Source organism: Lathyrus oleraceus, chromosome 1 (assembly GCF_024323335.1).
Source record: "Lathyrus oleraceus cultivar Zhongwan6 chromosome 1, CAAS_Psat_ZW6_1.0, whole genome shotgun sequence".
Taxonomy (NCBI): domain Eukaryota; kingdom Viridiplantae; phylum Streptophyta; class Magnoliopsida; order Fabales; family Fabaceae; genus Lathyrus; species Lathyrus oleraceus.
Window position 1 is genome coordinate 198,178,349 of NC_066579.1, and position 72,089 is coordinate 198,250,437.

The 72,089-nt window shown below is 38.2% G+C and overlaps 1 non-coding gene across 1 annotated transcript; it reads right to left on the bottom strand.

Annotated features, from left to right (window-relative positions):
- Positions 1-29,598: 29,598 nt before the first annotated feature.
- LOC127116155 (small nucleolar RNA R71) lies at positions 29,599-29,704 on the bottom strand. Its single transcript, XR_007801134.1, has one exon. It is a non-coding gene; the product is annotated as a small nucleolar RNA R71 (small nucleolar RNA).
- Positions 29,705-72,089: the final 42,385 nt, after the last annotated feature.

The window sequence follows — 72,089 nt, forward strand, 5'->3', positions numbered from 1 at the left end:
ACTCGCACGGAAGATTATCCATAACCGGGTTGTAGGTTGTTAAAGGATAAATCGACCGAAATCGTGAATTGGTGTGTGTTCCAAAACACTCATCATCCTGAAGAGAGCGAAAGCAAACTTGTTAAAGGATGGATATTCGATTCCACAAGGAATACGAATCTTACTCAACTGGGAAGGACAAAACCTCGACTGAAGAGCGCATGAGATATATTATCTATAGCCGTTAAAACGTAGATAATATACTTGCACGGAAGATTATCCATAACCGGGTTGTAGGTTGTTAAAGGATAAATCGACCGAAAAGAGAAACAATCGTTACCAACAACAAAAGGGTAGACGAGAGATGACTCACTGGGGATAAATTGCAAGCATACGGAAACTATCCAAACAAATGGGGAATATTCGACTCCGTAAAGGGACAACGAATCTTACTCGATTGGGGAAACATGAAAGGCTTCGACCGAAGAGTGCATGAGATATATTATCTATAGCCGTCAAAACGTAGATAATATACTCGCAAGGAAGATTATCCATAACTGGGTTGTAGGTTATTAAAGGATGAATCAACCGAAAAGAAAGGCATCGGAATACCAAACTAGGTGTGATAATGATGACCAATCAAAAGGGGCAACAAACATTACCGGCAAACGGTGAATGAAAGAGGACCCGCTGAGGATAAAATTGCTTACTCGGAGCAGTTATCCACAAGGAAGGGGAAGACCCGCTGTGGATAAAATTGCTTAGTCAAAGCAAATATCCAAAAGGGGAAGGGATATCAATACCAACGACTAGGTAATGATAACCGCAAAGAAGGGATTACATCTACCGGTTAGTAGGCAGAAAACCACGGAAAAGTAATCGTCATCGGTTGGGATGAACAACAAGGTTAACTCTGCAAGGAGAGAAAATAAGGTTTACAACTACCGAGATGATGGGTAGAAGACCGAAGATTCCGCTGAGGAACAAAGCGAGAAAATAGGATTTACAACTACCGGGTAGTAGGTAGAATACCGCAAAAATCCGCCAACAACCAGAATGAACCCCAAAGGTTACCTCTGCTAGGGGATGTAAGGAGGATTTATAACTACCGGTTAGTAGGTAGAAAACCGTAAAGATAGGACTTACAACTACCGGTTAGTAGGTAGAAGCCAACAAATTCCGCTGAGGATAAGATGAATGTGTGCCGGTTAGTAAGCAACTATTCATTTATACCACAGGGAAGCACAAGAGACAGTCACAAAAGGCCAATTTAGGATCGAACTAAAAGGAAAACTGAATCAAGACTCATCCTAATGAGGAAAGAACTCAATAGGGAAAACCCATCCCGTTATGTGTGTAGGGAGGGAACGGAAACAACCGTCATCCACGAGGAAATAACTCAGTGGGGAGTGCAGAAGGAAATAGTAGACACTTTCTGCTTAAGGGGCTGACTCTATATGGAGAGATCAGACACACCAACATCTGCTTGGGAAGATCTTCTGGGGAGATCTATATCACCAATTAGCAGGAGATAACAAACAAAAGATATATGGCAAAAATGCAACATGAATATCTGAATGTTGAAAGTATGCATGAATATGCGTGATTTATGTTTGATGAATACCGACATACAGACATTTCTAACACAAACAAGCCCAGGGAACAAACGCCCGGTACTACACCACAGGAGAGAAAGCCAGGATCACCGGAGAATAAACAATTCTGACGGGATCAGGAAACAACAAGGTCTCTGCAAGGATGAATCATCAGTCTCAACTGGGAAAAGGGAGCTCACTGCACCAACGAAAATTGCCACAAAAGCAACTCCAAACAAATCCACTGGGGGAAAACCCACTGAGGGAGAAACGATCACACAAGTAGACTCTGCCACACAAGCCACTCTACTGGGGATCAGAGACATGAGGAAGTCACCCAATCTATGCAGGGGAAGAAGGCCTCAAGAGGTTTCCGGAGGGATCATCAGTCACAACCGGAGAAAAGAGTTCAATGCACAGGCAGAAACGCCGCAACAGCAACTCATGCTTAGGGATCGGAGATGTCAGGAAGCAACCAGATCTCTAATGGGGATAGATAGCATAGATGAAGTTCATCAAACCAACAACTCCATTAAGGATTTGTCCGAGGAAATGACGAAGTACTGGGATGTCAACCCAACAAATACCGAATCTTCCAAAGAAAAGCACCCATGCTGGGGAGAGAATAATGCTGAAGAGGAAAGTTGAAGTCTTCAACAAACACTCTGCTCGGGACTGACCCACAAAAGTGTTCAAACAGCACTCTACTGGGGATGAAAACCATAATAGGGCTAGAACAGCACTCCACTGGGGATGAAAACCACCATGGGGCTAGTAGAGGCTAGGAGGAAGAATGTTGTGTTGCCTGGGAAATGAAGCTGAACAACTTCAACCAACACTGCACTGAGCAACCTCGCTGAGGAGAAACCATGAAAGGTTCTACAGGAAAAAGATACAGTTATGCTGGAGATATGAACAAATGTCTTACCCTATTGGAAATCATACCACCCTTGGGAGAGCACTGAGAATCTCCTGAGTATCCTTTGATCATTGTGAATGTTCACTTTGTTTAAAAGTTGTTTTTGTGAAAAAATTGTTTATTTTGAAAACAATGACATTTTTATCAATTAAAACATGCAAAACATTTGTTGAATTGAAACAAATAAGAGTGCAAATAATTGGATAAAAGCTCAAATTGATTTGATGGAATGGTAGTCTGCAAATGGCTAGACTCCATAGATCTGTACAAATTTGAAATCGGTGATGTATATTGGAAGAGGGCTACATTGAACATAATGATCATTTCTCTACCAACTTGAATCCGATGTATTTGAAGCTTCAATTGACGATGACTGAGCGAGAATCTCTGACGAAAAGACAGCTGTGGAACAGAAAGTCTTGTCAGGATGCAGTTACTTTCCAAATCCCTAATTTTTGCCTAGATTACCCCAGGGTGAGGTACTCAATCTAGCGGGATGCAAATATTTTTTCATGTCTCTAATTTTTGCCTGGATCGCCCTTTCGGGTTATCCACCGAGACGCTCATTTTTGCCTAAGCCGCCCTTTCGGGTTTTCAACTTAGCGAGCTATTCCTCTTTTTCTTTTTAGGCGAAGTATTTCTTGACTGCATCTGAATTCACAGGACGAGTGAAATCCTCCCCATCCATTGTTGTGAGCATCAAAGCACCGCCTGAAAAGGCTCTCTTGACAACATATGGACCTTCGTAGTTTGGAGTCCACTTGCCCCTGGAATCGGGCGCGAAAGACAAAACTTTCTTGAGCACAAGGTCACCTTCTCGGAACACACGAGGCTTGACCTTCTTATCGAATGCTTTCTTCATTCTCTGCTGATATAACTGACCATGGCACATGGCAGTCAATCGCTTCTCTTCAATCAGATTCAGTTGGTCATAACGACTCTGAATCCATTCGGCATCAGTCAATCAAGGGATTTGAGGGTATACTTTTCTTTTTTTTTTCTTCCTTTTTTTTTTTTTTTGATTTTGATTTTGATTTTGTTTTTCACCCCTCTTTTTTTTTATTACATTTGTAATGCCCCAGTTTGACTGTTTTTGCTGATTCTCAAGATGCAGCTGAATGATCTTCTTTTCATACTCAAGAAGATGGGTAATCTCGTCAGGAATCCCTTCAACATCATCTTCCTCTGCCTCCATTACAGGGAATTCAAGATTGGGAGATGGCGTTGGATCATTATGTTCAATGGGTTTAGAAATCCCTGCATAATGATTTTGGATAACGAAAAACTTTAGAATCTAAACAAGCAAATCATTATGCAGATGAAAAGATTGTTTTTATTTGTTTTTCAGGGTTTTTTGTGATCACCGTTTTCATGCAAAAAGCAAAAAGTGAAAACAATTGGAAAAACAAATGTTTAACATACATCAATTGAATGAAAATATCATTGTATTTATGCTTGCCAACAATGTCATCACTTCTCCTTTTGGCATGGGAGAAGGGTTTTTAAACAAAGCAAACATATTACGCTGATTTATGAATGACCGTAGGAACATCCACAGCGACCCAATTGTGGCAGATACCACCAGGGATAACAAAGTTGTCAGAATCCTCTACATCCTCTTCCAGAATAGCAGCAGCTTCTTCATCTTGATCGGCGTGGATGAAACCTCCACTCTTGAACAACCCTTTGTCGTTGAAGACCCCAGAAGAATAGCCAATGCCAGCCCGGGACTTATTATCTTCAAGCTCAATCATTTTTCCTAAACCAGCAACTGCACCACATTCAATGGCCAGTTTCGCATCACGATAGGAAGCAAATGAAGGAGACTTCTTCTCAATTGGCTCAGCAATAGACAAAGCTTGGAAAGGCGTTCCAACTTCATCCTCAGCATCAATGAAGGAAGACAAGTGGCTAACCAGGAATAAATCCATCCAAAAGCACTTAGTCTGGTGATTTCCTCTTTGAGCTCACAGTTCTCTTGCTCTAGGTAATCCATCAAACCTGGAAGAGTTAGCTCTGGTGTAATACTGGCGAGTCAGCTTGTCTTCAAAATAAATGAAGAGCAACCGAATCAGATCACAGGACTGGAAGCTGAGAACGACACCTGCTTATGCATATGATGCATGCAATGTTTGTGCATATGCTTTGTTTTTATTTCAAAGGAACTCGAGGGTTTTATTTGCAAACTTTGAAATATTAATCATTTTATTGCATATGGAAAATATCTCGTCGAATAATTCTTTGTCTTTCCATATCTGAAATTTTTTGCAAAGAAACCCCTTAAGTTCCTTGAAGAAAAAAATTCTCATTTTTTGATGATATGGATGCAGATGAATGCATGAATGCATGAATGCAACAATCACACTCAAGGATCAAGCAAAGCACACCAGACAAAGGTCATGGGATGGCTCATAGTATCTTTAATATCAATCATCCATTTTGGTGGATTATGGTTTTCACCTTATCAACACCCAAGTTCCATTGATATTAACGATATATGAACGGCTCAACCATCCTTAATATCAATCATCCATTTTGGTGGATTATGGTTTACACCTTATCAACACCCAAGTTTCATTGATATTAAGGATGTCTGAACGACTCAACCATGAATCACGGGTTTGTTGTGAGTCACGAGCATGGAGTCTCGGTTAAGAACCACCCAAAGGGAGTGTACTAGGGTTTAAACCTGCCGAATATGTTCTACCAGAGGTTCCCATAGTCATCATTCCATCTTTCGAATATGATCGGAGGAACGAATACTCGTATTCCAAAAATATTCTCAAGAGAGACTCTTATGAGTGTAGTATCGCGTAACAATCGCATCAAATCTGACATTTGAACGACCTCCGCACTACGTCCTAAAAATAGGCCAAGATGGGCTTGGTAAACTAAGGTCCTTGGCTTCTACGACACATATTGGAAGAACAATGCCTAACCACAAATAACTTGTGTGACATTATTAATCCAACATGACCTCCACCAAGTGAATGGACTCACAAGTCAACTTGCTAAGGAATAACTCCACACAAGTCGACGAGACTATGCCATTCTCCTATCATAATGGTGCACTCGAGTTCGGTTATAGAACTCATCTCACATAGATCACCAAGCAAGCAAGCAATTGATATATCAAGCAATTCAAATATTACAATCAATACAGTAATCCCAAATTATACAAAAAATATGTCATAAACAATAGACAATATAATACAACAATTGTTAAAAGTAGGCAAACCCACTAGGATGACAGTATCCCCAGCAGAGTCGTCACTTTTCTGTAGCGGTGTATTCGTCACTTTATGATTTATTGACTAAATCAAAAGCAAAACATACAATGAATCGAGTCGCCACCGCACTTCTATTTATCCAAAGGAATGGCTAGAAAGCGAACAAAAGCCTAAGAAGTTTTACGCAAAGAAAACTAAAAAAAGGTCAGAGATCTGGGTAAGGGGGTAATTATGTTGTGGGAAGGTGTTAGGCACCCACAACATCCTAGGTACTCCTAGGGAACCTCTTTTCACAACTGTTGTATTATTATTTGTTTATGAAATATTTTTGTGCAAACATTGATTGAAGGGATGAGAAAAGAATATACAATTTTTATTATTTTTGTGTTCAGATGGATAAACCCATTGCCTACGTACCTTTTCATGAAAGATAAGGATCAAAACACCGTAGTTCGGCTAAAAGATTTCAAAAAGTGAATGGATTGATTTTAAACAAAAGCCTTAAGGTCTTCCGTTATCAAAGGGAGAAAACTCAACCTGAACAACCACGAGTCCACCATGTGAGAATGGCTTCGACATACTAGAGGGGTTAACCCTGTTTTCAGTATGGAAGTCTTACAGTTCGATCACTAAGGACAAAAGGTGAGATTCACATCAACCACTAAGGTAACTCAGATCTATGGCTAATGTATGAAAACTTGATTAAGAAGTGGACAAGGGCCACAAAAGCAATTGAGTGGGTTGAATTAACCAATTAGAAGTATTCACAAAGATGGTCAAAGTTGACATTAGATTCAATTCAGAAGAAGTATTGTGAAAATGAAGTTTGAAAATCAGAGGCTTAAGGCCTAGGTTTCTAGTTTTGAAAACAAGTGAAAATGTTTGCACAAAAGTTTTCCGGTTTTGGGTTAAGGATGAAAACAAGGTTCAAAGTTATGCACAAAAGGGTTAAGGGTTAAGGGACACAGCCACAAAATAGGAGTTGCTTTCTCAAGACCATAGAAATGATCCAAGGAAGTTCCTTTGGAATAAGGCAACACAAAGCAATAAGCAAGTAAAACATGGTATCAGAGATGACCAAAGAAAATGGATACCAGATGCCAATCAATGGTCTTACACTAGTCTCACAAAAACAAAGATGGATACCAGATGCCAATGTATGGACTTACACTAGTCTCACAAAGCAAAGAAAACATGGATACCAGATGCCAATCAATGGACTTATACTAGTCTCACAAAGCAAAGAAAATATGGATACCAGATGCCAATCAATGGACTTATACTAGTCTCACAAAGCAAAGAAAACATGGATACCAGATGCCAATCTATGGACTTACACTAGTCTCACAAAACAAAGAAAACAAATGCAATAAGCAAGAGGAAACAAGTTGCCAATAAATGGTCTTACACTCGACTCCAAGGAAATGGAATGCCAATCAATGGTCTTAGTTCCAACTCCTACCAGATCACAGGAAACAAATGCCAATAGCTGGACTTACAATTGACTCCTCAATGGACAAAACAAAATGTCACAAAGTATGAATAATGATCATGTTAATGATATACAATTAATGAGAATAAATGCACAAAGGCACACACAAACAATTATGCACAGATGAACAAACAAGAAATCAAGCAATCAGTTATCACACACTATACACAACCAATGGGCTCAAGCAAGGTTGGGCTTTAGTCAAGGGGTCATATCGACCTTGACAAACAAGCCAAATACTGGAATGGGTAGTCAGGCTCTTAACCTCTAACATTGAGAGTTAGGGTGAGCAGATGAAATGGAGATGAGGGTTATGCCTCATAGCTCTTAACCCGGCCTGGGCGAGCTTGAATCAATAGAAGGTGTGGGAGTCCAGAATGAGGAACTCTATTCCACAATGACTGACTCTATGTACAAGATTTTTGATTTTTATTCAAAGTGCATCAACACATGGTGTGAGCAAGATGAATGACACAACTGAATAGCAGGGGATGGATTACACATCCCTTGTATCTGCCAATTGCCTCTTAAGAGGACTTAACCTGCTTGGCACAAAATTAAACAAACAAAGACATGGCCTCTTAAGGAGGGCTTCAGACAGGTGCCTGCCAATAACAGCAGGTCTTCCAGACTACATGAAGATCAAGGGAAATACCTAAGTGGTATTCCAACCACAAGCAAAGGAAAGCAACTCAAATAATGAGTTAAAGCGGCTAAAGTACCTGTAAGAAAAGCTAAAACAGTCAATATTTATGTTCAGACAAACTAAACAATCAACAACAGTCAGACAACCAATTATCAGACAACAATGGTGCAAGGCATAAGGTGAAAGCAAACAAAATTGATTCACCATCCACAAGACCTACAAAACAGCAAGGTTAATCAACCAAAATAATTTGTATCTCAAGTGATGAGATCATATCAACCAATGTGGCTAATTGCTTTGAAACCTGAAATGCACAACCCAAAATGTGAGTCCAAACCCCTAAGGCAAAGCCTAGGGTCAAAAGTGAGGAAAAAATTCAAAACAGAACCTAAAACTCAACATGAATCATCTTTAATCAATCATGAACATGTCCTAAAAAGGACCACATCAAAATCATCAAGCAAGGGCATGTAATAAGCAAGAGGAGTCAAAGGCAAATTCAAAGCATACATTTGGACATTGAGAAACAAAATTCCAAATCAAAACATAAATGACTCAAATAATTCTGGAAATTTTCATGAGCATACATTACATCTAATACAATCATCATACCAAAAATCATAAACAGAGGAGCTCATTTAATATGGAAATAAAATTGCACAAGTTGAACAACCAATTGTGTGACACACATTGTCACACCATGTTAACATGTACATAAAACAGGGATGGAACCTGAGAAAAATACCAAACCAAGCCTAAAGTGTCAATCAACATGTTAAGAGTCAACACACAAAATTTCATGGCATTTGGATTATTTTTGAGCATTTCACAATGAAAAGAACAAGGAAATGTCACTAAAGCACACATGTTTACATAGTCTAACACAATTCAGAATCCAGCCAGGCACAATTCCAGAAATTTGCATAAAAAAATAGAAGACATTTCAAGGATCATGTAGCAAAAAACCTGGAATTAATTGGATCATTTTTCAATTTATTATGCATTTTTGAAGTTGGCAAAAAAAATGTTTGAATTAAATGGATCATGCATATAATATTTGGAGGGAAAATGAATGAAGGAAATAAATTTGAAATTATGCTTCAAGCAGGAATCGAAGCAGGTCCAATTTAAAGGAAGCGCGCTGAATAAAATTTGCCTGAGCCAAGAATCGAAGGAAGTGCGTCCAAAACGCACAGCTTCATTAATGTGTTGGCTTGGCATGTGGCGGTCAAGGCTTATGTGGCGCTAGTCAAACAAATTTGGACCAAACATATTGCCATGTAAGCGCGCATGTGGACGCTACAGTCATTGAGCCCTAGCTCCAGCACTGCAAGTTGCAGGCGGCGGCTCTCACGGCCGGGCATGGAAGTAACAGCCGTCTTCTTCGTGAAGACGGCGAGTGAACAGTGCTCGCTTATAATTTTTTTTCCAGATTTTCAAAATTAATACACCATTCGAATCCTCATGACATGTAGGTTATAATCAATCATTATTTCATGTTAATTCATCATCAATCATGCGAATCGAAGCAAAAACAATTTAGCATTCAAAACTTCAATCAAGCCTATTTCACTAAATAATGCACCATTTCACATGAAATTTCCATCAGATTTATCAGCAACACAAGATCTACGCTATCATGTTAATAGATTTAAGAATTATGAGATTCGAAAACTGAACCTCTTGAAGAGCAGCTTCTTGAAATGCACGATCCAAGGCTTGGCAAGCTTCAAATCTACTCCAGAACACTTGTTATGAAGATTGATGAGTGAATTCAGGCTTGAAACAGCTTAGATCTTGCTTAACAATCAACTTCCATACTTGAGTTCTTGAGCTTGCACCACACAATTCTTGGCCAAATTCTGCAATTGAGAGCTCGATCTACACCAAATCCATATCACAGAACCAGAATATGCAATAAAATGGCAATGTTATGTGGAAGAAATTTGAATTATGATTGAGAGAAAAAATGGAGGGAGATGAAAACTAGATCTAGAAATGGTGAAATGATGAAGCTAATCTGAAATTCTGTTAGGGTTTTGTATTTATACTCTGTCCTAATCCAATCCTAATTAAAATTAAACATGGTTAACTTGTGATTAGTGAAAATGAGGTGTTTTGCAAAAATATGAAAATTGGTGGTGTGTGAAGCATGCATACATGAACAGTAACCAATGAGAGCTCAAATGCACTTAAAATCATTTTTCCAACACAATGGCAATGGTGATTTGTTCCCATAATGCACCAATTTCAAATTTTGCAACTTCCCTCCAAAATAGGCATGGAATAGCAAATAATCATATGATGGAAATTCATGCAATGTGATGAATGTTTTGAAAAGTTCATGTCATGAGAAGCATTTTAGAAAAAGAGGCACCAAATTTGGAGTTATGAATCAAAAGTTATGGTCATTTGAAATCCCATGCACACTTGGAAATGATTTGATCATATCTCCTCAACCACACATCAAATGCTCATGATCTTGGACTTTTTGGAAATGGGAGAGAGAGATCTTCAACTTTCGTGTTGGACAAAATTTCATTTGAAGCATCCTTGATGATGTAAGATTGAGTTGAAGTTGGTCCAAAACCCTTCCATTTTTGGAAACTTGTAATTATGGGTCACTTTCTATTTTGGGAAACTTTTGACTTGACCTCACATTCTTCAACATGGATGTTTGACATGATGAATAAGCATTGTTGGAACATGAATGGGATGAAGAACTCCAATTCCCACACTCAAAAGCCACAGTTGACTTTCAGTTGAATGGCATTGGTCCTTAGATGACCTGAAAATGTTCTGATGAACTTGGGCCTCAACCACTTAGGGACTTTGCTCCAAAATGAACCTATAGCTCATATAAGCTCAAAATAATGATCTGTGGTCCTTATCTCAATGGAAACCTCATCTCTTGCACAAAGGATTCACTTGACTGTGCCTTGACCTGTTGACTGCTTAAGCTGCAAGTAACAAAGGTTAATGACATGAAAGATATCCCACCCACAGGGAAGGAGGCAAGGTGTCCAATGATCCTTGAGGCAATGTAATGCTATGATATGATGCCATGAGGGATCTTAGGGACAAAATTGGGGTCTTACACATACCACACACTAAAAGAAAAGATCAAGAGGGAGAAACCTATCTCAATCATACTTGTATTGGTTCATCTGACACAAGGTCAATGATGAACCAATTATCCTTTAGATATTAGAGATTTCATTGGTCAAATGAGGGAATGGGAAGAATAGGGATGAATATGAAGAAGGAGGGGAAGATAGAAACACAAATAGACCAAGGGGGGATTTTCACCAAATCAAAACCATTCATTCATTTTGGAAGACGAAAAGTACATTTCATCAATCCCCTAAATCTAATGGTTTTGATCCAACAAAAGTCAAATCAACCTTGACCAAGGCCCAAGCAAAAAGTCAAACATCACAAGACCATAAAAATGGCTCAACAACATTTTTAAACATTTAATCAATTAAAAATCAATTTAAAAATGAATTAAAATACATTTTAATTTGGTCAAAATCTAAAATCCCTTCAAAACACCAAATAAATGTCCAAGGGATTTATCCTAGGTCAAACAAGGTCAAAGGACCTTAGACAAAAAAATTCACGATTTTTGAAAAGTCATAAGTATTTTTGAACAATTAAAATATGCACAAAAACATTTAATTCATGAAAAATATCAAAATTGATCCAAAAAATAATTTAATTCAGAATACGGAAAAGAAAAATATTTAAAGATTTCTGGTGAAAGTCTCGTATTTTTTGGATTAAAAATGAAATTTTTATGAATAAAATAAAATAAAGCAATTAAATAAAAAATCAGAAAATACAAGAAAATCAAGGGCCATCAGATCTCCCTCATTAATTGAGGTGGCAGATCTGATGGCCAAGCGCGCGCGTTCCGCAATGGTCATTAGTCAATGCGCAATAGGCTTGGTAATTAAAAAGAAAGGCTGAAATTAAAACATGAGATGATGATCAAATGGTTCTGGACACGCCAACACACCACCGGAGCTAGGGCTCCGATCATCTTCTCCGATGGACCTCACCAGACTGGTCCACCTTCAACTTAATGAAAAATGAAAAACAAGGACACTATTTCAAAGGAAAAATGCTCAGGAGCTCGAATCTGGCCTCAATTTTCTGCAATTCCAAGTATATTGAAAGATACAGGGATTTGAATTTTGAGGATCATGAATCGAGTTGCTTCAATTTGACCTAAAAGCAACTCAATCTTGTTTCCTATATTGGTAGGACTTCAGCCAACCAAAAATCAAAGAGATTGTTGAAGAATTGAGAGAGAATCGAAGAGAGAAAGTTTCTAAAAAATCACCTTCGAGGGAGCTTGAATCTTGCTTGATCTTACTTCCAATTGGCCTTGGCTTGACTTCAGAAGCTTGCAGGAAGTGAATTGGATCAAGAAATGGCTTGGATTATTGGAGTTTCAACTTCAAAACAAAAGTGGAATTGAAACTTGATTTTCAATTGAAAACCTTCAAGTTTATCCTCTAATGGGGAAGGGTAGGGTTGTAGGATCAAAGCCTGGGCAAGGTGTCCCCAATTCTGAGCAGAAAGGGTTGTATTTATAGGCAATGCAATTGATTTCCACACACTTCCATCAAAATTCCAAAAATAGTAATTCTCACTTCAATGGATGCATGGGCGTGTGATAGGCCCATGAAGTGATGTCAAAAGGTCCAATGTTGATCATGAGAAATGCTGAAAGTGTGTCATGTAGTCATGCAATTGGAAATAGGAAATGGTAATGAGATTCATCCAAATGGAACCTTGAAGAAAAGCCATGTGCAAGTCATTTAATCTTTGGCCAAATGAGGTGATCTTAGACTCTTTGGAAAGGTGAGATCAAGGGGAACAAATTTCATGTTGAACATGTTTCCATTTGAAGCTTGGATCATGATGAATTATGAGGTGGAAGTTTGGAAAATCAAACATAAATGAATTTTTTCTAAGTACCAAGCCAAATGTTCACTTCTACCACCTTGAATAACTTTTTCTATGGGCTTCAAATGTAAAATGTTCCTTTAACAAATTTGTATCTCTTTCAAACCTCTTCAATTTCGTCATAAATTTGACCTCCTTTGAATTTGGAATGAAGGAGTTATACAATTTAGAAGTTGAGGAAAATCTCTTGTTTAATGGTAATGGCCCAAAATGACCTATAATATTTCCTCTTGGCACATGCCCTTTAAAGTTGAATTTGAAGTTTCTCAAAGAATAAAATTTGGATAGGACATATTTAAATTGATCATGAAACTTGGATGGCCTTCATCTCAGAAAAATTGAGCAATTTATGGTCCTTGGAAGTTGACCTCCTAACTAGGGTTCAGACAAAATGACCTATAATATTTCACCATAGGAAATGACTTTACAAGCAAAAATATCTCTTGACCTCAACATGAAAGTTTTTTTCAATGTCATAAGGAGTAACTTTGCTCTTGCAATCATTTTCATATGACAAAACGTGTAGGAGATACGGTCTAGGGAACCCTAGTTTTGACTAGTTGACTTTCTCTGGTCAACCACCATGAACCAACTTGCAAACTTGAAGTTCTCTTGATCTCTTAGACTCATGAAGGATCATATATGTATTATATGATTTATAATTAAGTATCCCTTGATATATTTTATAAAATATTGAAGACACTTGCTGAGAAAGTCACACAAGATACCTAGATGAATTGGGGCTTCCAAGGCAAACAAGCTTCAAACTCTTGATGATTTCTTGATCAAAATGATAAATGAAGATCATGGGGATCCATATATGATGTATAGAACCAATGTTAACCATCTCTTGATTTATATCCTTGCATTGAGGGTCTCAAACCCTATATATGAGCTTGATAAGGCATTGGTGGATGCACACACTACCTACAAAAGAAGTATAACTATACATAGGCATATTTTTGGCATTTTGATTAGTAGTTAATAAAAAACAAAGTATGATACAATCAAAATTTCTTGGTGATTTCTCCCAATGCAAACCTAATGAATAAGGGGTAAGGAGGATGCCAAGGTGTGATCTCAAAGCCAATGCAAATGATGAGATAGCATGAGGGATCTTAGGGTCAAAATTGGGGTCTTACAAACATGGGATATTGGAGAAGGTATAGCTGTTACCTATCCAAGTCAGGATGAAATCTCCTTGCAGCAAGCCATGAACATACCACACCAATCGTCCAAGTGATGCACCTGAACTCCATCAGTTTGATCCATTACCTTGGCTCCATGAAATTTATGCTATGCAAAGTTGCAGCATGAGGGAAACCACAATCAATACCTGAACTCTCCATGAACCCCTGCCCACATCAGAATGCAGCAAGAATAGTTCATGTCGTACTCAAGCCATTTCAAATAATCAGGAATTTACTAACACAAGATTAGAAAGCTAACCTCTTCATACAAGCACTAATAACATTGGATACAAGCAAGCAGGAATTAAGTGCAATATGCTTGAGGTCAAGCAGGCAGCATTAAAACTCCAACTGAGATTGATGGCCTCTTTGATGACTTGGATTTGCCCATTCAACATCTTCACAAGGGAAAAATTCATCATATTTCTCTGCAATGGATAAGAGCTCCTCTCTAGCTTTTCTCAATAATTTAATAAGGCCTAGCAACAAACCCCTAACACGATTTACATACTCGTACTAAATCCAACATATGCAATTCCTGCAAAAAAAATCCATATCAATTCATTACTCGGTTGCACCATAAAGTCACAACCAAGAACCATCCTGTAACACCATGAAAAACCTGCAAATGAAGGCAGCTTCAAGAGGAGCTTATCCTAAGCAGTATCATACATGGACAATCACCTGTGTCAGTAACAGCAAAAGGCATTAGGAGCTTAACGTAAATCCACTAGCAGCATTTGGCACTAGTGTTAATAAATAGACAATTTAATCTTGAGTTAACAGTTACATCTAAAAGAAAAGATCAATCCATGATAGAGTTTTAATATTGGCATTTGAGTCAACTAATCTCATCACCTCAAACATAGCAAACCATTAATCAAACCTTTTCAAGTTAGCTCCTATTAGTTAACTGTCATAGCTTTTTAGCATGATAACATTGAAAATTCCAACTAAGTCCTAACATATTGTTTCAAGTAAGCCATAGGATACCACATAAATGCAAGCAGATGATAGACTCTTTGCAACAGAACCATGACAGGGCATATGCTAACAGAGAAACACATCAAGACATGCTCCAAATAACTACACCAGTTCCCTAGCAGTTGTTTTTCAATCAATCATATGACAGACCATGTATGAGCAAACAATTCAACTTAAATAACTAATTGGAAACAATAGGCTTTACACATACAAGCATCATGTTTCACATTAAATTAGAAGCAAGGCTTAAGTTGTCCTTTTGCTAAACCCTAAAGGAAGGCATTGAACATTGACTGTTAATGCTACTTATAAGGTGCAGACTTCAAACTGGTCATGACTCATGAATGGAATTCAAGTTAACTGACATGTTGCAGATTGTGTGAAGTGAGAAAACCAAACCAACAGGATGATGCAATGGTGTTCTAAATAGCAGGGCAATGGGCAATGTACCAAGCAAGGCATAATAGTAGAAACAAACATAACATTACCTAGTTCAATACATAATCAAGTGGGCATTCAAAAGGGATATGTTCAACAGGTCATGAATCAATTGCAGGGGGGGTGTCATTTAAAGCACAAGCTGCTGTAGTCAGTCACTCAAAAGCCAACTAACTTGAATTGAAGTAATTAGCTTTCAACCCAGTGAGTTAACAAAAAACTCATTGAGTTCACCTCAACTAACTCCAAGCCAAGTCTTAACAAACTCTGAACCTTATTCCAAGCCTACATCTAACCCAAACCTCAGTCCTATTTAAACTGCACCATCACCATCATTTCATCATTCCTTTTTTTATGGTCCTCACCTTCAAGCTCATAATCTCACTCTGCAAAATTTATATACCTTCACTCAAAGCTCTAAATTCATAAGCATTGAAGCTTCTCATCTAAGCTTCAATCAGGTTGAGCTAAACCCCACTCCCCTCACTGATCGAACAAGAAGAGATAAAAGAAGAGGAATTCTACACATGGCAAGAAGTTTGGATCACGGTACCTGGATATTCTTCATTCTCTGGTATTTTCTTGAGACTCATCCATTTCAATAGCAACAAACACCGGAGCACATCTCCGCTTTGAAGGTTGGTGAAGGTATTTCTACTTGATCATCTCCCTTTGCTGTAATGTAGACTGTTGTGTAAGGAGCCACCCCCCTATGATTTGGAATCCATTTCTTTACGCTATGACTTTTAATTTCAGATTTGGGATCTAGGATTCCTATCTCGTTTCTCTCGATTCTTACAATTGGTGAGGAATTGACAGTGGCTTGATTTCGATTAAGGTTCTGCAAGGTGATACGATTCCACCGGCATATTGATTTGGGTGATTTGAGCTTCCGCCGCCGCCGGAGGCGACTGCCGGTGCAGCGGAAGGATGTCCCTGGCCAAGATTAAAAATTGACGCGCTTGCAGACTCTAAGCGCAATGGGCTAGAGGAGCAAATCCTTCCCTTCCCCATGTACACTTGAACTTGGGTTATTGGTCACTATGGCCCATGGATTTTCTTTGTTACACCTTCCTATTTCATCCTGCACCCCCTCCACATGCTGGCAGTAAGAGTGGGCCTCCACTTTGAGGCCCACATCCAATTTCGGTTCACACCCCCAGTGTTGTTGGGCTGGGCTTCTGCTTGTTATGGATTCAGTTAGCAACCAGTGGTTTAATTAGCAACTATTGGATATTGGTTAGCAATTAGGATCTAATTAGGATTTTAAGTCTTGATTAATTAGGCTAGATTATTGTGATTAGGATTTAATCCCTAATTAATTAAATAATTAAAAAGAGGACTTTAGATGTTAGAAATAATGAAATAGCTAATTAGATTTAGTTAGTAAGGATTAATTAAATTTTAGAAACTTTAAATCCTTTAGTTTAAGTAGGTCAAATTTGAACAAATTGTTAGCCCCTTTAGAATTAGATTTAATTAATTTGGTTTAGAACTTAGATGTGATTTATAATTAATTTTTGCTCAATGTCAATAGTTTGTGAATTGACCATTTTACCCTTTAGGGGTGATTTTGGTATTTTTACCATACAATTGCATGTTCCCTTGGCATTTTTAACAGAGTTTTAACCAAGAGTTTTGACAGACAATAACATGATTCTTTAGGATAATTTAACTCAATTATAACCATTATATTAGGATTTACCTAGTTCAAAATCAAATAAACCCTCGATTCAAGTTGATAAAAAGTGATTTTGATCAACTAAATCCTTTGAACTTGTATGATCCCATAGTCTGGATTGAGTGACCAAAAGACCCTTAGTCACTTAATAAGACTTTTTCTTCTATGTTGTGGAGCTCAAGGCCTCAAGTCAAGATCTTCAATCAAGACATCCTCAGTCATACTAAGCAGTGGATAATACAAACTACACCAAAGGTGACATCTTCAAGAGTTTGTCAAATCAAAGTTAGAATTGTGTGGCATGAGCCTTAAGTAATAGAGAAGGAATGGGACTAGAGAATTCCTACCCCCATTCTGAATATCTTTGGGTATGGGATGAATGACCCAGTGCTCATTGTATTCACCTTTATTCATAGACTTTAGCATAATTCTAATAATACGATTTACAAGTCTCTCTCTCCATAAAGCAATGCAATAGACAAAGGACTACATCAACAACCTATCAATTATGATTCAAGTTGTACGACACGAGCCTTAAGCAATGGAGAAGGAATGGGACTAGAGAATTCATACCCTCATTCTGAATATCTTTGGCTACGAAATGAATGACCCAAATGCTCATCGTATTCACCTTCATTCATAGACTTTAGTGCAATTCGAATCGAGTGATTGATAAGGTCTTCATCATCATCAATACAACAAAAAACAAGAAATACTTTTCTCCAACCACTTGAAAGTCAAGATAAGAATTACACGATACAAGCCTTTAGTAGTAAATAAGGAATGAGAATGGAGCTTTCCTACACTCATTCTGGATATCTTTGGGTGCGGGACGTTTGCCTCTTTGCTTATCGTATCCGTATTTATTCATAGACTTTAGTTTGATTCTTATCAAGTAACTATCAAGTCTATTCCATTCTTTCATTCAATCATTATATCTCTCCTCTTACCTCCTCAATCATCTTGTTTTCAGCCCTAGTGGGATGAACTACGAAAGCTCTGATTTCCTTATTTCACTATAAGGATATGTAGGCAGGAGAACCTAGTTTCTTCTCGAGCTACCCTATTTATCAATCAATCATTCTGAAGGTGAGAAAAACAAGAAAGGGGGGTTTGAATTGTTTTGGAAAATAAGCGCTTTTGCAAAATAAAATCACACAAGATTTTATACTGGTTCGCTTATAACACAAAGCTACTCCAGTCCACCCGGCCAAGGTGATTTCGCCTTCAACAAGGACTTAATCCACTAATCTTGAAAGATTATTACAACCAACGTCTAAGAGAAAGATCTCTTAGTCCGCTCAAGTACACAGACTGTGCAGAGTCACTTGAGGAATAAAAAATCAATTTAGGTAAAGACAGAATATGTAATCTAGAATGCTTCTAGGATAAAGCAAATATTACAGAAATTTGAGCAAGTAAGAAGTTTCACGTTATGAGCAAAAGCTCGTGAAAGATTAAGAGAGAGAGTAGAGTATTTCTGTGTGTTCACGTGTATCTCTCAATGAGGTTTGTCGTCCTTTATATAGAGGTGAAAGGATCGTTGTAGTGATGGTAGATATTTTATCTTGATGAGAGTTTAATGCCATAACTTCTGTTGTTTCGTGCCAAAACAAGTTTGTCTCTCTGAATAACTTCTTTCCAAATATGGTTTCTTTCCCTTTGAAGTTGTAGTTGCCGTTACTCTTTCTGGATAAGGAAATTCTTCGTCAGAGTCTGAATTACTCTATTAATCTGAGATCTGAGAAATGACATTAGAGCTTCTGATAGTCTTGGTCTTTTAGATCATCAGTGTTGACTTCAGAGGAAGTTGAGAGCTTCTGGTGTTCTGATATGCTGTTGCTCAGAGTCAGAAATTCTGGAGCGTGCTTCTTCTTCAGATGCTTCTGATATTCTGATATGTTGTTTTGCTCAGAGTCAGAACTTCTAGGGAGCGTTTCCACTTCAGATGCTTCTGATCTTCTGGTACTTTGTATCTGATTTTATTATGTATCTGATAAAGCGATCAGATTCCTTTGTTCTTGTTCAGAGTCCTGCACACTTAGAAACTTTTCGTTAGAGTGCCAATTTTGGTTTCATCCTTTGTTATCATCAAAATCCTGGAGTCTGTTGTAGAACTATTTTTGTTCTTACAATCTCCCCCTTTTTGATGATGACAAAACAAACTTAAATGACAGATGAAACATTCAGATATAAGAGTTTATCAGATCAGATAGAAGTGAGCTCCCCCTGAGATAAGCTAGGGAGTTCAGAAGTTCTTACCAGAACTTCCAAGCAATGAAGTTTTCTAGATACCTTTCTGCATCTTTCTAAGTCAAAGAGTGTTAGATGGATTTTAATTGAATAGTATGTTTGCAGAGTGCTTGAGGAATTAGACAATTTTTCATCAGAGCTGTTTGATTTCTCCCCCTTTTTGTCAGAATCAAAAAGACATAAAAAAGTAATAAGCAGGAAGAAAATATATATATATATATCCAGATAAGAGCAAAAACATTAGAGACAAAACAAGCAAAGCAACAAGCAAGAAAAAAAACATCCTAAGTGCCTAAGGGTTGGGAGGAGGAGGCATTCTCTGAAGCAGTTGAGTCAGCAGATTCTAGATGTTGGCGTTGACTGTGTCCTGTTGATCCAATCTGGCTCGGACTTCCTTCTGCTCTTTCTGAAGCTCCTCAAGGGTCTTGAGAACCAGAGGGGCAAAAGTAGAGGACTCCCCCTGAGTCAGAGCATTCTGTTCTTCAGCGGCTTTAGCTTCAGCTTCAGCAGCAACTTTTGCTTCAGCTTCAGCAGCAGCAGCATCAGTAAGAGCTTTGGCTTCAGCTTCCCTTACCCTTTGAAGTTCTTCTTATCTTGCTCTTTCTTCTGCTTCCCTTCTGGCTTCTTCCTCAGCTTCTCTGGCTAAGCGCTCCTGTAGTCTTGCCTCAGTGTCTCTAAAAAAGTCGTTTCTGACTTGCTCAGAGATGTTTTTCAGCTTAAAGGCCTCAGAAGTCATCCAGCCAATGACCCTGTTCCAGTGTGTCCTAACAGAGGAAGGATCATCACTGATGCCAGAGTTTGTGGACAAGGACTTAACCTTTTCCACTGATGCTTCTGCAAACAGCATAATTGTCTCTTCTAGGGTTGGCAGGGAGTGGTCAGGTTCAGATGGTAGAGGTGAGGAAGTGGGAGGGCTTAGGTTGAGAGTTGGAGGATCAGCGGAAGTGTTTGGAGGGGTAAGGTCAAAGGTGTTGGGGTCAGAGGGTTGGACGTCAGAGGGAATGATGGTTGGTTGTTCTATGGGTGGTGAGGTTACTTCAGGTTCAGGTGGAGGTGGTTGTGGTTGTTGGGAGGCAGGGTTTTGTGTCTGAAGTTGGGCTAGAGTGGGAGAAGCGGGGTCAGAGAATTCTGTGTCAGATGAGATGATACAGTAAGGGGGTGATTCTGGGGCTGAAGATGAGGAGGTTGTTTCATTCATTTGTTCAGCTTCAGATATGGGTAAGGAGGTATTGGCGAGGTTAAATTTTGGGAGTGGTTGAGATGTTCTGGTCGTTGAATGAGGGGTTTCAGATGGGGTGTATAGAGGTGTTGGTAGAGGGATAGAAGAAGCAAGTTGCTGTACAGAAGGAGCAGGAGAGGCAGACTTACCAGAAGACTCATGCAGAGGTGCTGGAGGTCTTGATTCAGAGGATTCTCCTAGCTTCGCTTTCTTTGCCTGTGATGTCTTCTCAGATGGACCTCTTTTATGTCTTACGAAGTTGGGAGCTTTATCTGGCAGTTCGCTCATCCTGAAATCTGAGATATCCACTCCTTCATCCTTCAGACGTTGGAGATAGTGCAGGATTGTCTCTTTGGGTTCTTCCTTGGAGAACAGATATAGACCATGGGGAATTTTCCTCTGATCTTTTAAGGCTTCCCAAGAGGTGTCCAGAGTAGGTCTAACGTTGACCTTCTCCGGAATTCCCATGCTCTTCAGATTCCTGGAGTTCAGAGGCCTTCCAGTGTCGATTGCCATGTCGTCCATAAGCCTGAGCTTTACTAGATGGTCCACGAGACCATTCTCTATCAGTACATCTGAGAGGAGTCTTCCCAAGGGAATGTAAGTTCTGGGCTTCATGTGATTTCTGGTTTCTCGTACAGAGTCTCTGAGGTATTTGAAGAGGAGTGCTAGGAGGCATAGCTTCAGACCTTTATGAATACAGTACAAAATACATTTCTGATCTGTATTGATGTAATCTGATGAATTTGATGCTGGGCGATGATGGATTGTTCCCAGAATGATTTTGAGCCAGACCCGGAGGTTCTGATGCAGTTCCTTTTTCTTTGAGGGGTTGCCTTCTGTGTTTAGTTTGAAGATCGTTGGGTTGATTTCTTGAGATATGTATTTCGCCCTGGGGTTGATGTTGTAAATCTTTCTTCCTCCATCTTTCTGCATGTTTAACAAGGCAGCGATGGACTTTTCAGTTATCACAATCTTCACTCTCAGAACGTATGAGACGATGAAATGATCGTCAGCATCAGCAAATCTCCAGAATTCCTTAATGAGATTTGGGTAAAGTGGACCGTAGAGGCGTTGCAAAATGACACGCAAATCAGAGTTTAGCACAAAAACCAAGTTAGCACGTTTAGAGGAAGAAATGATTATAGCTCATAAATGATGTCTAATCCCAACAGTTTGCACACTGCTCGAGGAGATCTCAAGAGTTTGTTCCTTGATTACTGCTGGACAGCTGTCTAGAAGTTTCAAGGTTAGACGCAAGACACTCCACGTGGTTTGATTTATCTGATCTTCAGGAATACCAAGGGATTGGTTCCTGGAGATTTCTAACTCAGATAACATCTAACTGGGTAGAAGTATCAGAGTCAGAGGCAGAATCCATTTGTTTATGTTAAAGTCTCATTTAGCAACCTCAAAGGCACATTTTAATCAGGGCAGTTTTGAATGTTCAGATTTTCTAAGATAAAGAGGAATTTATCTTCAGCTAAGGGTTTAGTGAAGATATCTGCCCATTGATGATCTGTATCAATGAACTTCAATGTTACTATCCCTTTCTGAACATAGTCTCTGATAAAATGATGTTTTATTTCAATGTGCTTAGCTCTGGAGTGCAAGATGGGATTCTTACTTAAACAAATGGCAGCAGCATTATCACAGAAGATAGGAATGTTACTCTCGAAGATTTGCAAATCTTCTAACTGATTCTTCATCCAGAGCATCTGAGTAGTGCACAGTGATGCTGAGATGTATTCTGCTTCTGCAGTGGACAAAGCGATAGTTGATTGCCTTTTGCTTGCCCAGGATATCAGATTGTTTCCCAGGAGCTGACAATTTCCAGATGTGCTTTTTCGTTCCAATCTATCTCCTGCATAATCTGCATCACAGTAACCAGAAAGTCTATACTATGATGTTTTCTCATACATCAGGCCCAGGTTAGGAGTTCCTTTCAGATATTTGAGAATTCTCTTAACTGCAGTTAAGTGAGTTTCTCTAGGATCTGATTGGAATCTGGCACAGAGACAGACACTAAAGAGAATATCAGGTCGAGTAGCAGTCAGATAGAGAAGGGAGCCTATCATACCACGATAGAGCTTCTGACAAACCTTTTTACTGACTTCTTCCTTTTCAAGAATGCATGTTGGATGCATGGGAGTCTTTGCAGAGTTGCATTCAGTCATGTCAAATTTCTTCAGAACATCTTTTATGTATTTGCTTTGATGAACGTACGTGACTTCTGAAGTTTGGTTAATTTGAATTCCCAAAAAGAACTTCAGTTCTTGCATTAAGCTCATTTCAAATTCTGCTTGGCGACTGGAGCGAAGGTTTCATTGTAGTCAATACCTTCTTGTTGACTGTAACCTTGAGCTACCAGTCGAGCTTTGTTTCTGACGACTTCTCCTTTCTCATTCAGCTTGTTTCTGAATACCCATCTGGTTCCGATAACGTGAGTGCCTATGGGCTTGGGAACAAGATCCCAGACATCGTTCTTTGTGAATTGATCTAACTCTTCTTGCATGGCTAGAACCCAGTCGTTATCTTGAAGTGCCTCATCACAGGACGTAGGCTCGATCAGAGACACTAGTCCCAGAGGAGTATCTTCAGAGGTCTTGAAGGTAGATCTGGTTCTGACAGGTTCTTCCTTGTTACCCAGAATCAATTCTTCAGATATGTTAAGGTGACTTTTAGCTTTCTTTGGGATTAATGGAAGATTAATTTCCTCAGGATTTTGAATGGCAGTTGCTTCCGGAGCTTTGTCAGATCCTGCAAGAGTGATTTCTAAATCTACAAAATTTTCAATTAGCTTTGACTTTTCAGGGTCAAGCTTATCGTCAAATCTGACATGAATTGATTCTTCCATAATTTTGGTTTCTGTATTGTATACTCTGTAGCCTTTAGAGCGTTCTGAGTATCCTAACATAATACCTTTCTGTGCTTTGGAATCAAACTTGTTCAGATGTTCTTTAGTGTTTAAAATAAAACAGGAGCATCCAAAAGGATGAAAATATGAAATGTTTGGTTTTCTTCCTTTACACAGTTCATAGGGAGTCTTTTCCATAATGGGTCTTATGGAGATTCTATTCTGAATATAACATGTTGTATTTACAGCTTCGGCCCAAAAGTGCTTAGCCACGTTTGTTTCATTGATCATAGTTCTTGCCATCTCTTGGAGTGTCCTATTCTTCCTTTCTACAACTCCATTTTGTTGTGGAGTTCTAGGGCAAGAGAAATCATGGGATATTCCATTAGAGTCAAATAATTCCTCAAAAAATTTGTTTTCAAATTCCCCACCATGATCACTTCTGACTCTTACAATTTTAGAGTCAAATTCTTTTTGCACTTTGGAACAGAAGCTACTGAATACAGAGTGAGACTCCTTCTTGTGCTTTAGGAATTTTACCCATGTCCAGCGACTGAAATCATCAACAATGACTAGTCCATATTTCTTTCCATTGACTGATGCTGTTTTCACAGGACCAAATAAGTCACTGTGAAGAAGTTCCAGAGGCTTAGAGGTAGTAACAATAGTTTTCTTTTTGAAAGATGTTTTTGAAAATTTTCCCTTCTGACATGCTTCACACAGAGCATCTGAAGAGAACTTCAGTTTAGGCAGGCCTCTGACTAACTCGAGTTTATTTAGCTGAGATAAATTCCTCATGCTAATGTGGCCCAAACTTCTATGCCGTACCCATTGCTCTTCGTGAACGGACATCAGACACTTCACATTTTGATCTTTTAAATCAGACAGATTAATTTTATAAATATTTTTTTTCCTCTTGCCTGTGAATAGGACAGAACCATTATTTTGATTTATGGCTTTACATGTTTTTTGATTAAAGATTACATCATAACCGTTATCACTTAATTGACTTATGGATAACAGGTTATGCATTAATCCTTCTACGTAAAGAACATCAGATATAGAGGGAAGAGTACCATTACCAATAGTTTTGGAGCCTCTGATCCTTCCTTTCTGATCTCCTCCGAAACCTACGAATCCAACATCTTTAAGTTCCAGGCTTTGGAACATAGACTTTCTTCCCGTCATGTGTCGCGAGCATCCAGAGTCTAGGTACCACGACTGGTGTTTGAAATTTGCTGCATAAGATATCTGCAACATAAACAATCTTATCTTTTGGTACCCAGAGTCTCTTGGGTCCTTTATGATTAGTTTTCCCAAAGTTTCTGATTACCTTGGGTTTTCTAGCATTATCAAACTTTTGTTCTTGTATGTATGTATAGTGATATGAAAATGGGGATTTAGGTTGGTCACAAGTAGAAGTTTTATCTTCCTTAGGATCATACCCAATTCCTCTTCTATTGTTCTTACTGACTCCGTAAATCATGGATGCCATTACACTCCTTCCTATCCCATTTTTCAGAAACTTTTGAAAGGCTTTTTCGTACTTATAAATCATCGTGTTTGAAGTTTGTGGAGCTTGAGATAACGCTTCTTCTAGTTTTAAACAATTTTTCTTTGCTGCATCTCTTAGTGATGTTAAAACTTTATTTTCATCTTTTAGTTCTAGAATTGTCATCTCAAGTTTGCCACATTCTTCAAATTTTTCTTCAAGACAGCCTTTTATTACTTTAAATTTTTGTTTTAGTTTCTGATATGAGCTAAGAGTTTCAGACAAGCATGATTCTAGGTCAGATCGAGAGAGTTTAGAAAATACCTCTTCTGATTCAGATTCTTCATCTGAAGTGCTCCTGGATGTGGTAGCCATGAATGCCACATTTGCCTGTTCATCAGAGTCAGATTCTGATGAGTCAGATTCGCTGTCATCCCAGGTGGCCATTAATCCCTTCTTGGTTCTGAGGGAGTTTTTCTTGAAGCTATCTTTTCTGGAGCTGTCTTTCTTTAACTTTGGGCATTCGTTCCTGTTGTGACATGTTTCTTTACATTCATAACAAGTAACATCTTTGTTAGTTTTACCTTTTGAGGTTGATTCTGATCGATCCCCTCTGGGTCTTGGTCTCCTGGAGTTATTGTTCCTCTTTTTCCAGAGTTGTTTAACTCTTCTAGTTAGGAGGGATAATTCTTCTTCATCATCAGAATCTTCCTATTCAGAGTCATCAGCATCTTCTGTTTCGGCCTGGAAGGCTTTGTTCCTGTCAGGCTTGCGTCTTTCAGATCTGGACTTTAATGTTACAGATTTGTTCTTCTTCTGAGGCTCATCTTCCTCCAGTTCTATCTCATGACTTCTGAGTGAACTGACAAGCTCTTCAAGGCTGATGTTGTTCAGATCCTTTAAAAGCTTTAATGCAATGACCATGGGTCTCCACTTCTTTGGCAAGCTTCTGACTATCTTTTTGACGTGGTCTGCAGTTGTGTATCCTTTGTCTAGTACTTTGAGACCTGCAATAAGAGTTTGGAATCTAGAGAACATTACCTCTACAGCTTCATCATCCTCCATTTTGAAGGCTTCATATTTCTGGATTAGAGCCAGAGCCTTTGTTTCTTTGACCTGAGAGTTTCCTTCATGAGTCATCTTCAGGGAGTCAAGTATATCTTTAGTTATTTCCCTGTTGGTGATTTTTTCATACTCATTATAGGATATGGCATTGAGAAGTATCGTTCTGGCTTTGTGATGATTCTTGAATTCGCGCTTCTGATCATCTGACATCTTGCTTCTGGGAACTTCAACTCCAGCATTAGTTACAGGAGGTTTGTATCCATCTGTGACAATGTTCCAGAGATCAGCGTCATAGCCTAGAAAGAAACTTTCAATTCTATCCTTCCAGTAATCAAATTTCTCTCCATCAAAGACAGGAGGCTTAGCATTGTAACTGTCTCTTTCATTTGTCTGAGCCATAGTTTTTCTCGTTATGGATCTCTCTACACGGTTAAGTGTTTGATTGGAAAATCAATAACAGAGTCGAAGCTCTGATACCAATTGAAGGTGAGAAAAACAAGAAAGAGGGGTTTGAATTGTTTTGGAAAATAAGTGCTTTTGCAAAATAAAATCACACAGGATTTTATACTGGTTCGCTTATAACACAAAGCTACTCCAGTCCACCCGGCCAAGGTGATTTCGCCTTCAACAAGGACTCAATCCACTAATCTTGAAAGATTATTACAGCCAACGTCTAAGAGAAAGATCTCTTAGTCCTCTCAAGTATACAGACTGCGCAGAGTCACTTGAGGAATAAAAAATCAATTTAGGTAAAGACAGAATATATAATCTAGAATGCTTCTAGGATAAAGCAAATATTACAGAAATTTGAGCAAGTAAGAAGTTTCACATTATGAGCAAAAGCTCGTGAAAGATTAAGAGAGAGAGTAGAGTATTTCTGTGCGTTCAGGTGTATCTCTCAATGAGGTTTGCCGTCCTTTATATAGAGGTGAAAGGACCGTTGTAGTGATGGCAGATATTTTGTCTTGATGAGAGTTTAATGCCATAACTTTTGTTGTTTCTTGCCAAAACAAGTTTGTCTCTCTGAATAACTTCTTTCCAAATATGGTTTCTTTCCCTTTGAAGTTGTAGTTGCCGTTACTCTTTCTGGATAAGGAAATTCTTCGTCAGAGTCTGAATTACTCTATTAATCTGAGATCTGAGAAATGACATTAGAGCTTCTGATAGTCTTGGTCTTTTAGATCATCAGTGTTGACTTCAGAGGAAGTTGAGAGCTTCTGGTGTTCTAATATGTTGTTGCTCAGAGTCAGAAATTCTAGAGCGTGCTTCTTCTTCAGATGCTTCTGATATTCTGATATGTTGTTTTGCTCAGAGTCAGAACTTCTAGGGAGCGTTTCCACTTCAGATGCTTCTGATCTTCTGGTACTTTGTATCTTATTTTATTTTGTATCTGATAAAGCGATCAGATTCCTTTGTTCTTGTTCAGAATCCTGCACACTTAGAAACTTTTCGTTAGAGTGCCAATTTTGGTTTCATCCTTTGCTATCATCAAAATCCTGGAGTCTGTTGTAGAACTATTTTTGTTCTTACACATTCTTCATTCATCAAATCAATACCATCTTTTTGAGATCAAATATACTTCTCCTTGGACTCCTTGTACATCCTTTTATGACGATATAGCGGAAATCCACCTCATCAATCGAGAGTTGTTTGGGTCATCTCCAAACATTTAACTTAGCCTTTTTGGGTTTTGACACCATCTTGCTCTTTGATTCAGAGTCTATCTCTTCTTGGATCCAAGATAATATTCTTCTTTGATCTCGAACTGTTTGTTCCCCATTTAGTGATATATTGTCCCTTGTGCATAATAATACTTTCTCTTGGGCCCCGCCTATACCCTTTTAGGATGATATAGGGGAAGTCTGTCTTGTGAATCAAAAGTTATTTGGTTGGCACCCAGACACTTAATTCAGTCTTTGTTTTTGGTTTTACCTTATAGTGGCAGCCATGCTAGCCCACGTACTGCTAAATGCTTATTTACTCTTTGATTCCAAGTTTCATCCATTTGTGGGTTCCCTTGATACCATTCTGTTGGTGCAAGTTATACTTTTCATCACTTATCTCTCTCTCTCTTTGCTCTCGTGGTTCCACGAACTACGATTGCTCTGACTTTCTCATTGCACAATGAGAATACGTAGGCACGAGGAAGCGAATCCTTGGCGAGCATACTTCTAATTATTCCTTCTTCCGCCTTAGAGCACCATTCATATATTTCACGATTCATTATCTACCTTCGATCATAAATCGTTCACCTAGTGACATACTACTTATTTGACACTGAAATACAGTTCTCATGGGAATTCCATATATACCCTTTTAGGACGCCTAGCGAAAAGTTCACATTTCTACCTAGAGTTATTTGGCTTGTACCCAAATATTTAATTCCTTCTTTTTTGGCTAAATATCAGATAGTGGCAACCATGTTGTTTCGGGTATCATTTAACGGTGTTTCCCTATATGGTACAAATCCCATTTCTCCTATGGATTCCAATACACCTTCACCTTTCGGTTTCAAACAAAACTTCCTCAGTCATTATTACCAAGTATTCATTTATGTGACTTTGGTTAATTCGTTACGTTTATCCCCATGATACATTCGTATTCTACCTTCATTCACTCCATGTGATATACCAGTTATCTTTGAGCCAAATACATTACCTCTTTGTGCTCCTTCTTGTGTCACCTTGTGAACTGAGAGATGTTTGGACCAGTCCCAAACACTTATTTCTTCGTATTTTCGGCATTACCCTATAGCCTCATCCCTGATAGCCCATGTACTGGTAAAAGCCACCTTACTCTTGGGTTCATGTTTTCACCCTTGTTGGAGTTCAAACATTATCCTTTGGTTTAGACCATACTTTGATCACAATTCTCTTCACCTTCTACCACTAGTTCTTCGAACTACGGAGCTCTGAATTCCTCATTGCACTATGAGGATACGTAGGCATGATGGCCTTAATCCTCACCGATAACTTTATCTATTTCTTTTTTTCCCTTATTCTTTGCGAGTAATCTTTAAACATCACACCTATTTGAGCGAGAACAATCAAAACGGTTCCCATGGAGTACCATGGATGTTAGGGGTGCTAATACCTTCCCTTTGCATAACCGACTTCCTTACCGAACATATCTCTTTCCCCTGGGTTTTATCGATGTTTTCCCTTTCCTTCGGGAATAAATAAAGTTCAATGGCGACTCTATTGTATGTTTGAGCGTGTGATACGTTCGGGTATATTTCCGCTAGCTTCACCCTCTAATAAGGAGCCTCATTCAAACTTTTTTCTCCCTAGGATTGTGGCGAATAATTTTGAAATTAAACCCTCTCTGCTGTAGATGGTGCAGTATAACAAATTCTCTAAAAACCAGACGGAGGATTCAAACTTGCACCTTTTGGTCTTCGTGTAACTCGCTCAATAGGAATGGTGTTGATCCTGAAGTCATTCGACTGGGTTTATTTCCACTCTCCCTCAGGGACATAGCCAGATATTGGCTACAATCCATACTGTCTAATTTCATTACGACATGGAATGAGCTTAAGAAAGTGTTCCTCGCTTGATATTTTAGACCGAGCAAAACAACACAACTTAGGAACTAGGTTACCAACTTCAGGAAGATGGACGGTGAATCACTCTTTGAAGCATGGGAGCGATTTAAGGAGTTAATGAGAGTATGCCCATAACACATATTAGAAAAGTGGCTAATTATTCACACTTTCTACAATGGTATACTATATAACGCGATAATGACCATAGATGTCGCTGCAAGATGGGTTCTTATGAACAAGTCATTCAATGACGCATATGTACTCATAGAAGATATGGTTTCAAAGAATTACTAGTGGGGGAGCGAACACGCTCCCGTAGAAAAAAATATCCAAAGGGGTGGTATGTACGAAGTTATTAAATTCGGCCACATGAATGCAAAAATGGATTCCCTTACCTATAAGATCGATAACTTGAGCATCACCCCTGGTGCTATTTCAGCCGCTAAAACACCAAGTTGTGATATATATGGAGTTTCTAGCCACATCAGCATGGAATGCCAATTCTTAGTCGAACTAGTTCTGAACCAGGTAAACTATGCCTAACAAGGTAACCCATACTCTGACACCTATAATCCTGGCAAGAGAAATCATCACTACAACAAATAACGCTTTTCATGACGAAGCTTTCACCTCTAACAATAGAAAACCGAGGTATAAAGCCACAGAGTGCTATTTTTTATTATTTAAAAAAATAAAAAAACCATATATTCCCTCAGTTTTTCATAACACCGAGGTGAAAAAATAACTCATTACAATCTTTGATTCCCAACTATCGCAGTTTATGATTTTATTTGTTTATAAGTGTAAACAAAATGTTCAAACCCTTCAGTTTTCTATTTAACCCAGGCATAAAATAATAAGATTTTAAGATAAAAGAACTCGTTAAATAGATTTTACCCTAATCCTTACTAATATGAATCCGCCCCAAACTCCCAAGCATCATTCTTTGGATGGATTACAAGACATGAAAAATCTGTAATATTCTTCTATCTTGAACAAAATATTTTTTCAGCCCTTGCAATCAATCTCACATAATGGTGTTTATATTGTAGTTTTTGTGTTTTTGGAATAACGCCCAGTTAAAGAAGGGAGTTCAATCTTTGAAGAGTACTCAGTTGATAAATTGCAAGTACAGAAAAATCATTTTTATTTCAAAAAAAAATGTTTTAAAGGGTATGCAACAAAATTTGGATATCGCCGAAGATTTTTTGTAAATAGTATTTTTTAATATTCTGTGTAAACAATGTAATTTAAAAAAAAATTATTCACCTTGACTTTATAATAAAACCAAGGTGTTTAATAATCATATTTTATTATAAAAATACTCGTTAAACAGATTTTACCCTAAAACTAACTTATATGTAGTCGCCCCAAAGAGATATTCATCAAACATCATTTTACCCTAGAGATCTGTTAGAAGGGTTTTGATGAATATCTGTTGGAAGAGATGTTAAGAATGTGTGGTTTGGGTCTAACTCAACCCTACAAAACCGGTTGGTAGAGTGAGGACTGCCCCCACTTATAAACACATGTTCAGGCCATATATTGTCTGATGTGGGACTCTTAACACACCCCCTCACGCCCAGGACTGGACATCTGGAGCGTGGAAATAAATGGTGGGTGGCCCGATAGCGGAAACCATAGTAGGTGGCCCACCGGATCTTAAACGAGGCTCTGATACCATGTTAAGAATGTGTGGTTTGGGCCTAACTCAACCCTACAAAACCGGTTGGTAGAGTGAGGACTGCCCCCACTTATAAACACATGTTCAGGCCATATATTGTCCGATGTGGGACTCTTAACAAGAGATATTCACCACCGTCCATTTGATCATGAGTTGCTACTACAGATCTCTAGGATGGATTGCAAGTGCAGAAAACAAACATTCTCGTTAGGAAACAGATCTCTAGTATCTTGCATTATACTTGGGCATGGAAAATAAAAATTCTCATTGGAAAACAAATTTTACAATGTATTTTTAATATTCTATGTAAACAATGTAATTTAAAAAAAAAAAAAGCTTATTCACCTCGGTTTTCTTCGTGATTGAGGGGATAGTTAAGCATTTTTTTACTATATTAAACAAATATTTATCGTTTATTTAATATTTATTAACGCTCAAGAATCTGTCATTAGTGATCCACGTAAAACCTGAGGGACATCCAATATAAAAGCATGTTGAATATTGAAAATATAACCTATATGAAACATGAACCGCTTGAAACATAAAGACGTTTCGAAAATTTCTCTAAGATGGATTACAAGAGCAGAAAATTACTTAGGTTTAAGGTTTATTTTCTTAAATATTTATTTGAGCACAAAATCACATATTTGAATATTGATTTTATTTATCTAACTCTTATTTTTGTTTCGCTTCAGAATCAAATGCATGCAAGATTCATAGTGAATAATCTTGCACCCAACATTTGATTTTCCCCAAGATTCAATAATTCGAAGATCTAAAATCTAGATCTTCAGGGAATTTGATATTTACCAAGATTCCTAGGAAATTTTATTTTTATCTATATCTCTAGAGAATTTGATTTTTATTTTAATATTCTGTGTAAACAATATAATATTCTGTGTAAACAATGTAACAATTTTTTTAAAAAAAAGAAATAATCTTACCCCTCGGTTTTTAAAATAAATTGATATATAAGATACGCTAATTTTGAAAATAATAAAATTTTTGTTGTTGAGGTTCGAATCCATGTGTATATAATGTAACACCCTGTATTTTTCCCGTGTAAATTTAAAACATTTATCAGAGTAAAATAATTCAACATGTAATTTAGGATGCTACACTACAACATACAATCAACATGCTCTATCGAAAAGACATGTAACACTTTATATTTATAAAAATAGTAGTAATAACTACATGTCTGAATGTTAACTTTTATTAAATCGCAGCAGAACAATAAAACAAATAGTTAACTCAACATATCCAACATCAACATAACATGTCATATAAGAAAAATTAAAACATAATAAAGGCACATCGTTCCAATTCCCCTGTGTTACACATCAGAGCAGATGCCAACACTAAACTAAAACGGAAGACTTTATTATCCACTCACATCTGAGCTCCTCCTGTGGCTTATCTGCATGTTATCCACGTGGAGGCAACATTCAAACAGAAGGGGTGAGATATCATAATTATATAAAGGAAAGCATGATAATAAATAAGCATCATTTTATCATATGCACATCACCCGTTCCACAATGCAATTCCACATAATCCACACGATGTCTATTCACATGTAATAGCAACATAACAACCATTCACACATAACAATAACATAATCGACCAGCCACACAAAATTAAATGCAATCAATATACAATGGAATGAGACTCACAACTCGACTCAATGCATGTGGTATCAATACGTGAACACTCAGGTTCACCACTTTGATCCACACCTCCTAGGATCAAAGTCATCAATTTGTTACCATCACCTTCGATAACGTCTCACTGATTCCATCACCTCCGAAATGAGCTACCGACCCAATCCACACAATGGGATTTGAGGCTCACCAACAACTGACAATTTGTCCAACAACATGAATTTATGCAACATATTATACATGAAACAACAACATCATGCACAATGACCCACCTCCATAGTCAAAGTACACCGCCAATACAGGCCATCATGTATCAACCACATGTTATACAGCTCAACAACATCAACATACAACATAATAAGCAACAACAATGCATTTAAGGTTATGTCAAACCACCACATAAACATTTCAATGCATATCAACACCATCACACATAAAAAGATTCAATTCCACGTAATGAAACCAATTTTAAATGACAGTACACCCTCTCAACTTTTCGACACTTTGAATGGAACTTGAATCGGACACTCGAAACAAAAGTTATAATTTTTTTTTAAGTTTTTAAAATTGCTCCAAGTGTACCCGGTTACCCCAAAACCAGTATCCGGTTACACTAATTTCAGTAGCGCAACCACACTATCAACATACACCTGGTAACCAGTTACCCAAAAATTAGTAACCAGTTACACCCCTCTCTCCAGCCCCTGTGAGGCCTATTTTATACAGGGTAAACGATTACCCAAAAACCTATAACCGGTTACACTCCTCAAATTTTTCCCAGAAACGTATTTTTAAGCAGTGTAACCGGTTACTCCAATTTCGGTAACCGATTATACTATTGCAGAATCACTTTTCTGCAACTTTTTCAAAATGGAAATCATCTAAAATGCATCTCAAAACCCCATTTTCTCCCAAATCATTTATACCACATTTTAACCCAAAAATTCACTTTTCCAATGTTCAAAATCCCAACTTATTTACCCCGAAAACATTCATAACCTCGTTCTGACTCTGACCCGAGACAACATCAATTCATATAACATTGACAACAATAATGCAATCGAATTTCATGATTCTAACAGTAACAATTCATCATTCACACAATTCAAAAATTATCAATATCACACAATTCAACATAAAGAAAAAAAAAACACAAAACCTACACATGGCATAATCTACCCACCATCATCATGTTAACCCTTAGATAATCAGAACTCCACCCTTACCTTAGAGTTCCTAGCAATAACTTCCTTGACCTTCAGCAACGGTGATCTCCCTTTGAGCCTTAGCCTCTTCTTATCCCTTTCTATGTTTCTTCTCTTTTCTCCCAAATGATACATACTCTTAGTTTCTATCCTAAATCCCATTTTCTATTATTTTTATTCTAACTTTAATTATTTTATTAACTTATTATATTATCACTATTTACAAAATAATAATAATAATAATCCATTCTAATTAAATTAATTAAATTAATATTTATCTAATATTAATTAATTAAGCAAATAATAACTAATATGATTAATTAGTTTTACTCACCACACCACCCTTTCTACACTATTTTTCATACACTCCCCAACACCTTAATTTATATATTTCTAAGGCAACTACCCCACACCAAGGGTAACACAACACATCAAAACACCAATTAACACATCACAACCATAATTATCACATAATTAAATTATGAAAAATAATTTAAATAAAATCGGGGTGTTACAACTCCCTCACTTAGAATATTCTCGTCCTCGAAAATCACCTAATTCAAACAACTCTGGATATGACTCTCGCATCCTGTTTTCCAACTCCCAAGTCATATTTCCTCCGACAGTGCCTCCCCATACTACCTTCACGAGAGCAATCCATTTGCCTCTCAACTGTTTCAGTTCTCAATCATCAATCCTTATAGGTTGAGCCTCAACTGTAAGGTTATCCCTCACCTGAACATCATCCATCGGAATCACATGCGACGGATCCGAGACATACTTCTGAATTTGTGAAACATGAAACACATCATGTAGATTTGACAAATTTTCCGGTAACGCCACTCTATAAGCAACAGGTCCAACTCGCTCGGATATCTGATACGGACCAATAAACCAATGAGTAATCTTCCTCGACTTCAAAGCATGTCCTACACCAGTCATCGAAGTGACTCTCAAGAATACATGGTCTCCCTCTTGAAACTCAAAATCCTTCCTCCTCTTATCATGGTAGCTTTTCTGCCTACTCTACAAAGCTTTCATCGTCTCCCGTATCAGCTTCACTTTCTTAATAGTTTGTTGAACAATCTCAGGTCCAAGCACTATACTCAAATTTTATAATGTATTTTTAATATTCTATGTAAACAATGTAATTTTAAAAAAAAGCTTGTTCACCTCGGTTTTCTCCGTGACCGAGGGGATAGTTAAGCGTTTTTTACTATATTCGACGCCCTTAAACAAAACTTTTTTGTTCATTTAATATTTATTAACGCTCAAGAATCCTCCATTAGTGATCCACGTGACACCTAAGGTACATCCATTATAAAAGCATGTTGAATATTGAAAATATAACCTATATGGAACATGAACCACTTGAAACATAAAGACGCTTAGAAAATTTGTTTAAGATAGATTGCAAGAGCAAAAAATTACTTGGTTTTAAGGTTTGTTTTCTTAAATATTTATTTGAGCACAAAATCACATATTTAAATATTGATTTTATTTATCTAACTCTTATTTTGTTTCGCTTCAGAATCAAATTCATGCAAGATTCATAGTGAATAATCTTGCACCCAACATTTGATTTTCCCCAAGATTCAATAATTCGAAGATCTAAAACCTAGATCTTCAGGGAATTTGATATTTACCAAGACCCTAAGGAAATTTGATTTTTATCTATATCTCTAGGGAATTGAATTTTATTTTAATATTCTAAGTAAACAATGTAATAATTTTTATAAAAAAAAGAAATAATCTTACCCCTCGATTTTCAAAATAAATCGAGATATAAGATACCCTAGTTTTGAAAATAATAAAACTATTGTTGTTGAGGTTCAAACCCATGTGAATATAATGTAACACCCTATATTTTCCCCGCGTAAATTTAAAACATTTATCAGAGTAAAACAATTCAACATGCAATTTAGGATGCTACACTACAACATACAATTAACATGCTCTATCGAAAAGACATGTAACACTTTATATTTATAAAAATAGTAGTAATAAATACATGTCTGAATGTTAACTTTTATTAAATCGCAGCAGAACAAAAAAATAAATAGTTAACTCAACATATCCAACATCAACATAACACGTCATATAAGAAAAATTAAAACATAAGAAACACACGGCATTCCATTTCCCCCGTGTTACACATCAGAGCAGACGCCGACACTAAAATAAAATGGAAGACTTTATCTTCCACTCACATCTGAGCTCCTACTGCGGATTATCTGCATGTTATCCACATGGAGGCAACATTCAAAATGAATGGGTGAGATATCATAATTATATAAAGGAATCATGATAATAAATAAGCATCATATTATCACATGCACATCACCTATTCCACAACACAATTCCACATAATCCACACGATGGTTATTCACACAAAATAACAACATAACAACCATCCACACATAACAACAACATAATCAACCTTCACACAATATCAAATTCAATTAATATACAATGCAATAAGAATCACAACTCGACTCAATGCATATGGTATCAATACGTGAATACTCAGGTTCACCACTTTGATCCTCACCTCCTAGGATCAAAATTATCAATTTGTTGCCATCACCATCGATAATGTCTCATTGATTCCATCACCTCCGAAATAAGCTACCGACCATTTGTCCAACAACATGAATGCATGCAACATATTATACATGCAACAACAACATCATGCACAATGACCCACCTTCATAGTCAAAGTACACCGCCAATACTGGCAGTCATGCATCAAACACATGTTATATAACTCAACAACATCAACATACAACATAATAAGGAACAACAATTCATTTAAGGTTATGTCACACCACCACATAAACATTTCAATGCATATCAACACCATCACACATAAAAAGACTAAATTTCAGGTACTGAAACCAATTTTAAATGACATTTCCCCCTCTCAGATTTCTGACGCTTCGAACAGTACTTGAATTGGACACTCAAAACAAAAGTTATGAATTTTTTTTTAAGTTTTTAAGAAATTGTTCCCAGTGTTACCGGATACCCCAAAACCAGTAGCCGGTTACACTAATTCCAGTAGCGCAACCACACTATCAAAATACACTTGGTAACCAGTTGCCCAAAAACTAGTAACCAGTTACACCCCTCTCTTCAGCCCCTGCGTGGCCTATTCTACATAGGGTAAATGGTTACCCAAAAACTTGTAACCTGTTACACCCTCAAATTTTGCCCAGAAACGTATTTTTAAGTAGTGTAACTGGTTACTCCAATTCTGGTAACTGATTATACTGTTGCAAAATCACTTTTCTATAACTTTTTCAAAACGGAAATCATCTAAAATGCATCTCAAAACCCCATTTTCTCCCAAATCATTTATACCATATTTTAACCCAAAAATTCACTTTTCCAAAGTTCAAAACCCCAACTTATTTACCCCGAAAACATTCATAACCTCGTTCCGACTCTGATCCGAGACAACATCAATTCACACAACATTAACAACAACAATCCAATAGAATTTCATGATTCTAACAGTAACAATTTATCATTCACACAATTCAATATAGAGAAGAAAACACAAAACCTACACATGGCACAATCTACCCAACATCATCATGTTAACCATTAGATAATCAGAACCCCATCCTTACGTTAGAGTTCCTAGCAATAACTTCCTTGACCTTCAGCAATGGTGAATCTCCCCTTGAGCCCTAGCTTCTTCTTCTCCCTTTCTCTGTTTCTTCTCTTTTCTCCCAAATGATATGTACTCTTAATTTTGTATCCTAAATCCCATTTTCTATTCCTTTTATTATAATTCTAATTATTTTATTAACTTATTATATTATCACTATTTTCTTAATAATAATAATAAAATCCATTCTAATTAAATTAATTAAATTAATATTTATCTAATATTAATTAATTAAGAAAATAATAACTAATATGATTAATTAGTTTTACTCACCACACCACCCTTTCTACACTATTGCTCATACACTCCCTAACACCTTAATTTATATATTTCTAAAGCAACTACCCCACACCAAGGGTATCACGACACATCAAAATACCAATAAATATAACACAACCATAACTATCACATAATTAAATTACAAAAAATAATTTAAATAAAATCAGGGCGTTATAAGTCCCCCACTTAGAACATTCTTATCCTCGAAAATCACCTAATGCGAACAACTCTGGATATGACTCTCGAATCCTGCTTTCCAACTCCCAAGTCATATTTCCTCCTACAATGTCTCCCCATACTACCTTCACAAGAGCAATTCATTTGCCTCTCAACTGTTTTAGTTCTTGATCATCAATCCTTATAGGTAGATCCTCAACCCTCACCTGAACATCATCCATCGGAATTATATGTGACGAATTCGAAACATACTTCTGAAGTTGTGAAACATGAAACATATCATATAGATTTTACAAATTTGGCGGTAACACCATTCTATAAGCAATAAATCCAACTTGCTCGGATATCTGATACGGACTAATAAACCAATGAGTAATCTTCCTCGACTTCAAAGCACACCCTACACCGGTCATCAATGTGACTCTCAAGAATACATGGTCTCCCTCTTGAAACTCAAAATCCTTCCTCCTCTTATCATGGTAGCTTTTCTGCCTACTCTACGAAGCTTCCATCTTCTCCGGAATCAACTTCACTTTCTTAGTAGTTTGTTGAACAATCTCAGGTCCAAGCACTATACTCCCACTAGATTCATGCCAGCATAATGGTGTCATGCACATTCGACCATACAAGGCTTCAAAAGGTGTCATTCCAATACTAGAATGGAAATTGTTATTATACGTGAATTCAATCAACGATAAATGACTATCCCAAGTACCTTCTTGCTCGAGAGCACAAGCTCTCAAAAAGTCCTTTAATGACTGAATGGTCCTCTCTGTCTTACCATCGGTCTGCGGATGATAAGATGAACTCAACCTCAGCTTCAAACCCAAAGCTTCATGCAAACTCTCCTAAAATCTAGATGTGAACCTCAGATATCTATCTGACACAATACTCAACGGAACTCCATGCAACCTCATAATCACACAGATATATATCTTTATCAAATTCTATATAGAAAAACTGATGTTAATCGGAATAAAATGATCTGACTTTGTCATTCTATCAATAATAACCCAAATGGCATCATGCCCTCTCGGAGTATTCGGCAACCCCATCACAAAATCCATAAAAATGATATCCCATTTCCATTCTGGAATATCCAACGGTCGCATAAACCCTAAAGGTTTCTGATGTTCAACCTTTGATTTCTGACAATTCAAACAAGCATAAGCAAATTGAGCCATGTCTCACTTCATTCCAGATCACAAAAAGACTTCTTTAGATCCTGATACATCTTAGTAACTCCAAGATGAATACTCAACCTACTTTGATGACTTTCTTCTAAAATCATCTTCTTCAACTCAGCTTCATCAGGAATACAAATTATGTCTTTGAACCTCAATACACCTTGTTCATCCACTTTGAAATCATCACTTTCAGTCTGATTACTTCCAAACATCAACTCCACCAACTTCACATCCAACTTCTGACTCTCTTTAATGTTAATAATAAAATCATTATTGATCTTCAGCATACCCAACATCACACTCGGCGGTGTCAGCTCACAGACCAAACTCATATCCCTGAACTGTTCAATCATTTCCAACTCTCTAACTATCATAGCAGACATATGCAAGGATTTCCGACTTTAAGCATCATCCACGACATTCGCCTTCCCGGGATGGTAATTCAAGCCAAAGTCATAATCCTTTAAGAATTCCAACCATCTGCATTGTCTCATATTTAATTCTGTCTGATCAAACAAGTATTTCAAACTCTTATGATTACCAAACACTTCAAATCTGGAACCATAAAGATAATGCCTCCAAATTTTCAATACGAACACCACCGCAGCCAACTCCAAATCATGAGTAGGACAGTTTCTCTCATGAACCCTCAACTGTCGTGAAGCATAAGTCACAACCTTACCATCTTGCATCAGCACACCACTTAAACCCATCAACAATGCATCACAATACATCACAAATGGTTCATTTGGTTCAGGTAAAATCAAAATCGGAGTTGTAGTCAACCTTTTCTTCAGCTCTACGAAATTGTTCCCACAATTAAAATCCCACATAAACATTTTACCTTTGCAAGTCAAATGAGTTAAAGAAGTGGCAACTTGGAAAAGCCTTCAATAAATCTATGGTAATAACCAGCAAAGTCCATAAAGCTTCTAATCTTTGTCACCGACTTCAGAGCCTCCCATTGTAGAACTGCATCTACCTTGAATGGATCCACAACAATGCCACCACATGAAATAACATGACCAAGAAAGCTAACCTCTTTCAACCAGAATTCACACTTTGATAACTTAGCATAAAACTTCCTCTCCTTCAACACTTGCAATACAACTCGCAAATTCTCAACATGTTCTTCTTCTGATTTAGAATAGATTAGAATATCATTAATAAATACCGTAATAAAACGATCCAAGTAAGTATGAAAAATACGATTCATGTACTCCATAAATACTCCGGGTGCATTAGAAACACCGAACGACATCACCAAATACTCATAGTGTCCATATCGCATTCTAAACGGCGTCTTATGCATATCTTCATCCTTCACTATGATCTGGTGGTAACCTGACCTCTGCTAAACACACAAGCACCCACCAATTGATCCATAGAGTCATTTATTCTCGGAAGTGGATACTTGTTCTTAATCGTCACTTTATTCAATTGTCAGTAATCCACACACAACCTCATGCTACCATCTTTCTTCTTCACCAACAACACCAGAGCTCCCCAAGGACACACACTTGGTCTCACAAACCTCTTCTCTAGGAGATCTTCTAATTTTTTGTTCAACTCTACTAACTTTGATGCAGACATCATGTATGGTGCCATAGAAACAGGTCTGGTACCAGGGACAAGATTAATAGAAAACTTCACCTCTCTCTCTGGCGGTACATCTGAAATATCATCTGGGAACACCTCTACAAAATCCCGTACTACCTGTAATTTATCAATCACCGCCTGACTCTTAGTAGCTAACACCGCGAATAACACAAATACATGAGCTTCCTCTTCAAAAAGCTCATTCAACTCTCTAGCAGACAAGAAACCAGCTTCTTCCTCCTCACCAGGAGTAGAAAACCGCACCGACTTGTTATAATAATTGATATAAACATGATTGAACTCTAACCAGTTCATCCCTAAGGTAACATCAAGATTCTTATATGGCAAGCAAATAAGATCAATGCCAAAATCTTTATCAAAGATTAACAGAGGACAATTCAAAAAAACTGAAGTAGTAGTCCCCATATTCTCTTTGCAATCAGCAACTAGATCTCCTGACTTCTCACACTTGTAACACTTTTTCACATCACTCTTGCATTCACTGACACGATGACCCAACTCGCCGCACCTATAGCACTTAAGAGGAGTAGGAGCACCCCCCCTACTTGGCTTCTTACCATCAATATCTCTCTATTTACCTTTATCAGTTGGAGCAGTATATGGCTTCCCACATTTCAGATTCTACTTTCTTCTTCTCTTGCTCAGCCTCTTGTAGTGAGTCGGTCGAGCCTTACTATCACCCTCATAAATTCCATATATGTTCACCAACTCTGGGAAACCTCCTGATCTGTTGGTATCCAATCACCTGCTTAATTTCAAGACGTAAACCATTCTTGAATTTGATACCCTTCGAGAACTCAGTAGTAGCCTCACTGTAATAAGGGTAAAACTTAGCAAGTTCTACAAATCTACTAGCATACTCAATAATCGGCAAGTTACCCTGCTTCATCTCCAGAAACTCAATCTCCTTCTTTCCACGAACATCCTCAGGAAAGTACTTCCTCAGAAATTCCATGCGTAACACAACCCAAGTTATAACTTCAGCTATATCATCCAAAACCTGACGATTGTTAATCCATCAGTCATCAGCTTCCTCAGCTAACACATGTGTACCGAACTGCACCTTCTATGCTTCGGAGAAAACCAACACTCTGAAAATCCTCTCAATCTTCCCGAGCCAAGTCTGCGCTCCATTAGGATCGTACCTGCCCTTGAAAGTAGGCGGATTGTACCTCTAGAACTTCCGCAAGTGTCGGAACTCATCGTTCCTGTAAGACCCCAATTTTGATCGTAAGATCCCTCATGCAATTTCATCATATGCATTAGCATTAGGATCATACCTTGGCATCCTCATTACCCATCTCTCATTGGGTTTGTTTTGGGAGAAATCACCAAGCATTATGTGATTGTATCATACTTGTATATTATCACTTTACTAACCAAAATACCAAAAATATGTCTTTGTATATGCCTAACTTCTTGTAGGTAGGGCACGATCCTCTTTGATCTATCAAGTTCATATCTAGGGTTTGAGACCCTCATGGCTAAAAGCATAACTAAGGATTGATTCACAATGTCTCAAAGCATCATATATGAGTCCGAATGATTCCTACTATGATATTGATCAAGTATTCTTCAAGAGTTTGAAGGTGATTTGCCTTGGAAACCCTAGTTTGACTGGGTATTTTGAGTAACTTCTCCAACAAGCCATCTCACCAATTGATAAAATTTATCAAGGGACACCTCAAGATTCATCATCTTATGCATGTATGATCTACCATGAGCCAAGAAAGTCAAGAGAATTGAAGGTTAGCAAGTTGGTTGATGGTGGTTGGCCAGAAGAACTCATCTGATCAAAACTGGGTCTCCCTAGACCCTATCTCCTACAGTTTTCACCATATGAAAATGATTCCAAGTGAAAAGTCACTCTAAATGACATTCCAAACAACTTTCATGTCGATACCTAGAGCTAGTTTTGCTTGTAAAATTATTTTCTATGTTGAAACATATTAGGTCATTTTGTCTAAACCCTAATTTGAAAGTCAACTTCCCAAGGCCATAACTTTCTCAATTTGTATGAAATGAAATATTTCCAAGTTTCACAATCAAGTTCAAGATTTCTACTTCAACTTTGATGTTTTGAGTGAGAGTTAAATCAACTTTTATGAGCATGTGATATGAGGATACATTATAGGTCATTTTTGACCTATACCATTGAACAAGTGATTTTTCCAAACTTCAAAAATGCATAACTCTACCATTATAAATCCAAATTCCATGAAATTGTTGACCATTTTGAAGGTCTTTGAAAGTTCTACAACTTTGATGAAGACACTTTTCTCATTTGAGTCTCACAAAAAAAGTTAAGCAAGGTGGAATATTGAGATATATGGCTTGACACTTAGAAACTTTTTCAACATGTTGAAATTTCCAAACATCCACCTTCAAATTCACCATGGTCCAAGTTCCAAATGAAAAAGTGTTCAACATCAAACTTGTTCCCCTTGATCTAAGCTTTACAAAGAGCCCAAGTTCATGCATTTTTGATGAAGTTTGCTAGGTCTGCACATGGCTTTAATAGAGCTGCATCATTGGAGAAAATCAAATGTCCAAAACTCCACATATCATTACCTTACCACTCAAGCCTCATTTGAACTTCAGAACAGTTGGATATGGATCAAAATGGATTGCTTCATGGGCCTGTACACGCCCATGCAACCTTGTGCAAGAAATGACCAAATTTAGCAATTTTTCAAGTGTGCAATTATCAATCTCAAATGCTATAAATACAAGGCCTCTGAGCTCAATTCAAACACACCTTGCACGCCATCTTTGCCCCCCAATTGAAACCCTCACATTTCAAAGGAAAACCTGAGAATTTTCAACTTGAAATTTGAGTTTAAATCTCACTGTTTGGAGATTCAAGAACTCCAGGATCCAAAGCTTTGTACCATTGTTAAACCTCTCCTGCAAGCTTCTCAAGTGTGATCAGGTCAAGGTTGAAGCAAGCAACATCAAGTTTTGCATAATATTGAAGGTAAATTTTAGAAAACTTCATCTCTTCGATTCTCACTCAATTCTCATCAATTCTCTTGGATCTTTGGTTGTCTGAAGTCCTACCAGTGTAGGCAAGAAGATTGAGTTGCTTAGAGGTCAAATCGAAGCAACTCAGTTGACACACCTCAAAATTCAACTCCTCATATCTTTTTATATATTTGGAGTTAGTTGGAATTGAGGTCAGATTCGTGCTCTACGCCATTTTTTCTTTCAGATCATGTCCTCCTTTTTCATTTTCTTGATGGTGATGAGTGGACCAGTTCGGTGGACCTCGCCTGAGAAGGTGACCGGAGGTCCAGCGCCGGTGGTGTGCTGGACAGATTCTGAGCCATTGATCTCATTTGAAATATTTTAATCTCACGCATTAGTTTTAATTACCATCTCTGTAGTTCATTGACTTAGGTCTATTGTGGAACGCGCGCGCTGATCCACTTGATCTGCCACATCAATTAATCAGGGAGATCAAGTGGTCCACGTTTTTTCTGATTATTTGAATTTCATTTAATTTGTTTTATTTTCATTAATTCATATTAATTTTAATATTGATCCAAAAAATATGAGAGTTTCACCAAAAAAATTTAAATAAATTCCTCTTTCATATTCTGAATTAAAATTATTTTTTGGATCATTATTAATATTTTTCATGATTTAATTGATTTTGTAATTATTTTTAATTGTTTAAAAATACTTTTAAGTCTTTCAAAATTCTGAATTTTTTTCTCCAAGGTCCTTTGACCTTGTTTGACTTATGATAAATCTCATGGCCATTTCTTTGGTGTTTTGATGAGGTTTTAGGAATTTGGCAAACCATATTTAATTTAAATGCCTTGTTTTTGTATTTTTAATTTGAATAAATGTCAAATAATTGTGTTGACCTCTTGTGATGATTTGTGTAAGTTTGACTTATGTTGTTGGGTCTTGGTCAAGGTTGATTTGACTTTGTTAAGTTAATATCATTGGATTTAGGGGATTGATGGAATGTACATTCCATCTCCCAAAATGAATGAATGATATTAATTTGGTAAAAGTCCTCCTTTGACCAATTTGAGTTTTGATCCATTCTCCTCCCTCTTCATCTATTTCCCATTCTTTATGCATTCATCTCATTTGGCCTATGATATCTCTAAGTCCTAAGGCTAGTTGATTGCAAAATCAACATAAGTATGGATGAGATTAGGCCACCTCTTTTGCATATTCTTTGTGTGTGGTATGTCTCATGAGCATAGTCCATTATACTATGTCTCTAACATGCATTAACACCAAAATTCTATTGTCCGACCTCAAATAGTTGTGACTTCTACATAAGTCCAATGACGATTGCTTAACATAACGCTAAATATTTGACACAAAAAGCATAGCATTCTAGTTAGTGAGATTGTAAGTCTCCCCCTCTTTCATGGTATTATGTGAAAACTTAGCCTTTTTTCCTTCCTTTGGAAGATGTCTTGGCTCAAGGATCTATGCTTGTCATAAGTGGGTTGAGTATTCTCCAAAGAATGACTTAAAATGAAAAGCAAAAGCAAAACAATACTAACTTCTAACTCATTAACAACTAACATTTAATTTCAAGTCCTTTATTTTAATGCACTTTAATTCTTAAGCTTTATTCATTTTCCATTATTCATACCATTCTAATTGTTTACGTTAATGTAATTTTCACTTTGTCTATTTTGACCATATTGTGTGTTATATCTTGTTTGTGTATATCTTGTTTGTTTGTGTTGCCTTTGACCATTAATGTACATAATAAGAACAAAAAACCCTAAAAAAAACTTTTATATGGAATGTTGACTTGATCTTGGACAAATTGGACTTAGAATCTAGGCAACCTCCCTATGCTAAAGGACTTGGCCAATGCCAACATTTGTGTAACCAAGTGCTTGCAATTTGAAACTTCATCTGATACATCTTTGAAGATCCCTTTGAGTTCATCTGCAACATGATCATTGTGACGCTGTTATTTTGAACTTGTGACTTGTGGAATTCATCTGCTGCGTGGGCTAATTTGAAGAAGATCATGGAGTGGATAAGCTTGGAATGGCTATCTTTATTTGATGCCTTGCTCTTCAAGATTGATATAATTGTGCGTTGTGTGTTGCTTGATTCAAAATGTCCAAGGGAATTTGGGTTTCTATAAGACATTCTAGTCTATTGGATTGCTACCCATTGGTCAGATCTTTTCAACTCTTAACTTTTAATTTTGTACATAGGATTAGTCTCTTCATCTCCTCCCCATTCCTTTAATTTCAAAATCTCTTCCTCCTTTTAAAAATTCTTCTTTGCTTGAACTAGTTTTATTCTAAACTTTAACCACTTTGCAAACTAGAAACTTTGGCCTTATGCCATTGCATTTTCAAACTTCTTTTCTTAAATAAAACTTGTAAATAGACTTAACTATACTTGACCTAAACTTTCAAAAGCCAAAAAGAAATAACTCATTCAAACCATTTTTAGGCCTTGATGCCTTTCAAACTTAATTTTTGATTAAAAGCAATGCATCCACTTTGAAATTTGTATCACGAACTACGAGGTTTTGATCCCTCATTTTTATGTTGGTATGTAGGCACAAGTCTGAAGGTCTTGTCAAACACAAAAATATAATTAATGAATTCTTTTCTCATCCCCTCACTCTATTTGTTTGTAAACATCACTTTGTACAAAATACATATGCACACAAGAAAGAGCTCCCTAGGAGTACCTAGGACATTTTGGGTGCTAACACCTTCCCTCTGTGTAACCAACCCCCTTACCTGTAATCTTTGACATTTTATTAGTTTTGATTTGAAAACTTCTTACTTTTGGGTTTTTTTCGTACTTTTCCCTTTGCCCTTGGAAACAATAAAAGTGCGGTGGCGACTCTTGTTATTTGATGTCTTGCTTATCCATAGCTTAATGATCATGAATTTACCGCTACAGAAATTAAGTGGCGACTATGTTGGGGAGTAGTCTCTAGTGGGTTTAGCCTACTTTATTGTGTGTATATAATTGTGTATATGTGATGTATGTACATTTGTTTGCATGATATAATTTGCTTGTTGTGCTTGGTGATCTCTGAGTGGTGAGATAATTTCTAACCCGAACTTGAGTGCAATTAAGATAAGAGGATGGTATAGTCATGTTCGACTTGTGTGGAGTAGTCCTTAACAAGTTGAATTGAGATCCATTTGCTCGGTGGAGACTCTTTTGGATTTGGAAATGTCACACAAGTATTTGTGGTTAGGCATTACTATCTGTAATTGGGGTCCGAGAAGCTGAGGACCATAGAACATTTACCCCATCTTGGCCTATTTAGGACGTAGTGCGAAAACTATTCAAGTGTAGACTTGATAACAGTTGTTACGTGATACTACACTCAGACGAGTTTCTCTTAAGAATATTATGGGTCGATGAGTCAGTCATCTTAACCTGTAATATCCGATATATGGAATTAAGACTCTGGGAACTTTTTAGAACATGATCTACAGGTTTTTACCCTTAGTTCACTCCTTTGGGATGGTTCTTACCCATACTCCATGCTCGTGACTCACAATAAACCCTTGATTCTTGATTGATCTAACCAAGTCTTGTCAATATCAATGGAACTTGGGTGTTGATAAGGTGAAAAGCCATAATCCACCAAAATAGATGATTGATCTTGACAATGACTTGATTCATCCCTTAACCTTTGTTAGCTTGCCTTGTGTGTGATCCCTTATTTGTGACTGTTGCATTCAGGCATTCATGCGCATCATAACATTCATCACATGAAAATTTCAAGGAACTGAGGTATTATTTGCAAATATTTTCAGACCATGGATTGTGGATGAAGGAACACTAAGAAGTACAATTTCAGATGTCCCGACTTGAAAGAGTTAAGGAAGCTAGCATCTTTTGTATTAGACCTCTTGGACTTCAAACAACGTCATGGGAAGCTTTTGTCTATCTTGTCTGCTGATGTGGTTGAAGGACTCTTGAGTGTGCTAGTGCAGTTCAATGATCCTCTCTACCGTTGTTTCACTTTCCCATATTATCAGCTTATGCCTACATTGGAGGAGTATTCCCATCTCTTGGGAATACCTGTTTCTAGTAGGGTGCCTTTTAGTGGATTGGAGGAGATTCTCCAATCTAATCTTATTGCTAAAGCTCTTCACTTGAAGAAGTCTGAGATAGAGGCTCATTGGGCGAAGAAAGGAGGATTGTTTGGGTTGCCATATGATTTCCTCATCAAGGAAGCTACTGCCTTTGCTCATGTCGGTAGTATGGATGCTTTTGAAGCTATCTTTGTGTTGCTCATTTATGGATTAGCTTTGTTCCCTAACATTGACGGTTTTGTTGATGTTAACGCCATTAGACTTTTCTTGATTGGGAATCATGTGCCTACTTTGTTGGGTGATATGTATTTGTCTTTGCATCTAAGGAATTATAAAGGTGGTGGAACGATTGTCTGTTGTATTCCTCTTCTGTACAAGTGGTTTATTTCGCACTTGCCTCAGACACCTGCTTTTGTGGAGAACAAACAATGTCTACGGTGGTCTCAGAGACTTATGTCTCTCACTAATGATGATATAGTTTGGTATGATCCTTCTTTGAGCGGTTTGGATATTATTGATAGTTGTGGTAAATTCTCTAATGTGCCTCTCATTGGTACACAAGGAGGAATTAATTACAACCCTGCTTTGGCTCGTCGTCAGCTTGGGTTCTCCTTGAGAGACAACCCTAATAACACCTTGTTAGAAGGTATTTTCTATCAAGAGGGTAAAGATCCCTAAAATTTGAAGCAGAAGATTCTGCATGCTTGGCATAATGTGCATAGGAAAGGAAGATTCGAGCTTGGTCCGTGCAATTGTGTAGCTTTGGAAGCTTATACTCTTTGGGTGAAGAAGAGAGCTTTGGAGTTGAAGATGCCTTATCCTTGTGAAAGACTTATATTTATGGTTGTGGTTGAGCCATTAACTCTCCATAACCAAGATGTAGAGGAGTTGGAAGACGCACTCACCAAGATGAAGCAAGAGAAAGATATGTGGGAAGAGCGTTCCCGTGCTTTGAGCAAAAAGCATGAGGAGTTGCAGTTGGAGTCTAAGGACAAAGATGCACTTATTGAGCTACTTGAAGACCGAGTGACTAAGAGACAGAGGGAGACGGAGGTTTCATCTTCTAGCATGCCTCATCCTTCTATTGCTTGGAAGAAGATTGTTGATCAGCTTGTCCTCGAGAAGACTCAGATGAAGGCTTCTTTCGAGACCGAGATTCGACACAGGCGAAGGAAGTACGCGCCTACAGCCAGATCTTCTGACATTGTTGTTAGGAATCCTTAGGATGACTAGTCTCCTTTTCTCTTGTATTTTTTGTTTGGTTTCTGAAATTGTACTCACTGTAATCCTTCCAAATTATATAAATAAAAGAGATTTTTGGTCATATCAAATTGTTGCAATTATTGTTAAATATATATATTTGTAAATGATATAGTAAGTTTCTTGAAAATAAAAATAAATAAACAAGCATTGCATTTCATGCATCATTTGCATAAGCATGTCTCTATTTCACCAGATGTCTCATTGGTGTTTCTTCTGTGCTGAAGCCAAGCTGACTCATCGGTACAACATTCGCGCTAATCATCTGAGAATTATGGAACATCTTGAGCAAGACAAAATAGAGTTGAAGGACGAGATCGCCCGCCTGCCTGCCATGATGGAGTCAGTGCTAGCTGCCCAGAGTCAATCTTCTCCAACGCCCGCAACTCCTCCTCCGAGGACTGTTATTTCAGAGGTGGCTACCTCTACCATGCCTGTTGCTACCACTCATTTTGCACCTACCATGCCCGTTGGATTCCCGTGGGCAATGCCGTCTAACTTCATGCCTAAAGGCTTTGCGCCTACCTTTGCTTCCAGGTTGGCATCTAGCCCGGTCATGTCTGTGCCACCTCCTGTTGTGCACACCTTGCCTCGTGTAGAGGATACCATTTATCATTCCGAGTCGTATAAGGTTCCAGATGTTTATGAGAAAATGGATGAAATGAAAGATCAGTTTCTTGAGCTGCGCAAGGAATTGAAGACGTTGAGAGGTAAGGACTTGTTTGGAAAAAGTGTTGTTGAGTTATGTCTGGTGCCGAATGTGAAGATTCCGGTTAAATTCAAAGTGCCTGACTTTAAAAAATACAAAGGGAACACATGTCCGCTCAGTCATCTAGTGATGTATGCCCGTAAGATGTCTACCCAAACTGACAACGATCAACTTTTGATCCACTACTTCCAAGACAGTTTGACCGGTGTTGTGCTCTGTTGGTATATGGGGTTGGACAGTGCAAGCATTCACACTTTCAACGACTTGGGAGAGGCTTTTGTCAAGCAATATAAGTACAATGTGGATATGGCGCCTGATAGAGACCAGCTGAGGTCTATGTCTCAGAAGGATAAAGAGAAATTCAAAGAGTACGCGCAAAGATGGAGAGAATTGGCTGCTCAGATCACTTATCCCTTGGAGGAGAAGGAGATGACAAAGATTTTTCTAAAGACCCTGAGTTTATTTTATTATGAACGTATGATTGCTAGTGCCCCTAGTGACTTTACCGAAATGGTAAACATGGGGATGAGGATTGAGGAAGGTGTCCGAGAAGGACGTTTGTCAAAAGATGAAGCATCGTCAAGTAAGAGGTATGGCAGTAGCTTTGGGAAGAAGAAGGAAAGTGAAACTAATGCAATAACCAGTGGGAGGTAGAGGAGGCCTCAGATCAAAATAAAGCAACCACCCCGTCAACACCACCATCAAGTATCTTTAGTCATTCCAGTATTTTCTAATAATCAATCAGTACCAATTCAACAACAACAATAACGTCAACCGCAACAACCACAACGAACAAACACCTACAACAACAACAATACCAACACCAATGATCATCAATAAAACTTCGAGAGGAAGAAGGTCTCTTTTGACCCAACTCCTATGTCTTATACTGAAATGTATCCGTCTTTGGTTCTCAAGAACCTACTTCAACCAAGAAACCCGCCTCAAGTTCCAGAACCACTTCCATGGTGGTATAAGCCTGAACTCCGTCGTGCTTTTCACCAAGGGGCACCCGGACATGATATAGAAAACTGTTATCCACTCAAGTATGAGGTTCAGAAGCTGATGAAGAGTGGAATGGTGTCCTTTGAGGACCGTGCGCCGAACGTGAAAGCAAATCCATTGCCCGCTCATGGAATATCTTCTGTTAATATGGTGGATGGTTGCCCTAGCGAGTTTAAGGTGTTTGATGTTCGTTTTATCCGGAGGTCCTTGGTGCAGATGCATAAGGACATTTGTATGGTGAGTGATTGTGAGCATGACCACGATGGTTGTGTTGTTTGCAGTATTAATTCAAGAGGTTGTGAGCTTGTGAAAAGGGACATCCAGCGGCTGATGGATGAAGGCATGATTCAAATTGTTCAATCCTGTCATGTAGATGACGATGTAAATGTCATAGTGTCCATTTTCAAGCAACCAGAGAGATTGGTGATCCAGTACGATAGCAGTAACAGTAACAGCGTCAGCAATAGATAAGTATCATCGTTAGTTATACGGTTAGCGGGCCCAGTCCCGTATTCATTTAATAAAGATGTTCCGTATCAGTATAATGCTACAATGATGAAAGATGGTCAAGAGGTCTCGTTACCTACGACCAGTTCTGTAGTGAGCATTGCTGATGTTACCAAGGTGATCCACAGTGGTCGTGTGTTTGGATCAGTGTTCCCAAAGGATAAAGAAGAATCAGTTGTCAGTAAGAAGGTGGAAGTGCCTGTTGTAGATCCGGTTAGTGCTTCAAAGGGTAAGTTTGGTGATTCCAGCGATTTGAAGACTAATGATGATGATGAGGTACTTCGATTGATTAAGAGGAGCGAGTTTAATGTGGTGGAGCAACTGCTCCAAACCCCCTCAAAAATTTCAGTGTTGTCTCTACTAATGAATTCTGAAGCACACAGAGGAGCACTGCAGAGAGTTCTTAAGCAAGCGTTTGTGGAACATGATGTTACGGTGGATCAATTCGATCATATTGTAGCTAACATCACTTCCTTCAACAACCTCAGTTTTTGTGATGAAGAACTCCCTGAGGAGGGTAGAAATCATAATCTGGCTTTGCATATTGATCGGGAAAATAGCAAGTGTACTATTTTACCGATGTAGTAATAAAAGGAATTATCCTGAGTATCGATCTCGAGGACTGCGTAGGAACTATCAGTGTTGATAATGATTCAATTAAACAAAATAACCTTAGGTTGGTAAGTGAAGAGTGAATTTGCTTTGTAAAATATAAAGGTACAATAGAGATTTTTGAATGCAGAAACGTTAAACATGCTAGATCAAGGGTGTATGAATTGCTCTGAAATAAACTTAATCCTTATTTTATGATATCTATGTTCGAATGATTCAATAAGGTTCTCAAGAGAAGTTTCCCCTAATTCCTTAGCCAGAAACCATTAACATTCTATTTTAAATCCCAATTCCTTAGCCATTCAAAAGAATATTAATCCCATGTATGAATATCAAGAATTTTCCATCATCGCTATTAGATCCTCATTCCTAAGAGAAATTAGCGATGTTGTTATACACATAGTGATAAAGGGATTTGTCAGACCTCCTTTACCTCCAATTCAATACCTAATTTTCCAATACGGCAAGCATTACACTCGTGTTATAAGAAATTGATTTCATAAAAACATAGACATTCATAACATTGTAGGAAAAAGGTTCATTACAAAAGCAATTCAGGGACACCCCCCTAGCATTGGGGGGTTTAGCTCATGATAATATTCAAAGAAGGTACAAATATAAGATTAGACATTACAAGAGATTAGATAGCTTCGATCTTCAATTGCTTCCGCGCTTGATGATCTCCGTTCTCCAAAAATCTTGATTCTCTCGTTCTCTATCTTTTTTTTTTCCCGTTCTTTTCCTTTCCATTAGGTCTAAATAGTGTAGTACACCTTACAGCCAAGCCAAAAAGTCAAAACTGCCCTCCGGGATCACTTACTTGAGTGAAAACAAAAATCAGAAGATTCAGCGCACCTGCCAACACGGGCCGTGCCAAGCAACACGGCCGGCCGTGTTGGCTCTCAATTATTTTAATTTTTGTTTTTTTCTTCAGACTTGCTGACACGGGCCGTGCCAAGCAACACGGCCGGCCGTGTCAGCCCCCTGGTTTTTGTATGGCAAGAGGTCCTTCTTGCAGCACGGGCCGTGTCAGGAGACACGGGCCGTGTTTGGCTCCAAGATTTTTATTCTATTTTTTATTTCTTTTTCTTTCACTCTTCCATTGCTGCCTTGGCACTTTCGACTCTTCAACTACTTCTGAAACATGCACAATACCATGGAAACGACATCAAACGCATCTAAAAACTTAAATTAACACCAAAAGCAAAATAAGCATAAAACTACTCAAATATGAAATACTTAAAATTCAAACACTAAAACTCAAAATAAAGGGTTACCACATTGATGAATTTTGGCCGAGAACATGATGAAAATCAAGTAAAATGGTGACCGATCACAACCCCAAACTTATCTCATTGCTTGTCCTCAAGTGATGCAAGAGACAACAAACAGAGGTCACCCCAGAATTCCTTTTCACCACTATACAGCCGATGTTATTCGCACCGAATTTCCTACCTTCATGGTCAAGACGTTGGCCACCCGATCCGAACTATCCGCTACACCTCACAGTCCAGCACCTCTTTACCTGCAAGCTTTTCATACATCTCACACAATCTCTCAGGGTTAGCACTAAAGACTCAGTATATGCAATATCGACTCTTAGTTTTTGAATAAATTCTACTTCTATTGCACAAACATAATTCACACACTTTTGGAGGACTTAGGGTTGTAACGGGGCTTAGGACAGGTGGGATAAACAACAAACGGATACACAAGGGGTTTTTTGGGCTCGGCACTCCTGTTATTTTTCTTGTACCTGTGCTTATTTTGATCTAAAGGGGTTCGACATCGACTATTTAACTTTACTCAACTGATTGAGTATTTCAAATGTAATCAAGTCGTTTAATTGGGACAAGTGCGTTTTGATGAGTTCTCTTTTTCTTTTCTCTTTTTTTTTCATTTTCTGGAGCATTCAAAGAGCCTCCAATTTTTCTTTTCTCTTTTCTTGTAACAATTTTTCGCACACTTGTCCCTTTTGTATTAGATTTACCACCCCAAACTTAGAATTCAACACAGTTTCCAAAATCCACAACATTTATGCCGAGCAAGGGTAGAAGAGATTATTATAAATATATATATATATATATATTTTTTTTTTTTTCTTTTTTTGGCCATAGGGTAACATAAGCGGTTTACAAACAAACAAAATGGTTAAAGGCTCAAAGGGGTTCGCAACGGATAAAACGTACAAGGGTGGCTGGAAAGGCTCAAGGTTAAACAACAAAAATGTGCCTCAGTGTGTGTCATAATGCAGTGCTATGTCAGTAGAACGTACGCAAAACCAGAGCGACAGAGTCATACCTGGATTAACTCTCATGATGATCTCTTAGTATTTGGCTTTTTATAATCTCACCATGTGGGGTAAACTTGCAGGTTCCAAAGCATTCTCTGTGTAATGTAGCTTCTTTTTGGTTCAGGTGTACCATACTTCTATCTCAATCCAGTTTCCATCCCACTGTGTCCAACAATAGTTTTCTTCGACTGCATAAATTTCCAGGGTGCCTCGGGAGCGTGAGTTCGGGTTGTGTCTTTCATCCACTAACCATCCTTCCATCACACCTCTGGTTTTTATCCATCAATCTGTAACCCAACATCCAAACAGTTGAACATAAAAGAAATCAAAGGAACATTAACTTAAAAAAATGAAAAACCAAAACGGAAAATAAATTAAAACAATGAAAGGAACCCCCCCCCCCCCCCCCACACTTGAACTAAACATTGACCCCAATGTTTAAACCCAAATGCAAGGGGGACTTACAGTGCCTACTGCGGAGGAGGGTGCTGTGGAAATTGCAACATCATATGTTGCATCATCCTTTGAATATCATCAATGGCAGCCCCTTGACGGAGCTGCTCTGTCACGATCCGATCAATCTCCGCTCCCTGGCGAGCCTGCTCGACACGGAACTGATCCATGTCCATGGGTGTCCATCCAGCAGAGGAGGTTCCCATACCTCTGTGGTGAGAGGTGTGAGAGTGAGGAATACCCCTCTCCGTTGCCGGTGCATCTTCCTCCCTCGTATCACCTGTAAGAAATTCATCTTCTCCCGCCTCTTCAGGGTCAACAGAGGTATACAACCAATTCTCATTGTTATCAACATTAGTTTTATCAGTGTTCGGTAAGCGGAACAGCCTGCGTGTTCGGCTTACCAACACATACCCATGACGGCTTTGTTCGAGCATGCCTTGCGTACACAGGGCATTGAGGTCAAGCTTACCCAACGCCTGCATCGGGGTTTCTCCGTCCAACACCGGCCTACAACCACACCAGTCAGCAATTTGTGTTATCATACCTCCCACAGAAATGGCTCCTGAGCTGGCACGCCCCATGGTACCTAAATGGTCCGCGGCGAATGCCGCCACATTCACTGGTTCGTCATTAACCATGGCATGCATAAAAAATAACTCCCGCTTTGCCGCTACACCTGTACTATCTCCTCGTCCAAACAAGGTAAATGCTAACCCTTTTTGAGCATATCGGAAGCACGGGTTTTGAATCCATGATGCCTTTGCACTCCGGGGTTCGTACTGTGGTAAACCTGTAATAGAGGACCAAAAGGAACCTGCAGAAAAGTCATTTGGCACTGCCCCGGATCCTACCAATGGTAACCGGAGGCATTGCCCAAGCTGAATAACCGACATCGAGTAATCTTCGTTATAAAGTCGGAAACTCATAGTACCAAAATATTCATAGACATGACCAGTCCAATTTTTTTCCAATTTAAATTTAACAGTGCTTAGGAACTCTAGAGTGATGCGTTCATAGGTAGGCACATCAACATGCATGAATTCAAAAATACCTAAATTGTGGAACATTTGGGATACATCATCTAGAATTCCTAAAGCACTCATAGTATCATCACAAACATACCTTGTAGGTACAAGCTTCCTTTTAAGGTGAGTCTTGTACCTTTCAACATGATCATCATCCTCAAAAATGATTCCGTGTGCATTTGGCATCCGCCGGGACCTTTGTCTCGGTCTTGAGGTCTCTACCACGGTCTTTCCTCGGTCGGCTCTTTTCGGGGGCATAATGGTCACCTGAAAAAGTGAGCAGAAAAAAATAGTGGAGATAGAGAAAAATAACACCGTCACGGTGTAGAGTGCGAGAAACGGCCCAGCTTTTGTGAAGGAACTTTGGAAAACAATGGTTGGATGATGAAGAAATATGAGCTTTAAGGTGAAAGAAGTTATGGAGTTTAGGAGATATGAGGGAAAAATAGGGTTGGAGGAGATGAAGTGGCTGAAAAGTGAGTGGGGGAGAGGTAAAAGGTATTTAAAAACGTGTGGGCCCCACTCCAATGTCTCTAATTTTAAAAAAAAATTCTAAGTTACGCACTGCAACACGGCCCGTGCTGGACCACACGGCCGGCCGTGTTGCCTCCCTGGAAAATGTATGGGGAAGAAATCACCAAGCAACACGGCCCGTGTTGGCACACACGGCTGCCCGTGTTGCCTCCCTGGAAAATGTATTGGCTTCTGAAAATTGAGCAACACGGCCCGTGCTAGCTCACACGGCCGGCCGTGTTGCACCTCTTTTCTGACTACTTCCTTCATTGCTGGGTTAAGACGTTGTTGAGGTTGGACAACCGGCTGGTGATCATCTTCCATGAGAATTTTGTGCATGCATATTGTAGGGCTTATTCCCTTCAAATTCTCTGTGTCGAGGACGACATATTTGAGGTTCTCCGGTAGTTGTTTCAATTCGGTTCCCTTCTTTTGTTCATCTTTCTTTTCTTCCACTAAGGGTTGCCTTAAATCTTTCCACCGGTTGTGTTGATAACCTTTAAAAGGTGGTGATGCTTCCGTCATGGCTAAAACTTCCATATCTTTCTCGTTAACTACTTCCTCTTTGTTAAAAATTGATAAGCTCAACACCCTTTCCAAGGGAAATTTTTGTGTTGTCAAGCAATTTTTCTTTTCACATATTTGATCAATTGTCTCAATATGTTGGCTAGTAGCAACCTCATCCTTGTACTTCATGGTGTTTCGCACATCAATTTTTAACTCTTCATCATACACTTTCAAAGTCATCGTGCCTTCTTCTATGTCGATCAAACATCTCCCGGTCTCTAAAAATGGTCTCCCCAAAATGATTGGTATCTCTTCATCTTCCGGCATTTCCAAAATGACAAAATCCACCGGAAACATAAACTTGTCGATCTTTACTAGCACATCTTCTACTATCCCATAGGGTCTCTTCACAGAGCGGTCAGCAAATTGGAGTGTCATTCTCGTATCTTGAATTTTACCTATCCCCAACTTCTTATAGATAGACAGCGGCATCAGACTTACACTCGCTCCCAAATCAATTAGAGCTTTCTTGAAGGATCTATCTCCAATGGCACAAGGAATGGTCAGAGAACCTCGATCCTTCTTTTTCACCGGAACCTTCATACCCTGCAAAATGGCATTACAAGTTTCCGTTAGAATAATCGGGTTAGTTTCTATGGTCCGCTTCTTCGAGATGATGTCTTTCATGAACTTTGCGTAGGTAGGCATTTGCTCAAGCGCCTCCAAGAAAGGAATGTTTAGCTCAAGCTTTTTAAACATTTCCAAGAACTTCTCAAAGTTTTTCTCATGCTGCCCTTTCTTCTTATTTCTTGTTGGGAATGGCAGTTTGACGGCCGGTTTTTGATCATTCACTTTATCTTTAACCACTCGTTCATCATGAGTGACCTCTTCATTTGCAACCTCATTTTCTTTTATCTCTAGATCAACTTCAAGCAATAAGTCTTCTTCTTCAGAACTCTTCTCAGGTATTTCTTTTGACTTACCATTCCTGGTGGTCACCGCATTCACATGATAATTTTCTCTTGGATTAGTAACCGTAGAACTTGGTAAAACTCCCTGTTGTGGAGAACCCGCTAGTTGTTGTGCTATCTGACTCATTTGTATTTCAAGATTCTTAATTGAAGCACCTGTGTTTTTTAAATTACTTCGAGTCTCTTCTGGAAATTGAGAGCTTTGAGCGGCCATCTTCTCAATGGCAATCTCCCAATCAGCTTTTCTTGGTACCTGTTGCTGAAACTGTTGTTGAGGTTGTTGATACGGTTGTTGTTGTTGTGGTTGGTTCTGCACATTTCCTTGTTGATCCTTCCATGAGAAATTTGGATGGTTTTTCCAACCCGGATTGTATGTGTTTGAATAAGGGTTGTTCTGCCTAAGAAACTTGATCTCCTCAATTTGTTGTGCGGTAGCAAAGCAATGTGCGGTAAGATGAGGTCCTCCACAAATTTCGCAATTACTAGTTTGAGTTGGTTGAACCTGTTGAACCTGTGCCACAGTTTGGGTATCAATAGCCATCTTCTTCAGTCTCCTTTCTACTTCAGCTGCTATTTGATCTTCCATCTTCACCACTTGGCTTGCCAATTTCAGGTCAATTATCCCTTCGGGTTGACTAACACTGCGGTCATACAACTCCAAGTGCTCATTGGCTGCAATGGCTTCGATAATCTTTTTAATACCAGTGGCTGTTGTAAAGTTGGTTGAGCCACCAGCTGCTGTGTCAATGAGTTGCTTAGTCTTCAGCCGAAGACCATTCACAAAATTCTGCATTTGCTCCGTTGCATCCATATTATGAGTAGGACATGCAACCAACAATCGTTTAAACCTTTTATACGCATCTCCAAGTGACTCTCCTTCCTTCTGTTTAAAATTCACTATGTCGTACCTCTTTCGGATGTACACAGAAGCCGGAAAGTACTCGTTGAGAAAAGTTGTCTCCATCTGTTGCCAAGTTGTGATGCTTCCAGCAGGTAAAGAGTAGAACCACTCTTCAGCATCTTCTGACAATGTAAACGGAAACATGACCAGCTTCTTAGCTTCCTCAGAGTGTCCCTCAATCTTTAACGACGTAGTCATAGTCAGAAACCTTTGCAAATGCTTGTTGGCATCTTCGTTAATTTTTCCTGCGAAAGGTCTCCTTTCTAGTTGCCGTATCGTTGAGGGGTGAAGTTGAAAGTGGGCAACATTGACTGGTTGATTCACGATTGTCATCCTTCCAGGCGGGGCATTTGCTCCCCCGTAATCACCTAATAGTCTCTCCGCAGGAGGTGGATCAGCTGCCATAGTTTCAGGTTCGGTATCAGAATTTCCAGAATCAGAGTGTTCCGAATGAATTGAAACGGTTCCCTCTTTCTCAGAATCAGAAACTATCAGCGGTTCTTCTGTTACTTCCAGTCTGTCGTGTCTGGCTTTTCTGATTCGTGCTCGCAACGATCGTTCTGGTTCTGCGTCAAAAAGAAATTCAGCTGAGGCCTTACCTCGCATAAACTATTAGACAGTGGTTAGGATAGACACAGTGAAATAAACAAATAAAAATAAAGTAAAATTTTAGTTGCAGAGCAACAAAATTCCAATTGAATAATTATTAACAGATAGTTTGGCAGTCCCCGGCAACGGCGCCAAAAACTTGATCGGGAAAATAGCAAGTGTACTATTTTACCGATGTAGTAATAAAAGGAATTATCCTGAGTATCGATCTCGAGGACTGCGTAGGAACTATCAGTGTTGATAATGATTCAATTAAACAAAATAACCTTAGGTTGGTAAGTGAAGAGTGAATTTGCTTTGTAAAATATAAAGGTACAATAGAGATTTTTGAATGCAGAAACGTTAAACATGCTAGATCAAGGGTGTATGAATTGCTCTGAAATAAACTTAATCCTTATTTTATGATATCTATGTTCGAATGATTCAATAAGGTTCTCAAGAGAAGTTTCCCCTAATTCCTTAGCCAGAAACCATTAACATTCTATTTTAAATCCCAATTCCTTAGCCATTCAAAAGAATATTAATCCCATGTATGAATATCAAGAATTTTCCATCATCGCTATTAGATCCTCATTCCTAAGAGAAATTAGCGATGTTGTTATACACATAGTGATAAAGGGATTTGTCAGACCTCCTTTACCTTCAATTCAATACCTAATTTTCCAATACGGCAAGCATTACACTCGTGTTATAAGAAATTGATTTCATAAAAACATAGACATTCATAACATTGTAGGAAAAAGGTTCATTACAAAAGCAATTCAGGGACACCCCCCTAGCATTGGGGGGTTTAGCTCATGATAATATTCAAAGAAGGTACAAATATAAGATTAGACATTACAAGAGATTAGATAGCTTCGATCTTCAATTGCTTCCGCGCTTGATGATCTCCGTTCTCCAAAAATCTTGATTCTCTCGTTCTCTATCTTTTTTTTTTCCCGTTCTTTTCCTTTCCATTAGGTCTAAATAGTGTAGTACACCTTACAGCCAAGCCAAAAAGTCAAAACTGCCCTCCGGGATCACTTACTTGAGTGAAAACAAAAATCAGAAGATTCAGCGCACCTGCCAACACAGGCCGTGCCAAGCAACACGGCCGGCCGTGTTGGCTCTCAATTATTTTAATTTTTGTTTTTTTCTTCAGACTTGCTGACACGGGCCGTGCCAAGCAACACGGTCGGCCGTGTCAGCCCCCTGGTTTTTGTATGGGAAGAGGTCCTTCTTGCAGCACGGGCCGTGTCAGGAGACACGGGCCGTGTTTGGCTCCAGGATTTTTATTCTATTTTTTATTTCTTTTTCTTTCACTCTTCCATTGCTGCCTTGGCACTTTCGACTCTTCAACTACTTCTGAAACATGCACAATACCATGGAAACGACATCAAACGCATCTAAAAACTTAAATTAACACCAAAAGCAAAATAAGCATAAAACTACTCAAATATGAAATACTTAAAATTCAAACACTAAAACTCAAAATAAAGGGTTACCACATTGATGAATTTTGGCCGAGAACATGATGAAAATCAAGTAAAATGGTGACCGATCACATATCTCTATGAATTGCAAAGATGATGCTTTGTCGAATGTGCTTGTTGACAATGGGTCGTCATTGAATATGTTACCAAAGTCAACTCTGTCAAAGCTATCATATCAAGGAGCGCCTATGAGGTATGGCGGATTAATTGTCAAAGCTTTTGACGGTTCACGCAAAATAGTTATTGGTGAAGTGGACCTTCCAGTTAAGACAGGTCCGAGTGATTTTCAAATTAATTTTCAAATAATGGATATCCACCCGGCCTACAGTTTCTTATTGGGAAGGCCATGGATCCATGAGACGGGGGTTGTTACCTCTACATTGCATCAGAAGCTCAAATTTTTCAAAAATGGAAAGCTTGTTATCGTTGGCGGGGAAAAGGCGTTGTTGGTTAGCCATCTGTCATCTTTCTCTTACGTAGAAGCTGAGGATGAGGTTGGAACTCCATTCCAAGCCTTATCTATTGTTGCTGAAAAAAGAATTGGGGGCACATATGTCCTCATTGAAAGATGCAAAGAAGATTGTGGAAGAAGGCAATGTTGATCAGTGTGGGCGCATGGTAGAGGTCTGCGACAACAAAGGCAGAATCGGTCTGGGTTTTCAATGAGGTTCATCAGCTGCCAAATCAGAGGATATGCAACTTAACTTCCGTAGCGGAGGGTTCATTCATGGCAATGAACAAGACTTCGTTGTTGTGCTAGAGGATGACGAAAAGGAAGACTGCACCAATTTTGTGACGCATGGAAAGGCTTGCGACAATTGGACTGTTGTTGATGTTCCTATTATTTTGCATCAATCTAAGTAATTGCTTTTATATGTTTTCAAAATCCTTCTCCTATGCCTAAGGGAGAAGTGAACATTGTTGGGCATTTTGAAATTGATCATTAATAAAATTAAATCTATTCATCCACATCTATGATGTTTGTTTTTACTTTTTGCTTTATTCTGTAAATGGTAATTACAAAAAACATAAATAAACAATATAATTGTCCATCTGCATAATATTTGGTCACAAATTCACTTCTCTAAAATCAAAATATCAAATCATTATGCAGGTTGGTTTCTAACCCCATTGAATACAATGATGTTTCTCCTTCTCCAAATTTTGAATTCCCTGTGTTTGAGGTCGAGGAGGAAAGTGATGAAGGAGTGAGTGATGAACTGTCTCGTCTTCTTGAGCATGATGAAAGAATCATTCATCCGTTCGAAGAGAAGATTGAGCTAGTCAACTTGGGTTCCGAGGATGATGTGAAGGAAGTAAAGATTGGGTCTCGACTGTGTCCAGATGTCAAGAAGGGGTTGATTGATCTTCTTCGAGAGTATTCAGATGTGTTTGCTTGGTCCTATTAAGACATGTCTGGTTTGGATTCTGAGATTGTGGAACATAGATTGTCGTTGAAGCCAGAATGCCCGCCAGTCAAGCAGAAATTGAGGAGAACGCATCTTGATATGACTGTGAAGATCAAAGAAGAAATGTAGAAGCAGATTGACGTTGGCTTCCTTGTGACCGCTGAGTATCCACAATGGGTGGCCAATATTGTGCCTGTGTCGAAGAAAGATGGAAAAGTCCGCATGTGTGTCGATCATAGAGATTTGAATAAATCCAGTCCGAAAGATGATTTCCCTCTGTCACACATTGATATATTGGTAGACAATACTGCTAAATTCAAAGTCTTTTCGTTTATGGATGGGTTTTCCGGATATAATCAAATCAAGATGGCACCCGAAAATATGGAGAAGACCACATTCATCACACCTTGGGGAACACTCTGTTATAGAGTGATGCCTTTCGGTTTGAAGAATGCTTGTGCAACTTACCAAAGAGTAATGACTACTCTTTTTCATAATATGATGCATAAAGAGATTGAAGTTTATGTCGATGACATGATTGCTAAATCGATTGATGAAGAGGAACATGTTGAGCATTTGTTGAAGCTATTCCAGCGTTTGAGGAAGTATAAACTCCGCGTGAATCCCAATAAGTGTACTTTTGGTGTTCGTTCTGGTAAGTTGTTGGGCTTCATTGTCAGCGAGAAGGGTATTGAATTTGATCCTGCCAAGGTCAAAGCAATACAAGAGATGCCTGAACCAAAAACTGAGAAGCAAGTCAGGGGTTTTCTCGGCTGCTTGAATTATATCTCAAGATTCATTTCACACATGACTGCCACATGTGCGCCTATATTCAAGCTTCTTCGGAAAGATAAGTCTTGTGATTGGACTGAAGATTACAAGAAAGCTTTTGATAGTATCAAGGAGTATCTGCTTGAACCTCCGATTTTGTCTCTGCATGCGGAAGGAAGACCATTGATCATGTATGTGAATGTGCTCGAAGATAGTATGGGTTGTGTTCTGGGTCAGCAAGATGAGACTGGAAAGAAAGAATTTGCAATTTACTACCTCAGTAAGAAGTTCACCGATTGTGAGACTCAGTATTCTATGCTTGAGAAGACTTGTTGTGCATTGGCTTGGGCTGCTAAGCGTCTGCATCAGTATATGTTGAATCATACCACTTGGTTGATATCCAAAATGGATCCAATCAAGTATATATTTGAGAAGCCTACTTTAACTGAGAGAATTGCCCGTTGGCAGATGTTGTTATCAGAGTATGATATCGAATACCGATCTCAGAAAGCGATCAAAGGTAGTATCTTGGCTGACCATTTGGCTCACCAACCAATTGAAGATTATTAGTCAGTGCAATATGATTTTCCTGATGAAGAGATCTTGTACTTGAAAATGAAAGATTGTGATGAACCATTGCTTGAAGAAGGGCCAAAACCTGGTTCCTGTTGGGGTATGGTATTTGATGGAGTTGTTAATCAGTATGGTAATGGCATTGGGGCAGTGATTATTACTCCTCAAGGCACGCATTTTCCATTTACAGCTAGATTGACTTTCAAGTGTAAAAACAATATGGCAGAATATGAAGCTTGCATTATGGGGCTTGAAGAGGCCATTGATCTCAGAATCAAATATTTAGATGTCTTTGGAGATTCGGCTTTAATTGTGAATCAAATCAAAGGTGAATGGGAGACGAATCAACCCGGTTTAATACCATATAGGGATTATGCGAGGAGGATTTCAACTTTCTTTACAAAGGTTGAGTTTCATCATATCCCTCGAGATAAAAACCGGATGGCAGACGCTCTTGCAACGTTGGCATCAATGATTGTAGTGAAGTATTGGAACGAGGTTCTCAATTTGACTGTGATGCATCTTGATAGGCCAGCTCATGTGTTCGCTATTGAAGAAGTCAAAGACGAGAAGCCGTGGTATTACGACATCAAGTGTTTCCTTCAAAGTCAGATTTACCCGTCGGGGGCATCTTTGAAAGATAAGAAGACTTTGAGAAGATTAGCCGGCAATTTCTACTTGAATGGTGATGTTCTGTACAAGAGAAATTTCGACATAGTTCTGCTCAGATGCGTGGATAGACACGAAGCAGACTTGTTGATGACTGAAGTGCATGAAGGCTCTTTTGGTACTCACTCCAATGGACATGCAATGGCGAAGAAGATGTTGTGAGCAGGTTACTATTGGCTGACAATGGAATCTGACTGTTGCAAGTTTGTGAAGAAATGTCACAAGTGTCAAATATATGTTGATAAGATTCATGTTCCTTCGACACTATTGAATGTTATTTCTTCCCCATGGCCCTTCTCCATGTGGGGGATTGATATGATTGGGATGATTGAGCCCAAAGCGTCGAATGGACATCGTTTCATTCTGGTGGCAATTGATTACTTCACAAAGTGGGTTGAAGCGGCATCGTATGCGAATGTAACTAAGCAATTTGTTGTAAGGTTTATCAAGAATCAGATCATATGCCGCTATGGTGTGCCAAGTAAGATCATTACTGATAATGGATCAAACTTGAATAACAATATGGTGGAAGCTCTTTGTAAAGAATTCAAGATTGCACGTCATAATTCTTCTCCCTACAGACCCAAGATGAATGGGGTTGTTGAAGCTGCGAATAAGAACATCAAGAAGATCATTCAGAAGATGGTTGTGACATATAAGGATTGGCATGAGATGCTCCCATTTGCTTTGCACGGGTATCTTACATCCATCCGCACTTCAACAGAGGAAACCCCTTTCTCTCTTGTTTATGGCATGGAAGCAGTGCTCCCCGTAAAGGTTGAGATTCCTTCATTACGTGTGCTCATGGAAGCCAAGTTGACTGAAGCTGAATGGTGTCAGACCAGATTTGATAAGTTGAATTTGATAGAAGAGAAGAGGTTAACTTCCATGTGTCATGGTCAGTTATATCAACAAAGAATGAAGAAAGCTTTTGATAAGAAGGTCAGACCTCGCGTGTTCAGAGAAGGTAGCCTTGTGCTCAAGAAGATTTTATTATTTAAATCATATTCTAGGGGAAAATGGACTCCTAATTATGAAGGCCTATATGTTGTTAAGAGAGCCTTTTCAAGCGGCGCTTTGATTCTTAAAACTATGGATGGTGAAGAGTTCACTCGTCTTGTGAACGCAGATACAGTCAAGAAATACTTTGCCTAAAAAGAAAAGAACAACTCGCTAAGTTGAAAACCCGAAAGGGCGACTTAGGCAAAAATGAGCATCTCGGTGGATCAAAAACTCGAAAGGGCGATCCAGGCAAAAGTTAGAGACATAAAACAGAAAGAATTTCCCGATAAGTTGAGTACCCCACCTTGGGGCAACTTATGCAAAAATAAGGGATTATGGCAAGTAACTGCACTCCGCCGGTTTTCCAGTGTTGGAAAGATTTTGTTGATCACAAGGGTTGACGACGATTCATCATCCCCGGTAGCGGTCAAAAGCACAGCGGACATCAAGAGTTGGTAGAAGGATTAGTGGTCATTTTTATTCAATGTAACCCTTTTCCATGGAAATTACCATTTTCAACTTTGTAAAAAATCTATGGAGTCTGTCATTTACAGACTACCATTCTATTAAATAAAATTGAGCTTTTATCTAATTGTTTTCACTCTTATTTTACTTCATTCAATAGTTTAAATTTTATTATGATCATTTTTGAAATTAAAATTTTAATCAAAATCATTTTCTTAAATATATAAAAGCAAGAACTTCTCAAAGCAATTAAAAAGAAACATAGACAACATTTCGAAAGCAGCAAGTCTTAAGTGTGAAGCATTAAGGGTTCCCCAAAGCAGTTAACCCTTCGGGTATCCCTAGCCGAGTTTGTTGATCCAGTTTCCCAACGGCATGTTTGATCCCCGACAGAGTTTCGGTATCCCCCTGCAGAGTTTGTGTATTCTTCAGCAGGTTTGATTTTGGATCTTCAGCAGAACAAGTTGATTTTCCCAGTAGATCGCGTTGGCTTCTCCACCTGTCGCCATCCGACTCGCTCCCAATCAGAGTTTCCTCCTGGTTTCTGAGCAAATATTTGTGTTATCCTCTGTATGGTTGTCTCCCATTTGATATGCTGTTGACTTAAAAATCCCCGCAGACTCGATAACATTTCCTTTCCTCAGCGGATCTCCTCCTTCCCCGGCTAGGGTTGAGCCTTTAGGATGTTGATCTCTTTGTTCTCCGGCAGTTGTCCCTTTTTTTCTGGATTGGCCGAGGATTATACTGATGATTCAAATTTTGCGACACCTTTGTATCCTTTGCGATCGTTTTGTCATCATAATCATCATATATACATATACATATATACTGATATAATTTCATATCTGCATATTTGCATCATTCATATTTGTTGAATCATTATCTGAGATTCTTAGGCTTTGTTATGGCGGTACTTTATCCCCATACAAATTTGGTGTTTGTCCTCTCTCAATTATAGAAGGTTGGCCCCTTAAGCAGAAAGACTTTAACCTTTCTCCTTTCCCCACTGAGTTATTTCCTCGTGGATGATCATTGTTTCAGCTTTTCCTCCCCAATCGATTATCTGGATGGAACCACTCCCCTTGAGATATATCCTCATTGGGTTGAGTCTTGATTGACCGTTTCTTTCTAGCTCTTACCTAGATATATGCTTTGAGTCTCCTAAGAGTTTATTTCCCAGTAACTGGTAATATTCTCTTTAGTTCGCATTTTGTTACTTCTTGCCCAATACCCGGAAAAAGTATCCTTGTTTTTCTCCTCAGTAGAGTCCCCAGTGGATCTATTCCCCAGGAAGTATATCCTTGATATGTTCATCCTAACCTGTGACAGATATCTTTCTCTCCCCTGCCTGAGTTTATTCGGAATATGTTCATCCTAACCGATGAAGGATATTCTCATCTTTGGTATTCTCCCTATTTTTGTTCCCCGGAGAGTTAATCCTTGATATGTTCATCCTAACTGATGACGGATGTCCTCTCTGTCAGATCTTTATTATCTCCTTACCCAGTAACAGGTAGTAGATAGTAGATTTCTGCTCCTCCTGTGTTGAAGTTTATTCCTTCCTAGTTGAGTTGAGTGCCCAGTTCATTAGTGAAATCGCTTTTCCTGCATGATTCAAGTACGTCAGTTTTTATCCTGATCTACTCACTTCCCTTGTAGATGTTTTGTTTCCCCGGTTGAGTCTTTCCATTTTGTATGGAATTCCTCTAGTCCCCCAGCAGTTTTAAGTCGTAGCCTGGCCTATGCATAACCTCTTTTATTCCCTCAGAGTCTTTGTCTCACCAGTGTGTTTTCCTTACGAAATACATTATACTCCTGCGGACTTTCGGTCTCTCTAATTTCTTTTCCTTTGTGGCAATCTTTCCCCATTGAGCATTAGCTTTTGCATTCATATTCATATGCATCATGAGGTCTCTTAGGGACCAAAATTTGTTTCTATGTGTTTTATTTAAGCCCATTCTACTGAGTCGAGCTGAAGATTTTAACCTTCACCTCCTTAGTTAGAATGTCCTTAAATAGGGACAGCTGTAAGACCCCAATTTTGACCCTAAGATCCCTCAAGCAATTTCATCATATGCATTAGCATTGGGATCATACCTTGGAATCCTCCTTACCCCTCTCTCATTGGGTTTGTTTTGGGAGAAATCATAAAGCACTATGTGATTGTATCATACTTTTATATTATCATTTTACTAACCAAAATACCAAAAATATGTTTTTGTATATGCCTAACTTCTTGTAGGTAGGGCACGATCCTCATTGATCTATCAAGTTCATATCTAGGGTTTGAGACCCTCATGGCTAAAAGCATAACCAAGGATTGATTCACAATGTCTCAAAGCATCATATATGATTCCCAATGATTCCTACATATGATATTGATCAAGTATTCTTCAAGAGTTTGAAGGTGATTTGCCTTGGAAACCCTAGTTTGACTGGGTATTTTGAGTAACTTCTCCAACAAGCCATCTCACCAATTGATCAAATTTCTCAAGGGAAACCTCAAAATTCATCATATTATGCATATATGATCTACCATGAGCCAAGAAAGTCAAGAGAATTGAAGGTTAGCAAGTTGGTTGATGGTGGTTGGCCAGATGAATTGATTTGATCAAAACTGGGTCTCCCTAGACTCTATCTCCTACATTTTTCACCATATGAAAATTATTCCAAGAGAAACTTCATTCTAAATGACATTTCAAACAACTTTCATGTTGAGACCTAGAGCTAGCTTTGCTTGGAAAATCATTTTTTATGTTGAAACATTATAGGTCATTTTGTCTAAACCCTAATTTGAAAGTCAACTTCCGAAGGCCATAACTTGCTCAATTTTTATGAGATGAAACATTTCTAAGTTTCACAATAAAATTCAAGATGTCTACTTCAACTTTTATGTTTAGAGTGAGAGCTAAATCAACTTTTATGAGCATGTGATATGAGGATACATTATAGGTCATTTTTTACCTATACCATTGAACAAGTGATTTTTCCAAACTTCAAAATGCATAACTCTAGCATTATAAATCAAAATTCCATTCAATTGGTGACCATTTTGAAGGTATTCTAAATAGCTACAACTTTTATAAAGACACTTTTCTCATTTGAAACTCACAAAAAAAGTTAATCAAGGTTGAATATTGAGATATAGGCTTAACACTTAGAAACAATTTCAACATGTTGAAATTTCCAAACTTCCACCTTCAAATTCACCATGATCCAAGTTCCAAATTGTAAGACCCCAATTTTGTCCCTAAGATCCCTCTTGGCATCATAACATTGCATTTGGCATTGCCTCAAGGATCATAAGCATCTTGGTTCCCCTTGCCTTTGGGTGGGACTCCTTGGGAGTGGTTTGAGATCACCAAGCATGTTTGAATTGTATATCATTGATTTTATTATTTTGTTTACTAACCAAAAGCACAAAAATATGTCACTAACATCTTTTGTTTGTAGCTTGAGCAATCACAAGGTCCAAAGCTTCTAGGAGGTCATTAGTACAAAGACATGGTCAAGAGGAGATGATAGCAAGCATGGTAATGGTTCCCAAAGCTCTCATCCATCAAATATGCCTCCCTAGCATCTCAATTCATCATTTTGATCAAAGCAAGTCAAAGGGTTTGAGGTTTGTGCCTCAGAGAAACCCTAATTCATCTGTGCACCATAATGCCTTGCTCCTGAAGCAACCTCAGCCCATGATCAAATACAATCAAGGGAAGTTCTTTAACTCTTCATTTCATACATATTTGAACTTATTTGAGTGTCCTCAATCATCAGTTCATCAAGATATGAGGCATGGACTTGAGAAGTTGATCAGTCAATTCATCTGACTATTTTGAAATGCACTGAGACCTAACTTTTTATGTGTTGGTCAAATGGAGATGGTTCCGAAAGCAAAACTGTTCTTAAGGACAATATGAACAATTTTCATATTCATCAAAAATTGATTTGAAGCTTGGAAGGCCATCTGTCATTCCAATACATTATAGGTCATTTTGACTGAAACCCTAATTTTGGGTCAGCTTCCCAAGGACATAACTCTTTCATTTTTTATGATCTTGAGGTGGGATCAAATGCATTGGAAGCTTAAGATGTCTACTTCAAATTTTATGTTGAGCAAAATTTCAAAATCTCAAAGGAAATACATGTGATAATGCAAGACATTATAGGTCATTTTGGACCAAAAGCATTAAAAGGCAAAAAAGTCCAACTTTAAGTGCCCATAACTCTTTCATCAAAAATCCAAATGATGCAAAATTTAAGTCCATTTTGATTGTCTTGAAAAGATATAAAACTTTGATGTTGGAGGTTTTTTCATTTGAGGCTTGCATCATCAAAACAGAAGGGCTTGAACATTGGCCAAATTTGGAAACCTTGCATTGACATTTTTTGCACATCACACTTTAAACTCAAAATTCACTAATTTCCACATTTAAAATGAGCTTTTGTTCAACATAACATTTGTTCCTTATACAAAAACCTTTCCAACCATTACCCACATGCTTATGTTTGGATTTTCTAAATAGTATTTTCGAAGAGGTGAAGGTTTAGATTCAATTGTGGAATTCATGTTGAAATCTTGATGCACAAGCAAATTCAAAGCAAACTACACGTCCAAACCTTTGGCATCTGAGTTCAGCTTGCAATTGGCATTGTTTTTGGGCCTTGTGCATGATCATGCAAGCCTATGCAAGGATTATCCAATCTCATGCACACGGCTTTGTTCATCAATTCCTTGACATTCTCTCTATAAATAGAGACCCTATGCCATTCAAAGAGGGACCCTGGCTCAACCTGAAATGCTGCAGAATTCTCCCCATAGCCATCACTAAAGGAATTTTCACTTTTCTCTAAAAAATTCAGATCTGAATTTCAACTTCCTTGGTTAATTTTCAGACCTATAATTCCTCAGCCTTGCTTCCTCTTCATCACTAGATCTCATTGCAAGCATTGGTTGTGAAGAATCGTGCTCTTAAGACCTGCATTTCAAAGGTGGATAACAGAACTTTTCCTCTTCGAAACTCTTTGATCCTTGCTTATTTCTTGTGTTTCTTGGTCTGGCTGAAGTCCTCTCAATAGAGGCATTTGATTTGTGCTTTCAATTTTGCAAAAACATGAAGTTCATGATGAACACCATAATACTTCCAGCTCTGATTTCTCCATTTATAGGGATCTAGAGTGGAAGTGCATGGTATAGGAGTGATGTACATCATTTCCTCTTTCGATTGGTATATAGATCGCTCCATTTGGTTGAGATTGCCATGTCTGCAATTCTCACCGGAACTGGAGGTCTCACCGGAGAAGACGGTGGCTCCGGTGGCCGTCCCAACTCCATATCTAATCTGGATCGTTCATTCACGTTTCCAGATTCAATCCCGTGCGTCCAATGTTATGACTCGTTTTATGGCACGGTGCGCTTCAGCTGACCAAGGCTCATGGTAGGCGCGCGCTTCATGACCTCATGATCTGTTAGCTCAATTAATGAGCTCAGATCAAACGGTCCACGCTTTTTCCAATTTCTATTTTCTGTTTTTATTTCCATTTTATTTTCTTTAATTCCATTTTATTTCAAAAATCAATATCTCTTTCATTTTTTATCCAAAAATTATGGGACCAATTGCATTAGTCTACAAATAAATTCTAGTTTCTATTTCTGATTTTTAATATTTTTTATTTTGTCATTTGATATTTTTTGTGAATTTTCTCTTTTCTGGTTATTTTTAATTCATTTTAATTAGTTTTTGATATTCAAAAAATACAAAAATATTTTCCTAACCTATTTGAATGATGATGAATCTATGAAAAATATTCTCATCAATTTTTAAATTTATTTGAGATTTATTTGAGATTTTAGTTCAATTAGGATATTTTTATTCATTTTTAATTGATAAAAAATAGTTTCTGACTTTTAAAAATGCTGAAATTTTTTGTCAAACATTGTTTGACCTTGTTGGACTTGGGATAAATTACTTGGGCCTTTCAAGGTTGATTTGAAGTAATTTTGAAGTTTGACCTTTCCATTATTCAAGTTTATTTTAATATTAAAAATGGCATAAAATATTATGCTTATTGTTTGATCTCCAATCCTCATCTCATTTCTGATATATCATTGTTTGACTTTGAATTTCAATGTCATTTGGTCAATACATATGGATTAGTACATATTATTTCATCTTATGCATTTTGATCTTTCCATTTCCTTATCCTTTCTTCATCTTCTTCTTCTTCTTCTTCTTTCCTTTT